This window comes from Lolium rigidum, chromosome 4 (genome assembly GCF_022539505.1).
Source record: "Lolium rigidum isolate FL_2022 chromosome 4, APGP_CSIRO_Lrig_0.1, whole genome shotgun sequence".
Classification (NCBI taxonomy): domain Eukaryota; kingdom Viridiplantae; phylum Streptophyta; class Magnoliopsida; order Poales; family Poaceae; genus Lolium; species Lolium rigidum.
Window position 1 is genome coordinate 168,296,870 of NC_061511.1, and position 72,089 is coordinate 168,368,958.

The following is a 72,089-nucleotide window of genomic DNA, read 5'->3' on the forward strand; positions in this document are numbered from 1 at the left end:
CACCACCTAGCGGTGGCGGCGGAGGTGGAGGCGGAGGCGGCGGCCGAAGATCTCGCTCTCGCTCAAAATCCCCCCGCCACGGCTCGCGCGACGCGCGGGAACGCCTCAACGAATACAGAACCGACTACATCGGACCGAAGTGCTTTGGCAGGATGATTCGAGAGGAACCAAAGCCAAGGATGAACCTCAAGTTACCCGGAAACTTGAAGCATTATGATGGCACCGAAAGGCCGGATACCTGGATTGAGGATTACTATAATGCAAGTAACCTTTGCCGGAGGAACCCCTAATATCGCTCGCCGCATGCTCCAGTTGTACCTTGTAGGTCCAGCCCGGATCTGGCTCAGCGACCTCGAGAAGAACTCCATCTTTTGCTGGTTCGACCTGAAGACCGCTTTCGAGAAACACTTCAGAGGCACCTACAAAAGACCTGCCACGGCAAGCGACCTACAATCTTGTATTCAGAAGAAGGGAGAATCCTCAAGAAACTTCCTCACACGATGGTTGGCATGCAGGAACGAGTGCGAAAACGTCGACCACACCACTGCCATGTACGCCTTCATTGGTGGACTGCAGAGAGGAGGATTGCTGAGGCATAAGCTCACTTGTCTGGCTAACGCAAATAAACTGACTTTGGATGAGATGATCTCCATTGACAGCGACCATACTGCCGCCGATGATGACGCAGGCGGTGATATCGCAGCTACAACAATCCCCCTACATCAACAAAAGAAGAACCGTGATAACGGCAACAACAACGGCCATAAACGCAAAAATCCTGATGACCAGAAGATTGGCGGATCCGACATGGTCGCCATGGCGTTCCAACGCGGAGGTTCAGGTGGCGGAAGAGGACGCGGCCGTGGAGGCGGAGCCGGCAGGGGTCAGCAGCATGGCACGGAAGTCACAGCTGGCGGATCCCGCGCCCCGCAAACCTACGAGGAGTATAGGGACATGCCCTGCCTGGCCCACTTGGATTCGGCTACAGGGAAGTCCACTCACACCAACCGCAACTGCAAGTGGGTCAACGACCTAAAGAACGACCCGGAGGCAGGATACAAGCGATCCCGGAAGCACCACCCTCGCGGCAAAGGAGGCAAGGGCAAGAACAAAGACAAGGAGGAGGACAGTTCCGAGGCGATGGACGAGGATGATACCTCGCCGGATCCCAAAGCCGGGTCCGCATGTAAATCCAACCCATTTGAGAAAAAGAGCGTGGGGGCTTACCACACTTTCCTCGGAACCCCAACAGTCCGCGCCACCAAGTCAGCTACCCGGATCCTGAACGCCACAGTTCCGGCTGTGCCGCAGTATGTCAGGTGGTCGGAAGTCCCGTGCACATTTGACAGGGAGGATCATCCTGTCATTGTGCCAAAAGAGTGCTACGCCTTGGTTGTAAGTCCCCGCATAGACGGGTATGACTTCTCCAAGTGCCTTATGGATGGTGGAGCCAGCTTGAACATCATGTACCTGGAGACTCTGGAGCGGATGAACCTCACCAAGGAACAGCTCAAACACAGCACAACTGAGTTTCATGGCGTGGTTCCGGGTAAGAAGGCGAATTCCCTTGGCAGCATCACACTTCCCGTGGCCTTTGGCGATGTTCACAACTTCCGCGAAGAGAGGATCACGTTTGAAGTTGTGCCCTTCAAGAGCTCCTATCACGTCATCTTCGGCAGGCCCACCTACCACAAGTTCCACGCAAGGGCGTGCTACATCTACAACAAGCTCAAGATTCCGGGTCCTAAAGGTATGATCACCATATCCGGAGACTACAAGAAGGCTCATGAGTGCGAGTTAGGCGAAGCCGCCTTCGCAGAGTCGGTAATATCCGGAGAAGAACTGAAAGGCTACAGAGCCGCGGTGGATCCGACTGAGATGCAGACCACCAAGAAGCAGATCTCCGAACAGAAAACGTCCTTCAAGGCCGCGATAGAGACCAAGAAAGTCAACTTCAAGGAAGGCGACGATTCCAAGCAAGTCTCAATCGGAGCCAACATGGACCCCAAATAGGAAGACGCGCTCGTCGAGTTCCTCCGCGCTAACATGGATATCTTCGCATGGCAACCTTCTGACATGTCCGGAGTACCTAGGGAACTCGCCGAGCACTACCTCAACATAAATCCGGGGGCTAAACCGGTGAAGCAAGCTATGCGACGCTTTGGAGATAAGAAGCGCCGCGCCATAGGGATGGAACTAGCTAAGCTACTAGAGGCAGGTTTTGTAGTAGAAGTTATCCACACTGATTGGGTCGCAAATCCTGTCCTTGTACCCAAAAAGAACACTGAAATACTAAGAATGTGCATCGATTACTCTGGCTTGAACAAACACTGCCCGAAAGATCCGTTTCCCTTGCCGCGCATTGACCAAGTCATTGATTCGACGGCAGGGGCGGAACTTCTGTGTTTTCTTGATGCGTATTCCGGGTATCACCAGATCCGAATGAAGGAGTCTGACCAAAAGGCGACCTCGTTCATCACCCCATTTGGCACTTACTGCTATGTTACTATGCCCTTTGGCTTGAAAAACGCAGGTGCCACCTACCAACGTACGATGCAGCGGTGCTTGAAGGACCAGATCGGCCGGAACGTACACGCCTACGTCGACGACATCGCGGTCATGACTCGGAAAGGATCCGACTTGATCAGCGACCTCACAGAAACCTTTGAGAATCTCCGTCAGTACAAGATGATGTTGAACCCGCTGAAGTGCGTCTTTGGCGTACCAGCCGGAAAACTCCTTGGCTTCATCGTCTCTAATAGGGGCATTGAAGTGAACCCGGAAAAGATCAAGGCAATTTTGTGCATAAAAAGGCTAACTTGTCTCAAAGATGTGCAACGACTTACTGGTTGTGTCGCAGCAATCAGCAGGTTTGTTAGCCGCCTTGGCGAGAAGACACTTCCCCTGTACAAGCTATTGAAGAAAACAGACAAGTTTGTCTGGGACGAGGCAGCGGATGCAGCACTACAAGGGTTGAAGGAGATACTTACCTCCCCACCTATCCTAGCAGCTCCAGGAGAGTCAGAGCCTATGCTCCTTTACCTGGCAGCCACCAACAGGGTCATTAGCCTCGTCATCGTAGTGGAACGACAGGAAGAAGGTCACGAATATGGAGTCCAGAGGCCAGTTTACTATATTAGCGAGGTCCTTACGGAATCCAAACAGCGCTACCCTCACTATCGGAAGTTAGCCTACGGAGTATTCCTCGGCAGCAGGAAGCTGAGACATTACTTCCAAGAACATCCAGTAACAGTCGTGAGCAAGGCTCCGCTGTTAACGATTCTCAACAACGCTGACGCAACAGGACGCACAGCAAAATGAGGCATTGAATTATCCGCCTTCGATATCAGCTACAAATCCAGGACTGCGGTCAAATCACAGGTCTTGGCGGATTTCGTTGCAGATTGGATAGAAGCTCCGGATGCTAGTCTTGAGCCGGAACCAGAGACATGGGTTATGCACTTCGATGGATCCAAGCAGCATCAAGGCTCAGGAGCCGGAGTCACCCTGAAGTCCCCTACCGGAGAAGAACTGCAGTACGTTTTGCAGATACACTTCGAAGCTACAAACAACATGGCGGAGTACGAGGCTCTACTACACGGACTGCGCATCGCTAAGGAGATAGGGATCAAGCACATCATCTGTTGCGGAGATTACGACCTGGTGGCACAGCAAGTAGCCGGAACCTGGAACGCCAGAAATTCCGTCATGGCGGCTTACAGAGACGAAGTTGACGAGATCGCCAAGTGCTTTCTAGGATACGAAGTCAAGTATGTCCGGAGAGACGACAACGCAGCGGCAGACATGCTATCCAAGCTCGGATCCGGCAGGAAGCCAATTCCGCCTGGAATTTTCCTGGAGCATCTCCGGATACCCTCGGTGAAGGGCGCTAACCCGGAAAACCCAGAGGTGGCAGTGTCTCCGGCCAAAGAGGTGATGGTTATCATTCCGGCTTGGACACAGCCTTTCCTGGACTACCTCATCGATCAGAAGTTGCCGGAGGACGAGGTCCTCGCGCGACAGATCATCAGACGAGCAAGATCCTACACAATTGTTGACGGACGGCTCTACAAACGAAGCGCAACAGGGGTATTTCTCAAATGCGTCTCCAATCAAGATGGCATTGAAATCCTCAGAGAGATCCACACAGGGGATTGCGGGCATCATGCCGCTCCCAGGTCACTCGTTGCAAAAGCTTTTCGGCTAGGCTTTTACTGGCTCACAGCTAAAGAAGATGCTGACAAGATAGTCAAGACCTTCCGAGGTTGTCAGTACTACGCTACTCAACCAAACGCTCCAGCTCAAGAGCTGAAGACCATACCTATCACCTGGCCATTCGCGGTCTGGGGCCTCGATATGGTTGGTAAGTTAAAAAGATCATCTCCTGGCGGTTTTGAATACCTCTTGGTCGCTGTTGACAAATTCAGCAAGTGGATCGAGGCAAAGCTAGTGAGAAAAGCCGACGGTGCTACGGCGCTAAAATTTGTCTGCAGCCTCGTGATGAGATTCGGCATCCCACACAGCATCATAACAGATAATGGCACAAACTTCGCTCAGGGAGAATTGAAGGATTATTGTGAGACAATGGGGATTCGATTGGACCTTGCATCTGTGGCTCACCCACAATCCAATGGTCAAGTTGAAAGGGCCAACGGTCTAATATTATCAGGAATCAAACCACGCCTTGAAGGACCGCTGCGACGAGCAGCTGGAGCTTGGGCTGATGAGTTGGAAGCTGTTCTGTGGAGTTTACGAACTACCCCTAACAGATCAACAGGGTTTACCCCTTTTTTCCTGGTATACGGATCCGAAGCCGTGCTTCCCTCCGACATCATCCACGATTCACCGCGAGTTTCCGCGTACAATGAAGAAACAGCTGACGAGGCCAGACAGCTATCTGTGGACCTGATCGAGGAAGCTCGGAACTTAGCTGACCAGCGCTCCGCCATCTACCAGCAGAAGCTCCGACGTTATCACAGTCGTCGAGTTCGGAATCGCTCCTTCATGGCAGGAGACCTGGTCCTCCGCCTTCGACAGGTGAAATACCATAAGCTGCAATCTCCATGGGAAGGACCCTTCGTCGTTAGCAAAGTGCTTCATAACGGGTCGTACTACCTTGTTGATTTCCGCGAGCTAAGGGATAGACCTGCTAGCTGGCATCGGAAACGCAAGCGCGAGGATCCGGATGACATCTACGACGAGACAGATCGCCCTTGGAACATCGCACAGCTACGTCCTTTCTATACTTAGCATATATTTTCCGAGTTACAAACTCTGTAATAATTATACATGATCAATGAAATAAAGCTTATGGTTCACTCTCTTGAGTCTTTTACCTCCTTTACTTGTTCATTTTTAGATCGTGTATGTTTTCCGACTAAAACCGCAGAGCTGGATTTTTCCGCCTAGGCGTGTATAAAAGTTATGATTTTCAAAAATCGTCCTTTAGGACGTCAGCTTAAGTTTTCTGATTAAGTTGTTGTCTGTTGCGAACTCGTGGATTCCTAGTAGCGATTTCCGGCACCTATGCTTGGGGGCTTGTTTCCGCGGTTATTGACGGATTGCCATTGGGCTTCGTCGCCGCTGGCGAGCGTTTCCGGCTAAGGTCTTCCGGCTCGCGGAAGGTCAAGCGGGCAAGCCGGAAAACAACGAAATCAGCACTTGCTTTCCGACACAAAACGAAACATGCACATAACATTAACGGATAGCAGGATAAGTGTTTCCGCCCCATGCATAATCGTTTCGTTCCTAGATACTTAAGAATTTAAGTCTTATTACAAACCCACTCCGGGGCCAAAATGATGCAATTTGTTTCATTGTCTAAAACAGGAACTCTACTCGGAGTCCTCTTCTTCAGATTGCTGGTAGGTGGAGCCGTCGTCGCTGTCACCAGATCCGGCTTCGGAGTCGTCACCGGAGTTTTCTCCGGAATGCTCGCCGCTTGACCCGGAGCCTTCCCCATAATACTCCGGCTCACCTGCCTCCTCCTCTGCATCGGAAAATCCCGAGGGCAGATCGTGTTTGTTATACCAGAACGAGTGATCCACTCGCCTGACAAACAACTGCTCATAGCCTTCGGTTTCCGCGAGGAGGGCACCCATGTCGGAATCCTTGGGGGCTCCGCGTGCAACATCCGCCAGGTTGAGCGAGGGGAAGTGAGCCTTGCAGGTGGCCAGGACTAGGGAGGCGGCTCCGCGTGCTGAAGATTTTTGCTAGTCCTTGATGAAATCCGGCACCTGTTGCATAAGTTTGGTCATCGTGTCGATGATCGTGGTTTTGGCCTTCTTCAGAGACAGAGTCTTGGCAATTCCGCGACAGGCTTCGAATAACGCGTCGATTGAAATCCGCGCTTCATCGTATGCCTCCGTCCTCTTCAGGTTTGACTCTTTTGACCACTCAAAGCCGAGGCTTGCTGTGGAAGAAGGAGGTTCAGTTCCGTTAGAGAGAAAGCTTACAAGATAGTCGGAGCAACGACACGGAAAAACGCTTACGGAAGATAAGTTTGTCAATGGCCTCCGCCTCCGCTTCCAGAACTCAGTTCTTGGATATCACGGAAATCACGCGGCCCTGGCTTTTCTCCAGTTTTTCGTTCAACTCCGCCAGGTCGCGGGCATGCTTCTCGGAGAGCTCTTTCCTTGCCTCAGTCTCCTTACTGGAGGATTCTTGGATGAAGGTTTTGAGGGACTCGTTCTCCGCCTCAAGCACCTTGACCTTGGCGGAAAGCTCATCGAACGAGGAGTGCTTGGCAGTTTCTTCTGAAGGCAGAAAGTTGAACATATTATGCATCTTGACAAACTATGTCAGCACAAAAAGTAAATACCCGGATCTCGTACCCTGAAGGCGGGTCTCAAGCAGCTGGATAGCTTTTTGGCTATTCTCCGCGTTCTGGCGCAGCCCCTGGATCTCCGTGATTTGTTCCAGCACGTGCACGCGCAGATCTTCGTGTAGTTTCCGCGTGGTCTGCGAAGCAGCAAGGAATTAGTCGGATATTTAAAATCTTGGGGGCTAGCGAGGAATTCAAAGTCTTGGTGCAAAATTTTAAATTTCCGCCTAAGGTACATTTTGAGAAAGCATCGGCTAATACATGTTACACGGAAATATATCACCCAATGCTTGGGGGCTAGTATTACCTGCAGCACTTCCTTGTGCTTGGCGAAAAACTCCTTCAGGCCTTCCTCCAGGTCGGCGAGTTCACGCACCTCCTCGTCCGGCTTTCCCCACACTTTGTTCAGCATGGCGGAAACTTCCGCGTGACGCTGTGCAAGGGTAAGCTTTTGAAGGGACGGAGTTGGTTGGAGGTTGACCCGAGTCGCGTTGGTAACTTGAAGGAGTTTTGCCTTTTGCTCCTGTTCTTCTCCTGTGGGCCCCGCGAAAGCGGAGCTTGGCTGATCTGGCGGAGGAACGAGTGAGGAGGTCCCCTTGGCGGAGTCGCCATGGTGGGCGGGATCCTCAGGAAGGTCATCAATGTCGATGACGTCTTTCGGATCCGGCTTGGTGGCGGATGAAGCCTTGGGCGGAACTTCAACCTCAGGAGTAATAGGAAAAGAAGCCGGAGATGGCCTGGCTCTCTTCTTTGGAACCCTTGGGGCCTTGGGGGGCTGGCTTCCGGAGCTTCAGAAAAAACATAAGTGTAAGAGTAAGCGTGAAACCAGAACTTGGATCTCGGAAGTAGCAGCTTACCCGGAAGGCTTGAAGAAATGCTGGATGGCAGGCTGCCCCTTGTTGCCGGTATTAATCAGCGAAAGGCGCTTCTTCTCCGCCTCCGCTTTCCGGGTGGCCGCAGTGCTGAGCACTTCGCGGGCGCGTTTCGCATGGGGGCTGGAAGGAGCCGATTTTTTCCTCTTAGCAGGGCGAGGGGCTTCGGGAGCTTCCGCCTCCGATGCAGCTTCCGGATCCGTGTTGCCGGTGGATGGGACTCGGACGAGAGTTCCGAGTTCATTTTCTTCAAGCGCCTCGAGCTAATGCAAAGTTAAACGCTTAGACAAAAAAGTTTGCAGAGAAGCAATAGACCAAAGTCAAAGCCAACGTACCGCGGTTCCGGATCCATTTGTGTGGATGTCTTTGTTGCACACGTGAACATGGAGTTCACGTGGGATTTTGATGAGGACCCGGATCCTCTTGTCGATGGCGTCGGCGGAGAGATTGTCTTTGGTGGCGCGCATCGGATCATCGCGCCCTGTGTATTCAAACATCAGGCGGTCCCTGTGTTGGAGCGGCTGGATCCGCTTGGTGAACCAGGAGAGGGTTAAATCCTTCCCCGTCAGCCCCTCCTCCGTGAGCTTGCAGATCCGCCTGACAGCGCGGGTCAGCTGAGGCGATTCGGAGAAGTGGGGGCACTGTGTCCATGCCGGAGTTTCACTGGCGGGGCTGTTCTTGAATGTTGGAAGTGTTCTGTCGCCCGCCGGGTCGGAGACGTCCTTCAGGTAGAAGAAGCCTCCGGACCAATACCGCGCGGATTCGTGGCGGTCGGTATGGGGGTAGACGCGGCCGGGGCGGAGCGTGAAAGTGATGGATCCGCAAGTCGCCAGCTCGGAGGTCTGGCGGATCTTCTCCTTCTTGACAGAGAAATAATATTGGAAGAGGGGAAGCTCGGTAGTTACCCGGAGGTGGCCCTCGCAGAGAGTGACGTGGTTGCTAATCGCGAGGATGCTGTTCGGCGATATGTTGTGGGGTTGAAGCCCGTACGCCTTCAGGATTTCCGAGAAGAAATCCGATGGCGGAAAAGAGAAGCCTCACTCCACCAGCGCCTTCGTTACCACCATCTCGCCATCCTGTGGGGCTGGAGCCAGGGAACCCGGAACTGTTCGCCAGCTTCCGGGGAGCAGAAAACCTTCTGTCTCCAGGTTCTTCAGCTCCATGTCAGTGGTGGTGCAGGGCCACCATTTCCCTTTGGCTTCCGCGTCTCGCTGACGAGCTTTGGATTTCCTGGCAGCGATTTCTTCCGCCTTTTGTTCCGCCTTTTCCTCCCCGAAGGCTTTCTCCGGGTTAGCGGAAGTTCCTTCGGTGTCCTTGCCGGAGTCCTTGAGGGGATCCAGGTGGACCGGAGCGAAGGGTGGAGGGGCGGAGGAGATGGGGGTTGCCATGATGGGCTCGGAGGCTGGAGGCGGAGTCACAGAAGACATCTGAAGAAAATAGTGGCGGAAAACATAACTTAGTCGGATCCTACATCGTCAACCTAGCGATCATCCCTACCAACTACGGCAAAGGTCGAAGCTCGGAGCTTACTGTAATGGACTTCGCGGTGGTCGGAGTCGCCGGCGACGAGGTTTTTCGTACGGTGGCTCGCCGGAGTTAAGAACACGAAGAACACTGCGGTGGTGAGATCGCTCCGGTGATGCTCCGGCGACTATTCCGGCGGGTTCCGGCACGGCGGAGGTAAAGCTCACGGGCGGCGCTGCGTGGAGAGGTGAGAATGGGGGGTGAATGAGAAGTTAGGGTCGACGGCGGATATTTATAGGCTGAGGGACGAGATTCGTGCTCCGCATCCTGTGGTCGGAACGCAAGCGTCGCGTCGTTGGATGCGTGACACGTGTCCCAAACCCTAACAGTAAAAATGGCTAGAGATAAGTTACCGCACAAATCGCGCAAAAATGGCGCCAGAATTGGCGGAACCGTTTGAGTCTGTTAAGATTCCGGGTAAAAGCGTGAAGATAAGCAATTCTCATTCGCAAGCGGGGGAGTAACCCGGAGACATGTTTGAAATTGTCGATGGATGAAGTCCCGCAGGATGGGGGATTTTCTGACTAAAGGTTAGGAAAGAAGAAAATGTGAAGTTGGAGTTCTTCAAATTTCTCCGCGTTACCAACGATGCCGGAAACCTAAGGTGCAAGCATGGCGGAAACTGCAGGCGAAACTCGGAGAACTCTGGGGGCTACTGTTGTGGGTATACTTCATGGGTGTACCATCGACAGTGCCTAGATCCGGCAAGCCCGGGTGGCCCACAGACGGTGATGAGGCATGTGGCCCATCGGGCGGCCCGATTGTCGTTGATCATGAAGGAAGAAGTCCGGCCCAGGATCAGTAAGCCGGATCCGTACCGACATTAGGAGTAACCCGGATCCACGAAGGCCCATGAGGAACCCGGATCCAGTACGACGTATATGGAAGGCGGATCCGTGACGTGCACGGCAAGATATTGTACCGTAGCTAGGCTGTCTGTAATCCGGCTAGGACTCTCCATGTAAACCCTAGATCCGTGCGCCTTTATAAGCCGGATCCCGGGAGCCCCAGAGGCACAACCACAACTCATTGTAACAACGTGAAAGCGCCCAGCTAATTCCAGACAAGCAGCAGTAGGCCCTGTCATCGTGCAGGTGTTCCGAAGCTGGGTAAATCGCGTACCACCGTCCCGTGTGCACTCCGCCCTATGGCCCCTACTTCTTCTCCCCCTCGTGAGGATCCCTCCTCCGGGGTATCGTCGATTAGGCAACGACACCCTCTTTTGCTTCAACTCTTATTTCTTGGGAGTGCATCATTGAAATTACTGAGCCCATCTTAATGGCTATAAAGAAAGCACTTCTTGGAAGATAACCCATGTGTTTATTTTACTACAGCAAATTTTGTTTTATATTTGAGTCTTGGAAGTTGTTACTACTGTAGCAACCGCTCCTTATCTTATTTTATTGCATTGTTGTGCCAAGTAAAGTCTTTGATAGCAAGGTTGGTACTAGATTTGGATTACTGCGCAGAAACAGATTTCTGTCTGTCACGAATTTAGGCAGGGTTCTCTGTAGGTAACTCAGAAAAATCTGCGAATTTACGTGTGTGATCCTCAGATATGTACGCAACTTTCATTCAATTTGAGCTTTTTCATCTGAGCAAGTTAAGTGCCGCTGTAAAATTCGTCTTTACGGACTGTTCTGTTTTGACAGATTCTGCCTTTTATTTCTTATTGCCTCTTTTGCTGTGTTGGATGGATTTCTTTGTTCTATTGACTTCCAGTAGCTTTGGGCAATGTACAGAAGTGTTAATAATGATTGTGTCACCTCTGAACATGTGAAATTTTGATTATGCACTAACCCTCTAATGAGTTTGTTTCGAGTTTGGTGTGGAGGAAGTTTTCAAGGGTCAAGAGAGGAGGATGATATACTATGATCAAGAAGAGTGAAGAGTCTAAGCTTGGGGATGCCCCCGTGGTTCATCCCTGCATATTTCAAGAAGACCCAAGCGTCTAAGCTTGGGGATGCCCAAGGCATCCCCTTCTTCATCGACAACTTATCAGGTTTCTTTTCTTGAAACTATATTTTTATTCGGTCACATCTTATGTACTTTACTTGGAGCGTCTGTTTGTTTTTGTTTTGTTTGAATAAGTTCATCCTTGTGTGGGAGAGAGACACGCTCCGCTGTTGCATATGAACACATGTGTTCTTAGCTTTACTTTTAATGTTCATGGCGAAGGTTGAAACTGCTTCGTTCACTGTTATATGGTTGGAAACAGAAAATGCTGCATGTGGTAGATGCTATAATGTCTTGAATAATTTGATACTTGGCAATTGTTGTGCTCATATAGATCATGTTTAAGCTCTTGCATCATGTACTTTGCACCTATTAATGAAGAACTACATAGAGCTTGTTAAAATTTGGTTTGCATGATTGTTCTCTCTAAGTCTAGATATTTTATGGTTGAGGTGTTTGAACAACAAGGAGACGATGTAAAGTCTTATAATGCTTACAATATGTTCATATGTGAGTCTTGCTGCACCGTTTTATACTTGAGTTTGCTTCAAATAACCCTTGCTAGCCAAAACCTTGTATTGAGAGGGATTCTTCTCGTGCATCCAAATCCTTGAGCCAAAAACTATGCCATTTGTGTCCACCATACCTACCTACACTACATGGTATTTCTCCGCCATTCCAAAGTAAATTGCTTGAGTGCTATCTTTAAACAATTCAAAAGTTATTACCTCTTATTTGTGTCAATGTTTTATAGCTCATGAGGAAGTATGTGGTGTTTATCTTTCAGTCTTGTTGGGCAACTTTCACCAATGGACTAGTGGCTTCATCCGCTTATCCAATAATTTTGCAAAAACAGCTGGCAATGGGGTTCCCAGCCTCGAATTAATTAACTTTCATAAAGTTACAAATAGACACTCCTCCATGGTATGTGATTGTTGGTCGGCACCCGAGGATTCGGTTAGCCATGGCTTGAGAAAGCAAAGGTGGGGAGGAGTGTCATCTAAATAAAACTAAAATAAAAAGGCACTCCTTCATGGTATGAGATTGTTGGCAGGCACCCGAGGATTCGGTTAGCCATGGTTTGTGAAAGCAAGGTTGGAAGGAGTGCCACCCAAAAATAAAATTTCATGGGAGCCGCTCTTTGAAAGTCTGTCTCGCAAGGGGGGTTAGAGTGCCCACTACCATTCGTTGACAACAACAAACACCTCTCAAAACTTTACTTTTTATGCTCTCTTTATGTTTTCAAAATAAAAGCTCTAGCACAAATATAGCAATCAATGCTTCTCTCTGCGAAGGGCCATTCTTTTACTTTATGTTGAGTCAGTTTACCTACTTCTTTCTATCTTAGAAGCAAACACTTGTGTCAACTGTGTGCATTGATTCTTACATATTTACCTATTGCACTTGTTATATTGCTTTATGTTGACAACTATCCATGATATATACATGTTACAAGTTGAAAGCAATTGCTGAAACTTATATCTTCCTTTGTGTTGCTTCAGTGCTTTCTACTAAGAATTTATTGCTTATGAGTTAACTGTTATGCAAGTCTTATTGATGCTTGTCTTGAAAGTACTATTCATGAAAAGTCTTTGCTATATGATTCAGTTGTTTACTCATTGTCTTCATCATTGCTTTGAATCGTTGCATTCATCTCATATGCTTTACAATAATGCTGATCAAGATTATGTTGGTAGCATGTCACTTAAGAAATTATCATTGTTATCGTTTACCTACTCGAGGGCGAGTAGGAACTAAGCTTAGGGATGCTTGATACGTCTCAAACGTATCTATAATTTCTTATGTTCCATGCTTGTTTTATGACAATACCTACATGTTTTGTTCACACTTTATATCGTTTTTATGCATTTTCCGGAACTAACCTATTAACGAGATGCCGAAGTGCCAGTTCTCGTTTTCTCGCTGTTTTTGGTTTCAGAAATCCTACAAAGGAAATATTCTCGGAATCGGACGAAATCAATGCCCAACATCTTATTTTCCCGGGACCTTCTAGAAAGTCAAAGGGGGACCAGAGGGGAGCCAGGGGGCCCCACCCCACAGGGCGGCGCGGCCAAAGGGGGGGGGGCGCGCCCCCCTATTGTGGGGAGGCCCCGTGGCCCCTCCGACTCCGCCTCTTCGCCTATAAGATGACTCATGACCTAAATCCTCGACACGGATTGACAAAACACCCGAAAACCTTCCAGAGCCGCCGACATCGCGAAACTCCCATTCGGGGGACAGAAGTCTCTGTTCCGGCACGCCGCCGGGACGGGGAATTGCCCCCGGAGTCATCTCCATCGACACCACCGCCATCTCCATCGCCATCGCTGTCTCCCATGATGAGGAGGGAGTAGTTCTCCCCCGAGGCTGAGGGCTCTACCGTAGCTATGTGGTTAATCTCTCTCTGTACCCCAATACAATGATCTCATGAATTGCTTTGCATGATTGAGATCCATATGATGAGCTTTGTATCACTATTAATCTATGTGCTACTCTAGTGATGTTATTAAAGAAGTCTATTCCTCCTTCATGATGTAATGTGGACAGTGTGTGCATCATGTAGTACTTGGCGTGGGTTATGATCGTGATCTCTTGTAGATTGTGAAGTTAACTATTATTAGGCTCTAAGGTTACTTAAATATGAATGCCGAATGTTGTGGCGCTTGTTAACTCCGGCATTGAGGTGCTCTTGTAGCCCTACACAACGAATGGTGTTTGTTATCAAACAAGAGTATATGTAGCACAAAGGAAGAGAACTTATTTATTATGTGATCAATGTTGAGAGTGTCCACTAGTGAAAGTATGATCCCTAGGCCTTGTTTCCAAACATCGAATCTACGTTTATTTACTGTTCTGTTGCATGTTTACTCGCTTCCATATTTTATTCAGATTGCTATTACCACTCATATACATCCATATTACTTGTATTTCACTATCTCTTCGCCGAACTAGTGCACCTATACATCTGACAAGTGTATTAGGTGTGTTGGGGACACAAGAGACTTCTTGTATCGTGATTGCAGGGTTGCTCGAGAGGGATATCTTTGACCTCTTCCTCCCTGAGTTCGATAAACCTTGGGTGATCCACTTAAGGGAAACTTGCTGCTGTTCTACAAACCTCTGCTCTTGGAGGCCCAACACTGTCTACAAGAATAGAAGCACACGTAGACATCACTTGTGGCGCTCACTCTCTTTTTGGTGGGTCGCTCCCTCTCCTCTCAAGTCACTATGGTGGATGTGTTGTTGTTGTGCCCTCGCTAAAACCTTCGCATTGTCCGCGATGATTTTACTAGAAGTCATTGGGCGAAGCTCGAACTTCTTGTCCTTGACCTTGAAGGTGTAGACATTTGTGTGTCCGTCATGAATCACTTTGTTGTCGAATTGCCAAGGGCGGCCAAGCAACATGTGGCACACCGTCATGGGTACCACATCACACTCAACGGTGTCTTCATAGGGGCCTATCTTGAAGTTGACGGTGACGGTGTGTTGTATCTTGACATTGCCCTTGTCACTTAACCATTGCACATGGTATGGGTGTGGGTGCTTGCGGAGTGTGAGGTTGAGCTTCTCACACAACCCGGTGCTTGCTAAGTTGTGGCAACTCCCTCCATCTATGATGACCTTGATTGACTTCCCTCCAATACCGGCACGCGTTTGGAAGATGTTGCACCGTTGGTCTTCAATAGCTTGAGGTTGAGGCGTGAGCACCCTTGTGACCACAAGTGAGGGACTTGTGTCATGCACGCATAAGAGAGGGTCTTCTCCACTTTCTTCATCGTAATCTTCTTCATTAGCAACGGCGGCTTGCACGAGGGCTTCATATTCGCCTTCACTTAGCGTCTCTATGTCGCCATTCTCCATAGTGATCATGACCTTGGTATTCTTGCACTCGAAGGACTTGTGGCCTTGGGTGCCACACTTGAAGCAAGTGACATTGGAGGGTCCCGTAGAGGCCTTTGAGGAGGCGGTGGATGACACCGTTTGCTTCATGCGACTTTGGCTAGTCGGTTGCTTGGATGGTGTAGATGACACGACGGGCTTGACACTTGTTGTAGGAGTTGTTGTAGCGAGTTTGGAGGTGAAGTATGACTTGGACTTGGAGTACTTGATGTCCTCATTTACTTGGCGTTCGGCCTTGGAAGCCTGATGAACCAACTCAACCATGTTGGAGTATTGTTGGAATTCAACGATTCTCTTGATTGGGTAGTTGAGGCCATTGAAGAACCTAGCAATAGTTTGTTCTTCAGATTCTTGGATGTTGGCTCGCATCATAGTCAACTCCATCTCCTTGTAGAACTCCTCAACGGTCTTGCTGCCTTGCTTCAATTTTTGGAGTTTGTTGAAGAGGTCGGTCTTGTAGTGTGTTGGTACAAAACGAGCTTGCATCTCCTCCTTCATCTCTTCCCAAGTGTCAATTGGGTCTTCACCGTTGTCTTCCCTTAGAGTGACTACTTGCTCCCACCATGTGTTCGCATAATCTTCAAACTCAAGGGACGCCATGGTCACTTTCTTGGCACCGGAGTAGTTGTGGATGCGGAAGATCTTTTCAACCTTGAGTCCCCATGAGAGATAAGCCTCGGCATCGTCTTCACCCTTGAACTTGGGCATGTTGAACTTGAGCTTGCCATACATGTTCTGTTCATCTTCCCAATTCCTTCGGCGAGGACGGAAGCCTTCATCTCTTGCGGCTTGAGGTTGTGGAGGAGGTCTTGCACGGCCAACCATAGCATTGGGTTGGTGTTGCATTTGAACACTAGCTTCACTTGGTTCACGATGATGGTGTTGTCGAAGATCTTGACGGGGTTGTTGACGACGTCCATTGTGTGCGGCGTCCTCTTGAGCCCTATCTGGGTCTCCTCTTCCATGTTGTTGTTGTCGTGGATGATTGCGGAGATCACGTCTTGGTTGAGCTTGATGGCCTTGGTCTTGAGCATCAACATGTGGCTCACGGTGAGGTGCCGGTTCCATGTTGTGGAGGACGTTGTCGTGGGGTTGGTCGTCACACCCATGGTGGGCATGGCGATCATGTTGATGGCAAGCTTGTTGTAGTATCTCTTCTTGCGGAGGACGTTCATGAGGACGAGCATGGCGATGAAACTCGCCTCGCCTCGAATTGGAACGCGAGTCTTCATGGCGATCATGTTGTCGGAGAGGGCGATGATGGTCTCCACGCCTTGAGGTGGAGCTTGACGAAGTATGACGATCATGAGAGGAATAATCGTGTGACAAGCTTGATGAGGATGAAGTAGAGCGGTGTCGGCGATGACGACCCAAGTTGTTGATGGCGCGCTCGAGGCTATCCATACGCCGCTCCATGTTCGCATCATTTGCCGCCACTTGATCATTCAAGTTGTCCGTAGCTTCACGAAGTAGGGACATGTCTTGGTTCACAATGGAGAAGTTGTGCGCCACTTCGTCATATTGTTCATCGATGCGTGTCTCAAACAAGTTGAGTTGCTCCTTGAACTCTTGGCGTTGAGTCCATAGGTTGTGTTGTGTAGCCAACCTCTCGGTGTTGCGTAGGACTTCATCCTCCTTTGCTTTGTCTCCGTGCCTATCCATAATAGAAAGACAAGAACTATGTTGTGTATGTTAGTGGAAGAAGACTACCTCGCACTTTTACCTTGGTGTGATGGTATGGAGGCGATCAACCGAACCGAGGACAAAACCAATTGTATCGGGTACACACACAAAGTCACACGCAAAAGCTAGCAAATATGGTGGTAGGCAAGTATGGTGGAAAGCCAAAAGATGAAATCCAAAATTAAGTATGTTGTTAAAAGTGGGTGAGGTCCAAAAATCAATTGTCAAAGTGGAGATCACTATAAACACGGAAAAGTTGTGGAACGCACACACGTGATAAGCGGGGTTAGTGCAACCAAGGAATGATCGGAAAAAGGGAAAATCAAATAGCGAAGTTGATGCTCGGTGTCACACTAACTCAAGGAGAGGCGAAGCTAGGTTGCATAGAGATGAAACACCAAGATTCGCACGAGGTCTCTCTTCTCTATCTCTCACGCTTGCTTAAAAGCTTTTCAACTCCTTTTGTATCGGTGGCACTTGCACGTTTCTTTTTTTTCTAGCACACTATGCTCTTACACTTTTGCTTTCTACCCCGAGCTTTACTTATGAGCTTTACTCAACACAACGCACACCCTCACGGTCGGGACCTCGTGCGATGTTTCGCAACACTCGAAAAGCTTCGCTCGGTGGGATAGATCGCAAAAAGAAGAAGGCTACAAGGGAAAAGTGCAAGTTATACCTGCGATGGTGGTGGTGGTGGTGGTGGTGTTAATCGAAAAAGAACTCGGGTGCCCGGTCAGTAGGCCGGTCGGGCCGGATGTGTGGCCGGATGGCCCGGTCAGGAGGCCGGTCGGACCGGTTTCTGGGCCGGTCGGTCCGGTCTGGGGGCCGGTCAACCGGTGCTCAACCGGCTGGTCATTTTCTCTCTCTTGTTCGTCCCCAAACCAAAACCGAAAGATCAAATCGAAGGGAAACGAAGGAATTGGGGGCTAAAAGGTGGGGGAAATAGTAGATCAACACTAGAAACACCAAATCCACGGATTAAAACCACTAAAAACTCAACAAAATCGTAGATCCATCCAAAGGCAATTTAGGGCTATTTTTGGGGAATTTTTGGGGAATTTTTTTTAGAAACGAAATTGGGTGGGTGGGGGGTCAAAATCGCGGTAACCAAGAGCTGCTGATACCATATGATGAGGTCTAAGACCTAGTTTGTGGCCCAATCTCGCGATTGACCCGAATCAAGAGGGGAAAAGAGGGAGGGGATGAAGAATACGAGGAACACGAAGAACACGAAGAACAAAACCACACACGCCAACCCGATACAATCGAATCTTACCCTCATGGCTCGATGGATCACGCCAATAGAATCAACCGGGAAGAGACACGAGGTAGAGTTTCGGGTTGAGAGATCGGTGTTGGAGACGGGGACCAATGAGGGAGAAAGAGTGGAGCACACTTGAATCTCTCTCACAAGTAGCCAAATTCTCAACAAGAGTAGCCTTGATACAAAGGGAGTTCTAACCCTAGGGAGACAAAGCTCAAAGGTAGTTTTAATCCAAGTTTATGTCTAAAGAGTAAAAGGGGGCGTCCAAGGTACTTATATAGGTCTACAGGGCGACACGGGTCGAAAGGGTACAAAAGTGGTCGACTTAAGTGGGTCGGGTCGAGTCAAGTTGGGCGGTCCGGTCAGGGAGCCGGTCCAACCGGACCTGGGACCGGGGCGTCCGGTCCAGACCGGGCCTGGGACCGGATGGCGACCGACGAGGGGTCCCGGAGCCCCGATATGGCGCCCGGTTGGCACCAGTCTGGAACCCGGTTCCGACCGGGTTGTCCGGTCTAGGGGCCGGTCAACCAGGTCCTGGACCGGCTGGCTTCCTTCTTCCCTTCGCGCGCTTCGGATGACGTCGGGTCTAGCTCCATGCCCATCTTCACGTCCAGCTGCTCCTCTCCTCCTCTTGACCACGGTGTGTCCTCCTCTCCGGGGTCTTGATGCATCACGTACCTAATAACACAAAGTGTGTCGGCATGAGGTAGCATTCCATCCAATGGGGTACCGAGATCGAGGGTAGTGAGGAGCGAGTTCACCTTATCATGTAGCGCTTTAGCTCGAGCCCGCGTCATTGGTCCACTTGGGGGACTTGTTGGTCTTGGTGTAGTGTCGTCGGTGAGCGGGGCTACATCAGGCAGGGTGCTAGGAAGAGCTTCAAAACCCTTCCGAGCTAGGGTCGGCGATGGTGGCCGCAACAAAAAATTTCGTGGATGGAGGCTCGGGTATTTTGGTTTTTCCCGAACAGGTGAATAAATAGACGGAAGGGTGAGGTCGGTGGGTGCCCGAGGGGCCCACACCACCCCTAGGCGTGGCCAGGGGTGGCCCGCACCTAGGGCAGGTGTGGCCGCCTCCTCGCACATCTTCGTCTCTCCTTTAGACTCCGTCTTCGTTACAGTGAAATACGAACTTGGGCTTTTGTTTCATCCAATTCCGAGAATATTTCTTGGACAACTTTTCTGAAATACAAAACAGCAGAAAATAGGGAATTGGTACTGTGACATCTTGTCAATAGGTTAGTTCCAGAAAATGCATAAAAGTGCAACGAAGTGTAAACAAAACATATACAAATTGGTGTAAAACAAGCATGGAGCATCAAAAATTATAGATACGTTTGCAACATATCACCTCACATTTCTCGGGCCCCCGACAAAGTTAAACGGGTTGTGCTACCGATTCGGGCTGTGTTCTACGACGCATTCAGCCCAAACCCGTAAATCCACCGGAAAAGTTCAGTTTAGGTGGCATTTACGGATTCTGTTAGAGTTTCTTTTACCCACTTGATGAAAGGGAACGAACTTCGTTTCCTTGGCGGCTTTATGGATGGATTCAGTCAGCCTCACTCCTTCCTTTTGAAAAGTGACGCTTTGCGTCTTCACTTTGCGTCAACCGAGATTGCGGCGTGGGTCTTGATGACAAGAAGGAGGACAAAGACGAAGGCTACACCGACGATCATGAGGATGACCTTTTTGACAACGGCGGGCGCCTATTCTGCCCGAGGCGCCAGTCGTTGACCTAGATATCCAATCGGCGGAGATGGCTGCGGTGACCCAGCATACCACTGGAGGTTGTAGTATACAAGTCGTTGATATGATCTTCATGAAGGGACTTCTTCACAAATATCACATCCCTCAGAGTGGTACAACAGAAACATTGCAGGTCATAACACTCCAGATAATATTACAAACATGGTCTTAACAAGTTGGTATTCTCACAGGTCCTATGAGAACACCCTAAGATATTACTTAAGTACTCTTACAACTCAAACTTAAAGATCATCGCGAGCTCAACAACTTATTTAAGTAAGCCACTATGCTGCTCGGCTCCGAGATGTATAGGGTAAGATTCTACTCTTCTGCCTCGATGTTTCTACTAGAAATCATTCGTCTTTTATGTGTCTGGTGGCGAGGTTGGTACGGGCGCGCGGTACGGCCACGCCTCGGCCACCGTACCGATGGTCGCTAAACTTACAACGACTTCTCTGGACAAGTTTCTGGTTTCTTCGTTGCTTCCTGGGAGTGGTACGGGCGGGTGGTACGGGTAGATGCGCCCGTACCGGTGCCCGTTAAACTCCTTGGAGCCTCAAAACCATTCATTCTTCTCCGAAAATTCACTAAGGACCATTAGTCCAGCATCTAAGAACACATGCATATATTCTGTAGAATTTTTTAAACCAGGATATGCAACACATGATTTCATCAATGATCAATTCTACCTTTTGAAATAGTCCCAAGCCAACTCTAATAGGAAATCATGCATATATGAAAGTGCCAATGCAACATGAATGCAACTATACTCAAGACAGAAAATTAAGAAAGGCATCTAATAACTTCCGGGTTGCCTCCCGGGAAGCGCTTTCTTTAAAGCCATATAGCTAGTCTTTGATGCTCCATTATTATTTTAAAGAATCAACTAGAATGTTTACCTTGATGAGGTTTGGAGCATATCATAGTGGAGTACGTTCGAAGTCGTACCCGCTTGCGGTGCATCGGCATCTTGTAGATGAATAGGTTCTCGCTTTTAAGCGAGTGTTGATGCACCAAGCGCGGTGAGCATGCCTTCTTATGTGGCTGCAACAAAAATGTTAGGGATTCATGAATAAATTTTAAAACTTTACCTTGGCTTTAATGGCAGGGGAGCAATTCATAGTATTCTTCTTTCGCATCAGAAATTGGTTCCTGCATATTAGCATCGAAAGATTCATAGCAAGGTCCTATCTCTAGTTCATCATTAGTAATGTTCTCCTCATGAGTATCTAGGCATAAAGCCTCCGCATATAAATTATGTTAAGTTTTAGCATTACAAGAATCATCACTAAAGAGAGATGCGTCATTAACAAAAATAGAATTTGTAGTGTGCAACTCGTTGTCAACCTCATCTTCTTGGCGTTCCTCCTCTTTATCTTGTGAATCCTGCAAATGGTTATTTTTGGGAACTACAAGTTTGCATTGTTCCTTACTCCTTATCACAAGTGTATTATCACTAACATGTTCCTGATAATACTCAACAAAATATTCTAAGGTTTCGTATGCCATTTGTAAAATTCATCATCACTACTCATCATAAGTATCATAATTTTTCGGAGTAGCTCATGGGCACCTTCATAAAGAACATGCTCTATCAATTCTCTAGAATATTTATTATGGAAAGATGCCACGGAATCATAATAAGCATTAGAACATTGAAAGCGAAAATGACAACCGCACATACATTGAGGACATATTATTTGATAAGAACATAATATGTGAGCACAACATATTACTTGATGATACATCTTGTATACCTGCGCCTCATTAGTGGTTATGTGTTCTTTTTTGTTGTACACGTCGTCCTCTCCTTGAGCAGCCATGTTTAGGAATTTCGTATCCCTTCTCCTCCATTGCAAGCTGCATCTATTCTCGAATAGACATCTTGGAAGACATGGTTAGTAGAAACAGTTTTTATAGTTTTTGGTTTTATAATTTTTTTGTTCTTTTAAAATAAGTAAAGCAATAAAATAGAAACAAACGGAAATAAACTATGTGCGATCGAGTGGGTAGGTAATAACCAAGTGCTATGCTCCCCGTAACTGAGCCAAGTTGATAGTTGGGTTCCTGTGCTTAACAACAAGGTTGTTGCAGTACTTGTAGCGGCAACTATTTATTAGAAAGTTCATCCCAAAGGAGCTTTGCAAATGGCAATAAACACAATCCCGCAACTGCGTTGTCAGGTGCAGCCACGTTCGCACCCAAATCGTGGTTTGGAAATAGCCTATACCATAAGGTGCTAAAATGGCAAATATTTGAGAGTTCTAAGTAACTAAGAGCAAAGTAAATAACGAATGTATACTAAAACAAGAGAGTAATGAGAATGTCTTGTGATGTGGTTGAGGGGTTCTCAAGGAGTGTAGGTTCCATCACTAGTATTAACTAAAGACACAAGCATATTTGTGTTCTCGTTGTATGTGGGAAAGGCTCGAAGTTGGAATATGTATCTCATAACATATCCTTGAATAACCACTGTGATGACCTTCGGCAAGCCACCTATTGATCCATCACAATTAAGAGGTTACCCCCATGGTTATTTGTTAAGCGTTGCGAGTCCCTTCTTATCCCCTTCTTCCATACAATAGTGCACCGCCACGAGATGTCACTTCCAGCCGTATGCACTATCGAACTTTCAAAGGTAGTTCCCTCATGTGACCCTTAGGTAAATATTACATGGTCGCCATCATGCAACATCACAATAGAAAACTAACATACAATTATAGTGCAAAGGTATAAATCATCTTAATTCATATAACAATATTACTAGGGTTTCTCCATATCTTCTCAAGAAAAAAGGAACTACTCATACATGAAGGGGATCAACATCATAGCAATATGAATGTGAAGGTACAATTGCATACAAGTATAAATCCTAATAGGGTTCGGATTACAACCAAATAGACAAAGGGGATCGAAGATGTAGACGTTGATGATGATCATGATTATGATGATGGAGATCGATGTGTTGCCCTTCAAGATCCTAGCCTCCTCCTCCTCTTCTATGTTGGTGTAGATGGTGATGGAGGTGGCGGCTTGTGGAGATGGCGGCGGCAGAGCAGCAGGGCTCCATCCCTAGGGCGTGCATGATGAAGTGGTCCTCTCCTTGCCTCCTCACCTCTTTATATAGGAGGTCGGTTTCGCGAACCGACGGAGCCTGCTGGGGCCGAATATGCCCATCGGGCCTTCACAAATGTTGTTCCGTTTGACGAAACGGACCCAACGGAGCGCGGTACGGGCAGACCCGCCCGTACCGATGCTCGTTAAACTTGCAGATGGTTTCGTATTCTGGACGCCATTTCGTCATACAAACTCCGATTTGGGTGTTCTTCGGCTCGTTGAACTTGTATGGACAAGGGCTGAAACACCATAGACTTAGATCTAAATATAAGATGTTGGAAAAATATCATTTTTCCCACACCTCATATGGCTAAGTCTGGTGCATGTAACTTTTCCACATTGTGCCCTCTTGGTTCCTTTTGCTCTCTTTTTCCATGATCTCCAATAACACCTAAACACATATCAAATACAAGGGAAACATAATAAAATCCTACTAATACTACTAAATATGCAAAGCTCATATGAAAATGAACAAGAAATCATAAGTATGCAAAATAGGCATAGGTGTATCTAGCTGGAGCATGAAATGAATAACAATATGAGTAATAGTAATATACTTAAAAACCTTAGTAAAATAGTGCTAAATTTTGAGCTATCACTCCACTTCCTCAGGTGGTTGTACACCTAAGTGGAGCTAACGTCTACACCACAATGTTCAAACAGGGTCTTCGCCACAACAGTCAGATGGACTTCCTTGAATCCTTTGTCAGTTCTCACTCCAGTCTTGACCAAGCTGCACATCTTCTCCAACACGAAGATGGACATGAATGGAAGCCATTTCATGGTCACGTTTCCCTTCTGTGAGGCCTTCAAGGCATTGGCCGCTTCACTACGGTTCTTGCTCTTCTTTGTGGAGGCCAACCTCGCCGCCACCTCTGCCGCTACCTGAGCCACCAGGTCAGCCACATGCCCATTGACGGCCGGCACAGAGGTGACAGCCACCTTAGACTCATAGAGGGGCTACGAATCGGCAACTTACGAAGGGATCTGGGAGTCCCCAACGTAGACAAGCGCCTGGCTAAAGTCATCACATAAGGAGTCCTACACACATCGTAGTACATAACGTGAATCTACTTGGGAGCAAAGACATGACTAAAGTGGACAACACAAACCATACCAACATCATCCTAAACCAGACAAGCAATACATTGCAACTGTGGACATCACAAACCCTAGCAACATCATGGTAGCTCAGCACATTTGGGACAAACAAAGAACCGGAAATGTGGCACCCTAGCAAGTTCATGATAGCTTAGCACAATCGGGACTAATCCCTGCTACAAAAACAAACCCTAGCCAAGATCTGACAACTCCTAACCTAGTTCTAAACATAACCGAGGTACCCGCAGTGTAAGGGAATCCTTAGAGTCATCGCCGGAGGTGAAGAAGTGTTGCACCATGAAGAAGATGAAGCCACACAGATGTAGTCGCGGCCACCGCCGCCGCTGCCACCATCGCCGACTGGAGATGTGTGCGCCTCTTACCTGCTTGCTGACGGGAGGAGGAGCTCGAAATTTGGGGGAAAGTAAAGGAGGGAGTATAAATAGGCGATGGGGCGCAGCGGGAGGTGACGGAATCCTTCCCGCCCCCCTTTTCGCTTCACGCCGATGCACGCCGCAGCTCCTGCCATCTCCCTCCTCGTCTCCGCGCGTGCGCCGAAAATTCGCTTTTACATCAGCTGCATACGAGATTTGCCGCTAGAAACGGCCGATCCGGGCGTTCCTCCAGGGCCTGGCCCGAGGATGCTTTAATATTCGGTTCGTGCAACAACGCGAGTGAGCCCATGCAACTAAACGGGCCGAAAATTGCTAGGATGATGCGAGCCAAGGGGCATCCAGCCTACCAAACTCGCCCTATGTGGTTGTCCTATTTTGCTCCAAGCTTTGTTTTTTGGTGTAGAAGATATGTTTGTTTTGGATGGTTGTAGCGTCGTTCCAACGAGGTTAAAACCGGAAGCTGCTGCAATGAAGGAGACAACGATTTAAGTGTCAATTCGTGAGATCAATATTCTGATTTGAACACAACATCATGTCTGAGTTTGGCTTCTCTTGTGGGTCATAAATCTTTGGCCGAAGAGGCGATAAAAGAGGAACAAGAGGAGATGGCTTGAGCGACTAGAAAGCACTTGTAGCTCCCTGGTAAGTGCTATACTCGGTTTTCTGATTTGTGTAGTGGCCTCATGTGAGTCATCATTTTGGTAGCTATATGAGATTCTCAACACATGGATGTCTCAATGGATTATTTCCCCACATGGCCTATGTTTTACTTTATATTCTAAAATTTTAGAATTATTTTACCTTCATTATATTTACGAAGGAAAAAATATGATGTATAGTATTTGTTGCTTGCTATCCAGGTTGACCAACTAACCTAAGGTGTAGTTAATGGAAAAGATCATCCCAATGAGGCCCATAACCCAATCATTGTTCTGTTTCCTCTCTTGCTTTTTTATATGTGAATTTTCTCTTTACTTTCCAGCAACCACTAATTGTCACTCACGCTTCTGTCCTTCGATGCTTTGGGTGAGTGTTTTCCGGTTCGAGAAAGGGGATACTATGGGTTGGACGATAGAAAAAACAATATTATGGTTTTTTGTGCCAATGTGTGTGTCACCTTGGATGGTCCATGCTTTAAAAGGTTATTTTAGGGTTTATTTCACTATTTTCTAAAAATGCATGGTGTTCTTCACTTAGCAGAAATCATGCCCCTTTCTATTGGTGTTTTCTTATCGTAAATGCACTTTCTATCTCACACTTGATATCTCATCGTGTTTCGATTATATTGGCCTAATATAAGGTACAATGATCAATATATTCTAATTAGTTAATCTGGACACAAATTCTACTGGTATCGTATACGGATATTTAATCCTTGTTTAGTTCATTGCATTTTCTGTTCCAAGTTTACTTTGGCGTTACTATTATTTGTTGTGGTTGTATCAACATATTTTTGCAACTAACCAATGCTTTTTCAGCTATATATTGTTATCAGATGTACTTGCTTACCATTGCAGGTGTTGTTGTGGCATTAGCCACAATCAACATCTTATATTTATGGGGATTTGGATTTAGATATGTGATTATCATTGGATTCTTCATTTCCGGGCATTAACCACTACCAACACCCTATATATTATATCTGGGTTTTTCATTTGCATCGATCTATGTTTGTGGAACAGAGAAAAAAGATCTTCAATCCTACAAAAATATGTCACCATCTCAAATATCAAATAAATACTATTAGATTCATCATGAAATATATTTTAATAAGGTATATGTTTGGTATTGTAGATATTGATAATTTTCTCAGGAAATTTGGTCATAGTTTGAATAGTTTGACTTTCGCAGAAACAAATGTGCACTATATATTATGGAAATAAGGGAGTATAACCTAGCCAAAGAACAACACTAAACTGCACCAGTCATTATAATTTTTCAAAAACTGCATCAGCCATTTGGTTTGCAAACAGCAACAATGTGAAACAGAATATTCAGGACATTTACGACCATAGTGATGGCATGCATCTTTTTTTTTCAGTTATTTCGGCTCAAAGCAAATCACACCAGGCGAAATCATCCACAGCTCCTTAGGGCTTGTTTGGTACTAGAGTTTTACTGGGAATTAGCGGGGATAATCCGCTTCAAACTTTAAATCCCCACTTATCTCCAATGCATGTTTGGTGCTAGAGTATGAGCGAGTTTAATCCCCACTTATCCCCACTTTTCCCCAAAATTTAGTGTAATTTTTTCAATCCCCAATACTCTACCCCTACCTAGTGGATTGGGGATGGGGTTTTGTGGGGATTGGGTGAATCTCTGCTGTCACCCAATACTCTAGAGTATTATCCCACTGATCCCCACTAAAACACTAGTACCAAACAAGGCCTTAGTGATCTCATGCATCATTTTTCTCAGTTATTACGGCTCAAAGCGAATCACACCAGGCGAAATCATCCGCAGCTCCTTAGTGATCTCATCCCTCAACGTATTCTTCTCCTCGCCAGTCTGCGGATATCTAGAAGGAGAAACCTTGATGTTGGGATCCAAGTGCCCGCAGCGCTCGCACGCTTCCCTGTCATGGAGAGATATCTCCTCCATGTTCACCGCAACTTCCAAGATGCGCCTAACGTACCGCAAGAAGTATTCGTCAGGTTGGAAGCCGCAGATAGTCAGCTTAACCAGATTCTTGTGCTTGAAATCAGTTGCCGAAGGTTGCCACTCCACGTTTGCTTTCTCACAGTAACCATTTCTATACCTAATAATAAAGTAGCTAATGTTTCCTTGGTTTGGTCCATCAGTTTACGCTTTGGTCCGCCGTGAAGTACACCATCGTCCGTACGTTTTGCATGGCATCCTAATCTGCTCACCGATTGGAAATCAAAAAAAGAATCAGTCAGCTACGTGATGAATCCGGATACTGTTCCCCTCACGCAGCCAAGAGTTTCCTTTGTACGTCATCGTCTGGCACGTAAGAAAACCGGATCAGAAGCCTGGTCACGTCACATCCCAGGTGTCCATTGCACGCACGGCTCCTTCAACTACAGAATACTGTATATAAACAGAAGCAGCTCTGAGGTCGAGAGCGAAGCCAACAAACGAAATCGAGGGCCTCAGCGTCGTCGACCTGGACCTGGGTGCCGGCGCGCGGTCTCAGAAATCGAGGGACGCCAAGCTGTCTTCGTCGTCGCAATTGATATAGCTAAATTACAACAGATCGGAGGTTCCTTAATTTGCAGATGGGAGCTTGGTCTGCGTGCTGGACTGCTGGCCACGGTTTGGTGTTCCTTTGGTTTTTGACGTAGATCGAGCTCGCTGTGGGGAGGGTTTGGTGCGTCTGGGGTCGAGATCGATCCCGTTGACCACAGTATTGTGGATGTTGGGCGCCCATTGTTACAGTTTTCTTGCTATATTTGCACGGACAAAGAGCCGGGGATCGTCTAGAATCTGACGACTCCTGCTCAGTGCGGCTCCTGCCTTGGCGTAATTTGTGTTTCTAGATAACTCCTCGGGAGAGTCTGGTGCCTGCATGTTGCCGATCGTCGGCGAGGTGGTGGTTTTGCTGAGATCCGTTTCTTTCATTTGGTGCCCGACAAAGAAAAGTGCAAATTGTGTCGGCGCGTTTCAGCGCCTACTCGCGCACGCATGCAAGAAGGTCACAGGGGCACACATGAAAGAAGGTCACAACGGCGTGCCCCTGAGAATTTCACACAGGGCGGGGCTGCTGTCAACTGCCATGGCCACACAAAGACTCCCGTGTTCATGGATTTCTTTGGAAACATGGTGTTTGGGGCTGTGCATGCATGAATGCATGATAGTACTCGCCTTTGCAGCTTGGTATAGCTCAGTTGATATACGCGGTAATTAACGCTTCGGCAAAGTTCATCGCCTGCTCGCGGCAGCTGCTTTTCTCCCATTGTAGCACGCTGACCCCGGTGAATATCCACAACAACCTCATCCGTCTGATCTCAACTAACACTGCCATGGTTGAACTATTGAAAGAAAAATACACAAAGTGGAAGAAAATATCTTTCTGACAACAACTACGAAACAGATCGACCAATTTTGATTATGTGCGTCTTGACTCGGCCGGCAAGCGTAACATGAGTTCTCACTAATTTTTGTCGATGTGTCGAGCTGAGCAAGGCTAACATAACCATGTTATCATTCCATCTCATGGCGTCAATCCGATTGCTTCAGTTACATCAATTGAATGAGAAGGTACAAGATAGGTCAGGAAAAGAGTATCTTCAGCAAGTGGTTTCTCTCTTCATAACGTACGTAGTGGTTTGTGCATCTTCGAAGGTGGTGGTGGGCGAAAGTTTGCTACACTTCAAGCAGATAGAGGAGGACTACAACCTGGCGTGGCCCGCCTAACATGAGAGGAACAACCTCCCGAGAAGAAGTCCAGTAAAAGGTTTACTTTGATTTTTTTTTCTTCTTTAGATGCTTGACGAATTTCTTATTAAAGAAATTTTGGTATTCTGTTTTCGAGAAATTGTAGGTGAATTTAGATGAGAAATTTGATTCCTGCTTGACGAATTTCTTATTAAAGAAATTTTGGTATTCTGTTTTCGAGAAATTGTAGGTGAATTTAGATGAGAAATTTGATTAGCAAAAATTGATTATTCTCGAGGTTCTAATTTTTTTTAATAAAAAATACTTTCTTTCTGTGATGCAGTTTTTTTCTCCTCCCGATGCAACGCATGGGCATTTTTCCTAGTTTCTCCCTAAATTCCTTGTCTGTCACCATTGTACACCAATGATCCCAAACCCTGATGCACATCTCCTTCAGGGCTGGTGCAGCTTCAACAATGAACATGGTCCAAGCGATATCACATCCTTCTGGAAGATTAACCAGATTCACAACCCGTAGTTTGCACAGCACAGGGGCGAGCAGTTTTGGGCATTCTGGTACAACCCAAATCTATCACAGAAACAACAAATTTTAAATACTACTATTATATAGAAAAAAAAGCATCAAAGAGTAGGAACAAGAGGACATGGATAAACAGGGTGAGCGAGTACCAACCTTTTCACTTTTAAAATCCAGATGTAGGTCGCTTATCCTCGAGGGGACATTAACAAGGAGATGACTTAAGTGGAGATTCTTGTTAAAACTAATACCCATTAGTATGAGACTTAGCCGTGAAAGCTGCGGGACATAACCAAAAGTCAGGTTGGGGTATGGGTAAGACCAACCAGTATAATTCACTCGTTGGAGTTTTGGTACACACTTGAGCTGGACTGCCTCAAATTCCCCATGCTCGATGCTGAGCTCAACGAGTTCATCATGCTCTACTTGCAGCACTGAACCAACCCCTGCGTCAGAATAGGCGAGACGCAGATTACGCAGTCGCTTGCAGGTGCTGAGCATGTTGGAGATGTCCTGTTCAGAAAACCTCATATTGCACAGCCACAGGCGCGTCAGGCCAGCAAACACAACTGGACAGTCACCCAACCAGGTATTGAACAGCTTCGCGTAGCAGAGTAGATCGTCGTGACTGCATCTACCAACGCTTTTCTCTGTGATAAGCGTAAACTCAACTTCGTCGACCTTCTGGGTTTCCATAGTGCAAGCAAAAGCTCTGCCAATGGAGAAACATTCCTCACGCCTGAAATAGAATCTGCCCGTCAGCTTTTGGATGGGGATCTCTAGATTCCTTGCACTCAGGACCTTCTCCGCGACCCCAGCAACAACATTGTTGTACCGAGCAACGTGAGCAGTGTTGAACCCATAGGACGCGGCGTCATGGTGACGTGTAAGGGAAGCAATACTTAAATCAAACAGCGAAAGCATGGTGGGGAGCTGCAGCATTGGCTTTGAGAGGATGCAAGTTCTTATGGCATCTAGAGTGTCCACCCTCTCGAGGATGTTGACTAGAATGTCTTCCGGCAGCTTGCTAAGCCTATCTCCTCCGGCTTCGCCAGAAACTTCATGGGGAGCTGTGGCTTTCTGCATCACGTTTAATTAATTAATTTAATTATTACAGAAGGAAAATTAGCGTCGCACCATGGACACAAGAGGAAGAGGCATAAAGAACACTTACATTGCGGCTGCGGCGAGACCCCTTATTGTTCTTCATGTCCAAGCCTCCAATTGACCAGATATCACTTTATTACCGCCTTTATTTATGGAGGGGTCCGGCCCAACAAAGCAGAAAAATTGCCGGATCTCCGATTTCGATCCCGATTACTCCGTACAACATATCGGGATGAGGGCTGAATAAAAATGTCTCCTTTTCGACCCCCGCCTGGGATATGAATCCAAACAGAAATCGATCTCCTTTGAACCATATAACTACACAAGGAAATCGACAGCTCCTGTGGCGGAGCTTATTATTCCATGCAAAGCGCAAAAACACATACCACGGGACGGAGGTGTCGCGCCGACCGCCGCCGCGTGTGTGTCGCCTGCCGCAAGAGAAGTTGCTGTCGCTGGCTGCAGGGGTGGATAGGGTGGGTGGCACCTGGGCAAAGGTTGCGAAGAGGGGTCGTTGCCGGCGGCGGCAGGGGTGGGGTGGTTGCAGGCGACGGCAGGGGTGGGGTGGTTGCCGCAAGGGCGCCGTGCCGGCGGCGGGATACGCGTTAGAGCATCTCCATCTCGAGTCGAGCATACTCCAAACCAAACCGTGGGTAACGTCTTTCGTGCCGCCTTTGGGGCTCCCTAGCCGCGTCCCTCAAAAGCCGTCCCCAAACATTAAAAATACTTTCTTTAGCATTTTTATTTCAATTTCCACAAACTAATACATAATTAGGAACATGGTTTACACGAAAACATAATTAGGAATATGGTTTTCCACAAACTAATACATAGTTTAAACCATGGTAGACACAAATATAAAATATTGCAAAAAAAACTAAACCTAACTAGGTCGTGCATCGAAGATTTCGTGTGTTCGCTGCCAAGAAAAAACACTCAAGGGCACACCCAGTCACCCAAACTGGAAAATTCAGCTGGTGACGGTGCCCATGTTGGTTCTTGCGAGGGAGAACAGACAGAAACCTCCGTGCACGTATTCTCTGCGAAGAAACAACACTCTTCATCAGTCGTTCTCCTCGTCGATGTTGTCGTCGTGGTAGTCCCGGCGGCAGCGCGTCTCGTCAAAGACCTTGACGCTCATGTCCCTGTCGCCGAAGTAGGAGAACAGGAGGATGAAGCCGGCTTCGAGGCTGTGGTGGCACGCGAACTTCTCTCAGCCGATGTTGAGGTACATCTTGCCGCGCGTGTCATAGATCACGTCGACGATCCACCGGTAGTAGCCGCACGAAACCTCCTGCAGATGCATCGTGCGCGGGCGGTCGTCGTCGGCGACGTACTCGGCGAAGGAGTCCGGCAGCCTCTGGATGCCGCGTGGGTCGCCCTTGAGGACGAGGACGAACTCGAACAGCACGCGCGGCTCCACGTCCGTCTCCGACGATGAAGACGACGGCGTGGCAGGCGACGGCGAGCGTGCAGCTCTGCCGCGGCCACGACCACGACCACGGCCTCGAGCTCGGCCTCCGCCTCTACCAGACATGGCGTCGACTCTTGTTGAGATGGTGGCGGCTAGGGTTGGGGAAAGAGGCGCTAGGGTTTGTGTGTGAGAAGGACGATGAGAGGCGGCCCTTTTTATAGGCCGGAGGGAGGCGGGGGGGCGGTGACGCTCATTAACACCGGCACGCAGAGCTAGGCGCGACGAGACGCGTCGCTGCGCCTCTGCGGGAACTGCACCGTCGCTTTGCGCCAATAACTTTCGTCGCGAGGTAGGCGACGGTTAGGTTAAAATTTATTGTGCCGCTGACGGGTCGGTCCGGCCACTCCCCGCCTCGCTTTTCGGTGTGTCCGGCGTCCCCAGTGCGTCCCCTGTGGGGCAGGGACGGGCTCGGGGCGCCGGACACCGTATCGGGGCGCGCCGGACACCGTATCGGGGCGCGCCGGACAATAATCGTCTTTGGGGGACGCGGCTGGAACCGTTTTTTTGTCCGACGCGCCCCAAATTGCTTTGGGGGACGCTTTGGGGGACGCGACTGGAGATGCTCTTAGGATCGGGTCAACGAGGGTTTCCTTATATTGATGGCAACATGGAAAAAATGAGCGTCGGCCCGAAATAAACTAGCCCGGCCCAGCGCAACACACACAGCGTGTTTGGCAATGCACGGATGCAGCAACTGGGGTCCTCCTCCCTCGCGCCCGCGTGCCCCCTATCCTTCGCTTCGCTGAAGCAATTCCTTAACTGGGCCTTGTTCGCGGCCCAAATATTTGCCAGTCGCTTGTTCCTTGCGGGATGTTTCTTTTGTTCCATTTAGTTCCAGGCCTAGTTCCTTCGTTCCCGGGCCGTGTTTCCGCGCGCTCGGGCTGCTGGTGCTAACAATGGTGGCGGCTTGGTATATAAACTGGTGGGAATTCCTCTAAACTTCCGAGGTGGTACTATTTTTCTTCACTCGTACCGGTTCGTTTGATTCTTTGCGGGATGTTTCGCTCTGACCATTGACCTGATCGGTGGGACCAGACCGTACGCGCGCTGGTTCGACTGATGGCTTCTGCGTTGATCGGACCGTACGCGTGTGGCGGGAAGGATAGAAGGATAGAACGAAAGAAATGGAACAAAACAAGAACTACCATCGTTCCAATGTCCAGGAACAAGTAAGCCGTAAGAACTAGAACTAGTAATTGTTCCCACATTGGAAAAAAGGGTGACATGGCCTTTTCAGATGAAGACCATCCCGCACAGATCACAGGAACAGAACTTTACATAGAAGATGTGCAGCAATAATTTCAGGAATAATTCCATGGATTACTGGAAAGTATAATTGCAGGAAAATGCGAAAAATAAATAAAAATATGGTAAATAAATGTCCAGGATCTTCCTGTTCTTCATCCTTACTGCTATGTCATAACTTTTGTAGAAAAGTTGATGTGAAGCTCTCAACATTTTGGCGAAACCTGTGAATTAAGAAAAATAATTTGAAGATAAATGGAGCGGTTAAAAAATGGGATAAGAAGAAAATTCACTGATTACTTGTACACCCTCAACTATATATAGTTTGAAAAAAAAGGAAAATAAATTGGAATCATGATAAATAAAAATGTCCATCACATAGTATAGTAGTATTTTAACACAATATACATAAGCATAGCGTTACGGGTATGAATAAAAAAGAAAGAGGGACATAAAGAAATCATACATTCATTGAGATGAAATCCTTGATCCTCTTGCTTTGTTTTGCTAAGTTGTACTGATTAGTAACAAGTTGGAATAGCAGTTTCCTTTTGATAGCAGGTAAGTCTTCATTTAGATCAGAGAGAAAAGGTATTATAAAAAGTGCAGTTTAAAATGTGTGAAATAGTACTAGAAAAGAATGCAGTTTAAAACTGTATTAATAGTATTCTGGAAAATCTTTACTAACACTTGAGAATGAAGGCACTTCGAAACCATTATATGTCAGCATGAAGATCAGGATGAAGAAACCCGAATCATATCTATGAATTAGAAAAAAAAAAATTAGCTTGAGAAACAACATAAAACTGTAATTAAAGAAGAAAAGATTAGAAAATTAAGAAAATTGGAATTCTTACTTGAAGTTTTGTTTCAGTACAGACACAAATCTCACTTTAAAGTGGGAAATGTTAAAATTGGGACAATGTGGGTAAGCAAACATGAACAGTTGTTTGAAGTTATGCACAACTGCATCCATTGCAGGTATTAAGTTATCTGCATTTTGAGCTGGAATGAGGACATCAAAGTACTTGTCCATAAAATTAGCAGTAACAAGGAACCACTGCTTGTTTATAGGACAAGGTATGTGTACCTAGAAAAACAAAAAGAAACATATAAAAACACCACTTCAGTGCAGGATTACAAGAAAAACCAAGCCTTTTAGTCCCAAAACAAGTTGGGGTAGGCTAAACATATAAGAACAAATGGAAACACATAAAAACATTTGAGAATGAAGGCACTTCAAAAAATTGTTTTTCTTATCTGTACTCACCAAAGCAGCATGCTCAAGTCTGAATCCGACCACTGCTTCTGTTAGTATTTTTTTATAAAGCTCGCAATCAAAGATCTGGATCCATTAGTAGTTCCTATGAGGACATCCAGAAAAGAATTAAATGAATTAAATGTGGAATGCTTGAAGTATTCTGCAATGAAAATGCTTGAATAGGATATGATTTGGGTGAAGCAAAAGATGAAACAAACTGCAAACTTACTGTAGTTTCAGTAGATGTGATATGCTTCAAGCAAGCAATTTTTTCACTGCATTTATCTTTCATCTTTTGATCATTGAGAATCATTTTGATAAATGCATTCATAACATAATTGTTTATGTATCCTCCATTTGACATACACAATGCTAAAGTTCTTTCATCAGCCCATCTTTCTCCAATTTGGAAAATTCTAGAGCTGAAAGATAGAAGAAAGAATGGTTGAGCAATGGGCACAATTAGGAAAAAATAAATGTAAGCCATGAATCATATATTAGTGTATTGGTACATGGAAGAAATACCTGAAAACAATGTTCTTGATGTTTGAAGTTAATAAGTTAAAAATTTCATCTTCAAGAGCCGTAGAGAAGACAATCTGTTTGTCTGAATTCAATGCTGTAGAAGCAAGCTGAAAAGAAACATTGTTCGACATATTCCAAAAATTTGAATGATGCCCAGAAGATGTTGCTTTCATATTATCTGATGACGGAGCCGCTAAATCCATTTTGGTCTCATCAAAATAAACATCTTGAGATGTGTATGTATTGTCACTTTCAACATGTTTCAAAGATTGAGGCCTGAATCCGCGTTCCTTAAACGATAAGCCATGAGTGTTCCTACTGAAGTTGACACTTGTGCTTCCAGCAAGCATATCATCAGTGTTTTCCCTCTGACAAGATAAAGGAGAAGCAGTTCTTACAGAACACATATTTCTTTGCCCCATGTTTTCATTTAACCATTGTATAGATTTGCTTGTATTTTGATAATTTGCATAAACATATTGGCGGCCTATTAAGTCAACTACATTGTTGAAACTATAAGTAAACAAACATAGTCTTTATCAATTTGGCAGAATGTACTGACCTTCCAGGTTCTTCAATGGAGGGAAAGCATTAACATGCGTGTTCTTCTGAACTATGGTTGCAGAAGGTTGAGGAAAATCAACTGATGGCTCGTATGTTGACTTGTTGAAACTGAGATATTGGTTTGGAGCTGTTGTTTTCCCTGTGTACATAGTAGAATCATCCCTGACCATCATTGAAGCAACTGGAGTGGCTGGTGACTGTTCAATCTCGAACTCTTCGCTGAAACTCCAACTTGGGAATTCACTGCCATTGTTTGCAGTGTGTTGTGGTAATGAGCATCCAGCATGCATCTCATTTAAAGAAACTGGATCAATACGAGCGTTGAATCTCTTCACAGTATTTCCTTCCAATCATTCATGCTCAAAATTATGAGAAACAACATCTGCAAAAGTCATTACAGATTCAAAAGTAATTATAGCAGGGTAAAAATGAAAATACATATGTTGAAAAAAAAATAACAGAATTCCCAACTCTTTGTAAATTAGAGAAGGGAAGGAAACTGGATGAACTAACCTGTACTGTTTTTATGTAGATGATGATCAAACCAACCAGAGAAATCAATTCTCTCCTCCTTTCTAGGGGCTTGTTTTTTGATTGATCCAGGCATGATAAAATTGCAAGCATCTGTGGAAAAAAAGTATATAACCTTTATAAACACCATCAGCAAGAAGTATTCAAAAAAAGAGCAGAAAAGTAAAAAATAGAAAATGAAGAAAAAATAGCACAGACCTAGAATAGACATTGGTTGGTATCCATCATCATAGTTTGAGATGTCGAGCTTTGTAACTAGTGACTTTGCAAGATAGTCATCAACATTTTCTAGGGTCAGAAAGCCACTTTCTTGATGTTCTCTTTGTTTCAAGTTCTGAAGTACTTCTTGGAAAATTTCTGTTGTGGATAATAGCTCTTGCTTTGACAACTCAGGAATTATAACTTCAGGAAGAGGAGGGAATGAAGTTTCCATGTAATGGTAAATCATTTCCTTAATCATTTCTTGGGTTGATGTTACTGGATCCTGAGCAACAACAATTTCTTTGCAGACACCTTGATCTTTCTTTTCTGCTGGACTAAGGAAAGAAGCATCTAGCAAATCCTTGAATTGAATGTTGCCTGGATTGAAATTCTCTGGAGCAACTACTATTACATCATTGCAGATAGCTCGCAATACTCCATCAACACAGTTTGAAATTGCTGTTGTAGTGTTGCTTAAGATGGTTGCATGCAAATTGCTTGAAAGCATGTTAAGTTTTTTCTTTACCTTCAATAGATAGAAACAAAGCAAAAAAGGAAGGTTGAATAATCGTTCAAACATTTTTCAAGTAAGCAAGAAAAAATGATATTTGAATTTAAGAACTTACTTTTCTTTGCTCATCCTCATTATATGTGTTCTCTATGAAGTTGACAACATCCTTAGGCATAACATATGATAGCTTGCATTTCTGGTAAATATTAGCAAAGGGTGTTGAACACTGATGTTTCATCTAGAAAAAATCACGAGATATTTGTCAGACATACATTATATTAAAGCAACATAAAATAATACAAAAACATACATTTCAGTAATGAGGGAACTTGTTTACCTTACTCGAAGTTTCCCAAAGATTGAATCATCCTTACAATCTAGAATAGAATATAGTTTGATGGCATTATCTGTCCACAAAGGAAGGCGGGGTATTGTATTTTCAAAATCAATTTCAAGAACCATGAGGAACTCGAAATAAGTGATCTACAAAAAAAGGAATTTGTTAGTTAGAAATTTTAATAATGGTTATGTAATAAATTCAAAAAAGGAATTTCTTGTTCCATTAAAATAGAAAAAAAGATTAAGAACCAAGATAAAATTCTGAAAAACAGAAAGAAGAAGAAAGCATTTACATACCACTGGAATTAACCCACAACCAACGCAACTTCCACTATAAGAGAGTTGAGCTGGAACTTGTTGACAGATAGCAGAATCCATTGCAAAATGTATGAGCACCAATCATATTCCCTCATCTTATCTTCATGCGCAATAGCAGTGTAATGAAGAGAACTAGGCAAAGTGTGATTTGTGGGCAGAGAAGAAGACAATTTGCAAGTAGTGCAAATGACTTTATGAAGGCAGATCCTGTAATTCCATTTCCTATTAATTCTGCCAACTCAAATATAGAAGGGCTGCACTCCTTCCCATGAATTTCCAAGTTAACTTGCCTCACAATTTCAGGTGACGAGGTGAAAGATATCGGTCTAGAACAAATTGGAAGACCGATAATTACTTGAACACTTTCTCTTGTTAATTTGAATGAGAACCCATTAGGTAACTCGATGCAGCCAGTGGTTGTGTTTATGTACATTGCTAACCAATTGTAAACATCACTTGGAAAAACAGAGCATGCTAATTGAAGTAATGTACCGAACCCAATATTTTGAATAATAGCTTTTTGCTCAGATGTCAACTTTTTGATAACATCAAAGAGCAACTTAAGATGGTTTGACACCTATACAGACATTAAAATACAAAAACATACCAATGTTAGACCAAAGTCGTCATACAAAACAATGGTTTATGAAGAACAAATACTGCACAACAATGGTTTACTGACATGCACATAAACAAATAAGCTCAGAGGTTTGAAGAAAATAAGAAGAATTTCTTGAATGAAAGAACAAGGACATTCTGTAGAATTCAGAAAATAACTTAAAAAGGACATGAATGATATAATCATTTATTTGTCAAGTGCAAACATAAAATCCTGTTCACTTACCTCATATTTCCCCTTTGTCTGCCGTTGTCTTTTTCTACCTACTGATTCATCCATCTAAAAAAATAAAATAATAGCACAGAGTAGAAATTTAATTACCTAGAACTGCAAATTGCAAAAATATAAAAAGATGGACAGTTTAGCATGTGAAGAAAACATGTGGTAAACACCTACACTTGCATAACCTACTGTTGCAATCGAAAAACTAACCTTGAAGTAGAGATTCTAGATGAATTATGCTGCAGAACAGAGTCGAAGAAAAACACTAGGTCGCAGATCTTGGTAAAAGAAAAAGTTGCAGTTCCTTAGTATGGAATGGATTAGAAATACGAGGGTCTGATCAAAAGCAAAGGGGGTGGGGGGAGGGGAACCTGGGACTAACGAAGAATGTTGTCGCCACGGATGAAACCATCGAATCCTTTGGAAAAACTTGAAGAAAAAGAGATTGAGAAAGGAGAGGGATTTGCGGGAAATGCGCGGCGGAGAAGAGCGGTGAGAAGAAGAGATAAGGGAAGATGAATAGTGCCACCTTTGGACATGGTCGAGTAGTTTCTTTATGTCTCTTGCATGTGTGCCCCACCATGGGCATATCTGGCATTAAATGAACATAAATGACTTGTCCGAACTAAAAGGAAAAAGAAATACGCACAGAAAAAAAAAGATAGAGGATATTGGGGGAGGGTTCGACAATGGATCCTGCGGCGGCGAAGTCGGCGGAAGCGCCGCCCGATCCTCCCCTCGGATCAAAACCTCCCCCAAAATTAAACAATATACCAGTAGGCGGAGGTGCAGCTCGTGATAAGAACATCCAACATGATAGTCAAATGTTGCAACAACCTCCGAAAATTGGATCTCGCTCAGCAAAGGTAAATTCCAAAAATCAAAGTACATCCCCTTGGAAGAGATAACCAGCGCCACTGATCCTCTTGGAAATTAACTTCTTGCTTGTTTGTCATTCTGTGAAATTCCCTGAAAATTTACTGGTTGCTTCTTTGTTATTATGTGAAGTTAGTACCCCTAATATGCAAAATGCAAAAATCTGGATCAGGTACCGAAGAAACCTCAAACTAAACCAAGAAAATCCTCTAGTGGCGCACAGGAGAAAAAAATCAATCTCTCGAACTTGAAGAAGGTAAAAGATGAAGAAACCATGCATGTACAAATCATTAAAAAAAGAGATACAGCTACTTATTTTCTTCATATCCAGGTTGTAAATCAGGGAATACAACTGAGAGATAACATACTTTCTTCCAAGGATAACAAGGTAATGAAGTGGAACAGAAAAAAGGTGACAAACAGATGAATTGGACTTCAGATTTGGTTTATCTGACAAATTTAACACAATATGCAGGATGTAGAGAAAGAAACGCAGGACAAAGTTCAATCCAAAAATGATGAGCTTCTAGATCAGTTTGATCAGTTTGTTGTCCATGCCGAGATGGCAAAAAGAAAGAAGGTACAATTAACGAAGTTGTATTTTTCTGGAATTGTAATTCCACAAGAAACATGTACAAAAAACTTATTAATAAATGTTTTACCTGCTATAGGTTGCCTTAGAATTGCAGTCTCCACATGTTCTTAAGGATACATGCAATCAGAGTGTGCCTTTCGAAGATGGTGGGGCCAAATATTGACCAGGTATGTTGCATGAATTAGTTAATTCATTGGTTACAAAAAACATAGATAAAATGCATTTTATGAAAAAAAATATTGAAACGGATGCTTATTTGTTGTACAGAGTATTGTTCTTGAAGGAGATAAATTTTTGCATGAATTTGTTCCTTTAGCGACAAAAGATCCAGAGAAGGAGCAAAATGCACAGGTATTAACTTGCTTACAAAAGTATTAGAATAAAATTATTACAAGGAAAAAATAAAAGAGTTACTAATTTGACTACTAAATGTCTCAGACTGGAAAATTTGCTATCAATGACACAACCATAATGAAAGCACCAGAAGCAGTACTGAAATTCCTATCTCGTGACGAAGAAGATAAAAGCATCGAAGAGGTAACTTGAAAAAAAATAGATAAGAAATCTTCTTGCAACATGAAAGTTCCCTCCCTCAAAAAAATTCCAGCATTAACTACTTGTTTTTTCCACAGGACGAAAGTGATGATGATGATGCTTCTAACCAATTGGCCAAAATACTCCCAGATGGTGAAAGCGACGAAGACATATCAGAATTTGAAGACTCTTCAAACACATTCATTCCCACTGGAGAAGAACTTAGTGAAGAGAGGCCACCAGAAATTGGAATGCTCTTTGATACATTGGAAGCGTCCCAGCGGTTTCTCAATATTTATGGCTACTTGCATGGATACGGTGTGGTCAAAGGTCGGAACTACAAGAACAAGAAGATCACTTTCCAGTGCTGCTTAGCAAGGAAAACTCATGCTCCCAATCTTACACAGCGGAAAAGGAAGAGGTCAGTAGTTCAAAGAACACAATGCCCAATGAATGTTACAGTACAATTGAAGAATGGACAGTGGAGATTCATATCAGTCAATCTGGAACACAACCATGACTGTCTGAACACACCATCTTTGACTAAGTTCTTTTCAAACCACTGAAACATGTCAGAGGAAGATAAGAACTTGTCCATGATACTTCAAGACTGCAGGGTTCCTCCGCGAAGGATTATGAGCATATTCCGTCGCTTGAAAGGAAGCAGGAAAGTTCTTTCCTTCAACAAGAAGAAAATACAGAACCTCAAACGGAAGGAGAAGAGAGATAAGAACACTGATATTGCAAATGCACTCAAGTTTGTCGAGAAGCTACAGGAAAAAAACCAAGGAATTGTGATGAAGATGGATACTGATGACGACAACACAGTCCAAAGCATTCTGTGGACTGATGCTCGCTCCAAAATGGATTATTCTCTGTATGGCAATTTCCTTTCATTTGATACCACCTTCTCCACAAACAAATATAACATGCCATTTGCCCCATTCATTGGCATCAACGGCCAAGGGCGAACAATTGTTTTCGCATGGGCTCTGCTAAAAGATCAAACAGCAGAAACCTTCAAATGGGCTCTGGAAACATTTTTGGACGTCATGGTCGGAAAGAAACCATCGATTATCATGACTGATCAGGACAAGGCAATTAAATCTGCGATAGATGATGTTCTGTTTTCAATATGGCACGGATTTTGTTTATGGCATATCATGAACAATTGTTCGGACAAAATGGGAGGTTTCATGGCTGCTAGGGAAGGGATGGAAATGCATTTGAAAGCAAGTGGAATGCCATGATTGATAAGTACGATGCAGCCAGTAGCAAACATTTGCCCTCAATGTGGAAATGCAGATCACAGTGGGTACCTGTGTACTTCCGAAAAGTTGTCTGCCCTTTCATCCAAACAAAGAATACATTCATAACATGTATATCATCTATATTCACCTGAGCTAGACTTTCTAGTCTTTTCTTTCTTTCTGCCAAAAATCTTTTGTAGTTTCTCTTTTAGCTTTCCTCATTCTCAGAAAACACTTCACCTTCAATAACTTCTAGGTCCATTAGTCAAATACCAATAACCTTGAGGTTCTTACTTTGAATTTGATCATCACATGACAAGTGTTCCAGATTTCACTATTAGTAATCTTTTAATGTGATGAACAATTTCACTCATAATTTTATCCATCAAATCATGACGACTTTCCGAGACCATGTCTATACATGCTAGGCTCGTAAAGTTTAACCTTAGTACTCGTATGTGCAAATCTAGCTTGCACCCATTGTATGCACACGTAGAATCTATAACACCCGATCATCACGTGATGCTTTGAAACGACGAGTCTTAGCAACGGTGCATACTAAGGACGATCACTTCATGGATGTGTGAATATCGTTAGTGCCCAACTCGTTGGAGGATTGGAATGCCTAGCGTCTTCAACCTTCGTACATTCCCATAAAACTTATGAGTTTATGTAGTCTCACTAAATTATATTATATTATCTTGCAATAAGGTCTTAGATATCACATATATCTTATACCTTGCATATTTCTGAAAACAAAATTTCCAGCTCCTTACTTTTCAAACGGATTTGAACTTCAAGTTTCACGGAGACAAGATGATTGTAGGTACTAATTGAAACCATTGCTCTTTGAATCATCAATGCGAGGTTTACTAAAAGTTTGCATTAGGACTTAATCATATCTTGATTCTTTAACAATACGGTACCAGTCCGTAAAGTTTCTTGTCAGACTTAACAGTATTTCTATCTCAATTACAAGACTAGCGCATGGTAGATAACGGATGCCAATTCTACAAACTTAATCTAAAATACTATTCAGACTATGTTCATGATAATTAGTTCATGTTTTAATCTAATTACTAATGAACTCCCACTTAATACAACATCCCTCATAGTTGTTTAGTGGCACACGATCCATATCCACTACACCAAAACCGATCATCACGTGAGATGATGTAGCTTCGACGGTGAACATCAACATGTTGATCATATCATCCATATGACTCGTGTTCAACCTTTCGGTTTCCTGTGTTCCGAGGCCATGTCTGTACATGCTAGGCTCGTCAATCAAACCCAAGTATTTCCGCGTGTGCAACATGGCTTACACCCGTTGTATGTGAACGTAGAATCTATCACATCCGATCATCACGAGATGCTTCAAAATGACGAACTGTAGCAACGGTGCATACAAGGGGAGAACACTTTATTATCTTGATATTAATGTGAGGGATCATCTTATAATGCTACCGTCGTGATCTAAGCAAGATAAGATGCATAAAGGATTAACATCACATGCAATTCATAATATGTGATATGATATGGCCTTTCTTCTTCTGCTTTTGATCTCCATCTCCAAAACACACGAGCATGATCTCCATCATCACCAGCATTGCACCAAGGTCCATGGCGCCGCTTCATGGTTGTCCATCACTTATAGCTACTACAACAACTACTTGAAATAAAGCTATTACATGATGAATAGACACGCAGGTCTTAACAAATTTAAAGACAACCATTAGGCTCCTGCCGGTTGCCATAATACAATAATGAACATATCATACATCAAATATAATCATCATCACATCATGGCCATATCACATCACCAAACCCTGCAAAAACAAGTTAGACGCCTCTAATTTGGTTTGCATATTTTACGTGGTTTAGGGTTTTCGAGTAAGATCCAATCTACCTACGAACATGAACCACAACGGTGATACTAGTATTGTCGATAGAAATAGTAAATTGAATCTTAACTATGGTGGGAGAGACAGACACCCGCAAAGCCACTTATGCAATACAAGTTGCATGTCAAGCGTGGAGCAAGTCTCATGAGACGCGGTCATGTAAAGTTAGCCCGGGCCGCTTCATCCCACCATCCCGCAAGATCAAAGTACACATAACTAAAGACAACAAAAACATCAACGCCCAGAAAACCATTGTGTTCTACTCGTGCAACAGATCTATGCATAGACACGGCTCTGATACCACTGATGGGTTCATTGCATAGAAAACAAAAAAATTCCTACCGCAAAGACGAATAAATCCAAGATCTAATCTATGGAAAAGCCAAGATCTAATCTACAAGATCGAAGCAACGAGATGGAGATGAGACTAACCCTCGAAGATTCCAAAGCCTACGAGATTAATCTCGTTGTTGGTGTAGACGATCATCCCCAGTGCTGCAATCCAGCAACACTTCCGTACTCGGTCGCGCGTGCGGTGTCGATGAAGCCCTTCCTCTCCCCGTTCCAGCGGGCAGCGGAGGTGTGGTATATCTCCTCCAAGTTCCAGCAGCACGACGGCGTGGTGGTGGTGGTGGAGGAAGAAAAGCTGCAGGGCTTCGCCTAAGCCGGAGCAGCGTATGGTGGAGGAGAGAGGCGGCCAGAGGAGGAGACAATGGGATTGGATGGCCGGCCACCCCTGATACGTCTCCAACGTATCTATAATTTCCGATGTTCCATGCTTGTTTTATGACAATACCAACATGTTTTGTTCACACTTTATATCATTTTTATGCGTTTTCCGGAACTAACCTATTGACGAGATGCCGAAAGGCCGGTTGCTGTTTTCTGCTGTTTTTGGTTTCAGAAATCCTAGTAAGGAAATATTTTCGGAATCGGACGAAATCAATTTCGGGGATCTTATAATTTCGCGAAGCTTCCAGAGCACCGGAGAAGGGCCAGAGAGGTGCCAGGGGGGGCCCACACCACACCCCGGCGCGGCCAGGGGGGGGGGCGCCCCCCTATGGTTTGGGCAGCCCGTGGCCCCTCCGACTCTGATTCTTCGCCTATATAAGCCGTCGTGACCTAAAAACATCGGCAGAAAAGACGATCCTCCAGAAAGACTCCAGGGGCGCCGCCACATCGCGAAACTCCAATTCGGGGGACAGAAGTCTCTGTTCCGGCACCCTGCCGAGACGGGGAATTGCCCCCGGAGCCGTCTCCACCGCCGTCTTCACCGCCATCTTCACCGCCATCGCTGCCTCCATGATGAGGAGGGAGTAATCCACCCCCGAGGCTGAGGGCTCCGCTGTAGCTATGTGGTTCATCTCTCTCCCATGTACCTCAATACAATAATCTCATGAGCTGCTTTACATGATTGAGATTCATATGAGTTTTGTATCACCACTATTCTATGTGCTACTCTAGCAATGTTATTAAAGTAGTTTTATTCCTCCCGCACGTGTGCAAAGGCGACAGTGTGTGCACCGTGTTAGTACTTGGTTTATGCTATGATCATGATCTCTTGTAGATTGCGAAGTTAACTATTGCTATGATAATATTGATGTGATCTATTCCTCCTACATATGCATGAAGGTAACGAGTGTGCATGCTATGTTAGTACTTGGTTTAGTCTTTTGATCTATCTTACACTAAAGGTTACTAAAATATGAGCATTATTGTGGAGCTTGTTAACTCCGGCATTGAGGGTTCGTGTAATCCTACGCAATGTGTTCATCATCCGACAAAAGTGTAGAGTATGCATTTATCTATTCTGTTATGTGATCAATGTTGAGAGTGTCCACTAGTGAAAGTGTAATCCCTAGGCCTTGTTCCTAAATATTGCTATCGCTGCTTGTTTACTGTCTTACTGCGTTACTACTGCTGCGTTACTACTGCTTGTTCACTGTCCTGGGCAAAGCACTTTTCTTGTGCCGTTGCTACTACTTATTCATACCACCTGTATTTCACTATCTCTTCGCCGAACTAGTGCACCTATTAGGTGTGTTGGGGACACAAGAGACTTCTTGCTTTGTGGTTGCAGGGGTTGCATGAGAGAGATATCTTTGACCTCTTCCTCCCCGAGTTCGATAAACCTTGGGTGATCCACTTAAGGGAAAACTTGCTCGCTGTTCTACAAACCTCTGCTCTTGGGGGCCCAACACTGTCTATAGGAAAGGAGGGGGAACGTAGACATCAAGCTATTTTCTGGCGCCGTTGCCGGGGAGGAAAGGTAAAAAGGCACTCATACTCCGGTTCCAGGTAACAGTACTTTTCTGGCGCCATTGTGTTTGTGCTCGAAGATATTTCCTTTAGATCCTGCAATTGCATCTTTTTGTTTCTTGTTTACACTAGTTTGGCATAATGGACAACAATGAGCTTTTTAATATTTTTCCTGATTTAGAATTGTTTGATGCGAAAATTAAAAAACCTATGGAACCTTATTTGCATGTTAGTAGCGATGTTATTAGTATGAATGCAATTACTGCTAATGCTATGGAGAAGTCTAAGCTTGGGGAAGCTAGTGGTCTTTTTAGCTTCCCATCTTTAGGTGAGAAAATTTGCTCTGATAACACTTTATCTCCCATATGTGATAACTCTAATGATGCTTGTGATATTTTAAATGCACCTACTGAAAGTACTCCATATAAAATACCTATGAAAATTATTGAACGTGTTATGGATAACCGCTATGAAGGGGATGGAACTGTGCATCCCGGAGATCATTTATTGTTTTTGCATGAATTATGCGGGTTATTCAAGTGTGCAGGTATCTCTATGGATGAAGTGAAGAAGAAATTATTCTCTATGTCGTTGTCTGGTAAAGTGGCGCATTGGCATAAACTGCTGAAGGATGAGCATTCTCTTGATTGGAAGGATATTGTGCATCTATTTTATTCTAAATTCTATCCTCCAAGTGAGATTCACAAAGACCGAAACCGAATATATAATTTCTGGCCTCATGATGGAGAGAGTATTGCCCAAGCATGGGAGAGATTGAAGTCTTTAATGCTCAAATGCCCCAATCATGAGCTTCCAGGTAATATCATTATTGATAATTTCTATCCGAGACTTTCTCTTCAAGATAAGACTTTGCTGGATGCTACTTGTTCTGGATCATTCACGCGCAACAAAGAAGAGTTTAAAAGGGACCTTCTTGATCGGATTAAGGAGAACGCTGAAGATTGGGAGAACGACAAAGGTAAAGAGTCGGGTATAAATTATGATTATGAATGCATTGAAACTTTTATGGATACCGATAAATTTCGAAATATGAGTGCTACTTATGGTCTTGACTCTCAAGTTGCTGCAAATCTTTATAAAGCCTTTGCTTCTCATTTTGAATTGCCTAAAAAGAATTTTGATAAGTATCATGAACCTTTTAAAGAGGCTTGTATGAAGAATGAAATTGTTGTTAATTATTGTAATGAGCATGCTCAAACTCCTAAGAATGTTATTTCCTATAAGCATGTTAATTTTTGTGGAATACATAGACCTTGTGGAGTTAATCAAATCAAAGATGAATATTGTATCCATCATGCTAATGAAAAAACTAGAAAGTGGTTTAGGGCTCTAGATGATCTTGGTAAAAAAGTTTGTGCCCTCTATCCTTTTATTTGTGAAGTTTGCCATGAAGTGGGTCATTTTAATTTTCAATGCTCCTCCAATGATAATTTGAACCCAATGAGTGCTGCAAATTTGTATTGTGATGATGAAATTACTCCTAATCAAGCATGATGAACTTACTTTATTTTTGGGGTGTGAAGAACTGTCGAGAAAAATCTCTTTGTTACATATGAGTGATCTTGATGTTGATGATGTCCTGCATGGGTGTTTTTCTTATTGCATTCATAATAGCCATACAAATACTTACATACAAAATATTTTAGAAGATGACACCTTGCCAAAATATGATAGGACCGCTGTGTGTTTTCAACTAATTAATGAAAAGGAGGGATCCTCCCAAGTTTCTTCTATTGTTTCTGAAAGTAAATCAGGTTATGCGGACAAGCCACCCAAGCCTCTTCCTCCTAAAGAAGGGAACGAGGAAAAGGAGGAGGAGAAGAAGAAGAAGGGAACGAAGAAGAAGAAGAAGAATAAGGGGAATAAAAAGAAAGAGGTAACAACATATCACCGCGTATATGAGATAACGATAGGTAACCGTAAGTATGTTGCTCCTGATGATTATTGTGATAATGAATCTGAGTACGATGATCTTCCTATACCCTTTACCCATATTAATGATCATGATTTGGAAGAGCACACTAACTTTGATGTTGGAAATCTCTTTGGTACTGATTATGAAAGTAATGATGATAGCATTATTCATGTCCCCTCAAACGATGATATTGGAAGCTCTAAGCTTGGGGATGTTGTGCTCAAAGATCCTATACTTGAGACCTCTACTTTTAGTGAAAATGATGATATCACATATTCTGGTCTAGATAATCGCTATAGAGATGGATATAACACATGTTACAATTATCCTTATGAAACTTGTCATAGTTATGATAGGCTTACTAAAAACAATTTCCTTAATATGCAACTTGTTTACCATGTTCAAATTCTTGATAATAATCCTGCTCCAATTACTATTAATGAGAATAATTCTTCTTATGCCAAATTTAATGATACTTCTATGCATATGAACCATGATAAGAATGTTTTAAGTGATGGGTATATTGTGGATTTCATCAATGATGCTACTGAAAGTTATTATGAGAGAGGGAAATATGGTTATATGCATCTTAATAATATTAAGTTTCCCCTCTTTATGTTGAGAATCTTGAAGTTACTCGTGTTTTATCCTCTTATGCTTGTCACTTTGTTCTTCATGAATTCATTTGCGTACAAGATTCCTCTTCATAGGAAGCATGTTAGACTTAAATGTGTTTTGAATTTGCCTCTTGAAGCTCTCTTTTGCTTCAAATACTATCTCTTGCAAATGCATCATCAAAACTGCTGAGCCCATCTTAATGGCTATAAAGAAAGAACTTCTTGGGAGATAACCCATGTGTTATTTTGCTATAGTACTTTGTTTTATATTTGTGTCTTGGAAGTTATTTACTACTGTAGCAACCTCTCCTTATCTTAGTTTTATGTTTCGTTGTGCCAAGTAAAGTCTCTATGGTAAAGTTGATGCTAGATTTGGATTGCTGCGCAGAAACAGCATTGCTGTCTGTCACGAATCTGGGTCTAATTCTCTGTAGGTAACTCAGAAAATTATGCCAATTTACGTGAGTGATCCTCAGATATGTACGCAACTTTCATTAGTTTTGAGTTTTTCCATTTGAGCAAGTCTGGTGCCATTTTAAAATTCGTCTTTACGGACTGTTCTGTTTTTGACAGATTCTGCCTTTTATTTCGCATTGCTTCTTTCGCTGTGTTGGGTGGATTTCTTTGTTCCATTACCTTCCAGTAGCTTTGAGCAATGTCCAGAAGTGTTAAGAACGATTGTGTCACCTCTGAACATGTGAGTTTTTGATTATGCACTAACCCTCTAATGAGTTTGCTTAAAGTTTGGTGTGGAGGAAGTTTTCAAGGGTCAAGAGAGGAGGATGATATACTATGATCAAGAAGAGTGAAAACTCTAAGCTTGGGGATGCCCCGGTGGTTCATCCCTGCATATTTCAAGAAGACTCAAGCGTCTAAGCTTGGGGATGCCCAAGGCATCCCCTTCTTCATCGACAAATTATCAGGTTCCTTCTCTTGAAACTATATTTTTATTCGGCCACATCTTATGTACTTTACTTGGAGCGTATGTGTGCTTTTGTTTTTGCTTTTGTTTTTTTTGAATAAATGCTTGTGTGGGAGAGAGACACGCTCCGCTGGTTCATATGAACACATGTGTTCTTAGCTTTATCTTTTAGTGTTCATGGCGAAGGTTAAAACTGCTTCGTTCATTTTTATATGGTTGGAATTGGAAAATGCTACGTGTAGTAATTGGTATGATGTCTTGAATAACTTGATACTTGGCAATTGTTGTGCTCTTATTTAAGCTCTTGCATCATATACCTTGCACCTATTAGTGAAGAAATACATAGAGCTTGTTAAAATTTGGTTTGCATGAGTGGTTTCTCTAGAGTCTAGATATTTTCTAGTAAGATGTTTGAACAACAAGGAAGACAATGTATAGTTTTATGATGCTTGTAATATGTCTTTTATGTGAGTTTTGCTGTACTAGTTCGTGCTTGTGTTTGCTTCAAACAACCTTGCTGGCCTAAACCTTGTATCGAGAGGGAATACTTCTCATGCATCCAAATCTTGAGCCAATCACTATGCCATTTGTGTCCACCATACCTACCTACTACATGGTATTTATCCGCCATTCCAAAGTAAATTGCTTGAGTGCTACCTTTAAAATTCCATCATTCACCTTTGCAATATATACCTCATGGGACAAATAGCTTAAAAACTATTGTGGTATTGAATATGTACTTATGCACTTTATCTCTTATTAAGTTGCTTGTTGTGCGATAACCATGTTTCTGGGGCGCCATCAACTATTCCTTGTTGAATATCATGTGAGTTGCTATGCATGTCCGTCTTGTCCGAAGTAAGAGAGATCTACCACCTTTATGGTTGGAGCATGCATATTGTTAGAGAAGAACTTTGGGCCGCTAACTAAAGCCATGATTCATGGTGGAAGTTTCAGTTTTGGACACATATCCTCAATCTCATATGAGAATAATAATTGTTGCCACATGCTTATGCATTAAAGAGGAGTCCATTATCTCGTTGTCCATGTTGTCCCGGTATGGATGTCTAAGTTGAGAATAATCAAAAGCGAGAAATCCAAAATGCGAGCTTTCTCCTTAGACCTTTGTACAGGCGGCATGGAGGTACCCCATTGTGACACTTGGTTAAAACATGTGCATTGCAAAGATCCGGTAGTCCAAGCTAATTAGGACAAGGTGCGGGCACTATTAGTATACTATGCATGAGGCTTGCAACTTGTAAGATATAATTTACATGATGCATATGCTTTATTACTACCGTTGACAAAATTGTTTCATGTTTTCAAAATAAAAGCTCTAGCACAAATATAGCAATCGATGCTTTCCTCTTTGAAGGACCATTCTTTTACTTTTATTGTTGAGTCAGTTCATCTATTTCTCTTTACCTCAAGAAGCAAACGCTTGTGTTAACTATGCATTGATTCTTACATACTTGCTTATTGCATTTGTTATATTGCTTTGCATTGACAACTATCCATGAGATATACATGTTACAAGTTGAAAGCAACCGCTGAAACTTAATCTTCCATAGTGTTGCTTCAATGTCTCTACTAAGAATTTATTGCTTTATGAGTAACTCTTATGCAAGACTTATCGATGCTTGTCTTGAAAGTACTATTCATGAAGAGTCTTTGCTATATGATTCAATTGTTTACTCATTGCATTTACATTGTTTCGAATCGCTGCATTCATCTCATAAGCTTTACAATGGTATGATTAAGATTATGTTGGTAGCATGTCACCTCGAAATTATCTTTTATCGTTTACCTACTCGAGGACGAGTAGGAACTAAGCTTGGGGATGCTGATACGTCTCCAACGTATCTATAATTTCCGATGTTCCATGCTTGTTTTATGACAATACCAACATGTTTTGTTCACACTTTATATCATTTTTATGCGTTTTCCGGAACTAACCTATTGACGAGATGCCGAAAGGCCAGTTGCTGTTTTCTACTGTTTTTGGTTTCAGAAATCCTAGTAAGGAAATATTTTCGGAATCGGACGAAATCAATTCCGGGGATCTTATGATTTCGCGAAGCTTCCAGAGCACCGGAGAAGGGCCAGAGAGGTGCCAGGGGGGGCCCACACCACACCCCGGCGCGGCTAGGGGGGGGGCGCCCCCCTATGGTTTGGGCAGCCCGTGGCCCCTCCGACTCCGATTCTTCGCCTATATAAGCCGTCGTGACCTAAAAACATCGGCAGAAAAGACGATCCTCCAGGAAGACTCCAGGGGCGCCGCCACATCGCGAAACTCCAATTCGGGGGACAGAAGTCTCTGTTCCGGCACCCTGCCGGGACGGGGAATTGCCCCCGGAGCCGTCTCCACCGCCGTCTTCACCGCCATCTTCACCGCCATCGCTGCCTCCATGATGAGGAGGGAGTAATCCACCCCCGAGGCTGAGGGCTCCGCTCGTAGCTATGTGGTTCATCTCTCTCCCATGTACCTCAATACAATAATCTCATGAGCTGCTTTACATGATTGAGATTCATATGAGTTTTGTATCACCACTATTCTATGTGCTACTCTAGCAATGTTATTAAAGTAGTTTTATTCCTCCTGCACGTGTGCAAAGGCGACAGATGTGTGCACCGTGTTAGTACTTGGTTTATGCTATGATCATGATCTCTTGTAGATTGCGAAGTTAACTATTGCTATGATAATATTGATGTGATCTATTCCTCCTACATATGCATGAAGGTAACAAGTGTGCATGCTATGTTAGTACTTGGTTTAGTCTTTTGATCTATCTTACACTAAAGGTTACTAAAATATGAGCATTATTGTGGAGCTTGTTAACTCCGGCATTGAGGGTTCGTGTAATCCTACGCAATGTGTTCATCATCCGACAAAAGTGTAGAGTATGCATTTATCTATTCTCGTTATGTGATCAATGTTGAGAGTGTCCACTAGTGAAAGTGTAATCCCTAGGCCTTGTTCCTAAATATTGCTATCACTCGCTTGTTTACTCGTCTTACTCGCGTTACTACCGCTCGCGTTACTACCGCTTGTTCACCGTCCCGGGCAAAGCACTTTTCCGGTGCCGTTGCTACTACTTATTCATACCACCCGTATTTCACTATCTCTTCGCCGAACTAGTGCACCTATTAGGTGTGTTGGGGACACAAGAGACTTCTTGCTTTGTGGTTGCAGGGTTGCATGAGAGGGATATCTTTGACCTCTTCCTCCCTGAGTTCGATAAACCTTGGGTGATCCACTTAAGGGAAAACTTGCTGCTGTTCTACAAACCTCTGCTCTTGGGGGCCCAACACTGTCTACAGGAAAGGAGGGGGAACGTAGACATCAACCCCCTCCCCTCTTTATATAGGGGGCCAGGTCGGCTAGGGTGGCCCCTTTCCCATCTAGGGTTAGGGGGGGCGGCGGTCAAGTGGGGGGAAGAGGGATTTCTTCCCCCCCAAGTTGATCCCCCCTAGGGTTTTGGGGAAACCCTATGGGTTTGGCCGGCTGGGCCTTGAGGGGCATGTGCCCCTGGCCCATTAGGCTAGGGAGCACCCCCTCGGCCCATGCTAGGCCTCCTAGGGTCGTGGGCCCACTGGTGGGACCCCCGGAACCTTCTAGAACCTTCCCAGTCATCCACCGGAAAAATCCCGAACTTTTTCGAAACCTAGAAATCAACTTCCCTTATATGAATCTTATTCTCCGGACTATTCCAGACCTCCTCGTGACGTCATGGATCCCATCCGAGACTCCGAACAAACTTCATCTCCATACCATATTCAAATCTACTTATGCGACATCGAACCTTAAGCGCGTCACCCTACGGTTCGCGAACTATGCAGACATGGTCGAGACTCCTCTCCGAGCAATAACCAATAGCGGGATCTGGAGATCCATAATGGCTCCCACATATTCAACGATGACTTAGTGATCGATTGAACCATTTACATACGATGCCAATTCCCTTTGTAACGCGATATTTTACTTGTCCGAGGTTCGATCATCGGTATCTCCATACCTTGTTCAACCTCGTTACCGACAAGTACTCTTTACTCGTACCGTGGTATGTCATCTCTTATGATCCAATCATATGCTTGCAAGCTAATCGGACGACATTCCACCGAGAGGGCCCAGAGTATATCTATCCGTCATCAGGATGGACAAATCCCACTATTGATCCATATGCCTCAACTCACACTTTCCGAATACTTAATCCCATCTTTATAACCACCCATTTACGCAATGGCGTTTGAGGAAATCAAAGTACCGTTCTGGTGTAAGTGATTTACATGATCTCATGGTCGAAGGACTTAGGCAACTATGTATAAAAAGCTTATAGCAAATTGAACTTAATGACTTGATCTTATGCTACGCTCATTTGGGTGTGTGTCCATTATATCATTCACCTAATGACATAACCTTATTATTAATAACATCCAATGTTCATGATCACGAAACCATGATCATCCATTAATCAACAAGCTAGTTATACAAGAGGCTTACTAGGGACTCCTTGTTGTTTACATAACACCCATGTATCAATGTTTCGGTTAATACAATTATAGCATGGGATGTAAACATTTATCATGAACACTAAGATATAACAATAACTAATTTATTATTGCCTCTTGGGCATATCTCCAACAGAACAAACATGATAATATGAATGGAACAAACAAAAGGGTTGTGAAGGAACAAACCTCATGACAAGGGATATGAAGGAACAAAACCACATGATAGGTAGTAATAAAAACAAAAACATGTTGGAACAAAAACCTAAGGAACAAAAACACATGATTAGGAGGAAAGAAAAACAGTACCATATTGAAACAACCTATGTGACTGCATGGAACAAAAGTAGTAACACATTGGAACAAAACTAGTGTTCTAAAAGGAACAAACCACATGGCTGAGAAGAACAAACGACAGCAACATGTTGGAACAAACTTTTGGGATTACTAGGAACAACATAAAAATTTGAATGGAACAATAGTAGGGTTGTGAAGGAACAAAATATCATGACTAGGAGGAACAGAAAAGTGGGATCACATGGAACAACATGATAACATGCAGGTGAAAAAAAAACACCAACATGTTGGAACAACTTTTGGGATGATTTGGAACAAACATAATAATATGAATGGAACAACAAAAGGGTTGTGAAGGAACAAACCTCATAACCAGGGATATGAAGGAACAAAAGCACATGATAGGTAGGAACAAAAACAAAAACATGTTGGAACAAACACCTAAGGAACAAAAACACATGATTGGGAGGAAACAAAGACAATACCATATTGGAACAACATATGTGACTGCATGGAACATAAATACTAACACATTTGAACACAACTAATGTTCTAAAAGGAACAAACCACATGGTTGAGAGGAACAAACGACAACAACATGTTGGAACAAACTTTTGGGATTAGTAGGAACAACATAAACAATTTGAAGGGAACAAATAGTAGGGTTGTGAAGGAACAAAATATCATGACTAGGAGGAACAGAAAAGTGGGATCACATGGAACAACATGATAAGATGCAGGTGAAAAAAACACCAACATGTTGGAACAACTTTGGGATGATTTGGAACAAACATAATAATATGAATGGAACAACAAAAGGGTTGTGAAGGAACAAACCTCATGACTAGGAATATGAAGGAACAAAACCACATGATAGGTAGGAACAAAAAAAATAATATGTTGGAACAAAACCTAAGGAACAAACCATATGATTGGGAGGAAACAAAAGATAGTACCATATTGGAACAACCTTTGTGATTGCATGGAAAAGAAACAAACCACATGACTGGTAAGAACAAATACAACAACATGCTGAACCAACCTTGTGGATTGAATGGAACAACATGATAGTACGAAAGGAACAAAAGTACCAGGGTTGTGAAGGAACAAGCCACATGACTGGAAGGAAAAAAACAACCTGTTGGAACAACTGTGGGATTACATGGAACAAGATGATAAGATGAAGGGAACAAAAATACTTGGGTTGTGAAGGAACAAATCGACATGACTGGGAGGAACAAAAAAGAAAACAACTTGTTGGAAAAAACTTAGGGAACTACATGGAACAATAAAAAAAATGAAGGGAACAAATATTAGGATTGCGAAGGAACAAACAACATGACTCAGAGGGATAAAAAATACAACAACATGTTGGAAGAACTATGGGAATACATGGAACAAATACTAAGGTTGTGAAGCAAACAAACATAGTGTTGAGAATAAATTTATGAAGAAAACTAAAAAATAACAATTATTACAAGTTGGAGAAATAAAAATACCAATCTTCTTGAAATACAACTCTAAAAAAAAGATAAAATTATTACAAAAAAAGTAGAGAAAAAACTACTATTATAAATAGAAGAAATCCTTGTCTTCCTAAATAATATGAATATCCAGTCCTATATAACTTCTATTTGCCACCACCCTGGCAATGAATAAGTCTCCTGGGAATATTCTATTGCCAACCTGTAAATCAGCCCAGTGTTCAAGTAAAATGATAGTGCCATCATCTCTTATTTTGTAAGTTCCTCGGATAGAATATTGATTGTATGCATAAATAGAATCGCCCTTCCTTGGTAGAACAACATTACTTTTGATAGCTTCGAATGGAACTACCTACAAAATAAAAACAAAAAATCTTTTCTCAAAACTAGTGATGATAAAAAACCTAGAAGAAAAATTAAAAAATAAGAATAATAACAACAATTGTAAAAAAGAAAAAAACTAACCCAACAGGCGTATTCACTACTCACAAGCCTGTGAATAATGAAATCAGGAGCATTGTTGTGATAATGCGGACTCATCATATACTCCCTATAGCGAGTGACAAGTTTGTTCATTTCTGCTTGGGAAACATCCGTTGCTTCCATGAAATAAGTGTTATAGAACGCTTCTTCACAATTAGCAGGTAGGTTATTGCACTCTATCAAAGAAAAAATATGTCCTATAATTAGTAGTGAAAAAAACAGAAAAAATTGAAAAATTAATAATATAAAGATTCAAATAAAATTACCAGGGAATCCAAACCAATATTTTGGTTGATCTATTCCAACAAGAACAGAGACATTAAAGATATCTTTATCTTCATCCCATGAAAATTTGATTGTATCTCCAGCAGTGATACGAAATGCTTCTAACAAGGACAAATAATATGGTCCTTCTACGGAAAAGTATGTATCGCAATGATCCAATAGTAGATGATGTGTTGTGAAGTCATCATCAGGTGCCTCCAAGTGGGGAGCTAGTCTACCTACAGCTTTCATGATTTTTGATGGGCATAAAAATTTAATCCTTGTATAGTAACAGCAAGGGAGAATATGCACAGATTTTTTTAAGAACAAATAAGATAATTACAAAAAAAACTTGTTATGAAATAAATTATGAAAACTTTTATAAAAAAATACATACATAATATTCTTCGAAATCTTCTGGCAACATCTTGACAGAAAACTCTGTACAATATCTAGATGGCCGGGTGCACAAGTTTCTGGGTTGGGAGCATTCCGAGCATGCAACCATACCTTCAGCAGTAAACAAGGCTACACAAATAAAAGAAACATATTAAAAATAGGAAAAAGATCATACAAATAGTTCTTATTACAAGTAGCATAAGGAGCAAACACTGAATTTGCGCAAATGAACGACAAAAAGATATGATGAAATGACAAAGATATGGTAACAAGAAGACATATTTTTTAAGTGGAAAAATAATCTAATATTAGAAGACATTATGCGATCAGAAAAAATAAATCCATGCAGTGATCTATTTTTAGAAGGTAGTATGTGGTGGGGAAAAATTATAAGGCACTATGCATGGTGTCTGCTTTTTAGAAAGCAATGAGTCGTCACAAAAAAGATGCCCCACAAAACTAGTTCAAAAAGGTACAATATACTTCACACATACAACTAATTAAGTGAAAAACTATTGCTTACAAAAACATCAGTACATATGATGCGGTGTATTCACATTGAAAAACCGAGTGCTTACAAAAAAACATCAGTAAAAAACTTACAAAGGAGCACAAGGAGCGCAAAGGAGCACCAGCAAAAGAGATATGATGAAGTGACGAGATACAGTGACGAGTAGACATATTTATAGTGGAAAAATGGTCTATTATTAGAAGACACTATGCGGTTAGAGAAAAATAGAAAGCATTGTGCGGTGAGAAATAATTAGAAGGATTTGTGCGGTCAACTAATAGATAATACTATGCGGTCAGGAAAAATTACAAGACATGTTCTCATCTATTTTAAGAATGTGTTGTGCGGTCAGAATAAAATACTTAGTGTGTGGTCATCTATTTTTGGAAAAGCTCCATGCGGTCAGAAAAAAGAAGACACTATTGCGGTGATGAGAATCCATGTGGTGATATATTTTTAGAAGGGACTATGGGGTTGGGGGAATTTAGAAGGCACTATGTGTGAGAAACCTATTTTTAGATGGCATTGTGCGGTCAGGCAAGATGGCACTGTGCGATGCATTCACATTTCATATATATTTGCATCATGTTAAATGAAAAATGCCTTTGCATTTGGAAAAGAAAAAAATAATATTCATCCTCAAAATGAACAGAGAGCCATGATCATGAACATAATACACAGATTACACAATCAATTCCGAAATCATCGCTCAAAAAACGGGAGCGGATTTATCCTAATCAGCCTCCGGACTCTGTCCTTCTCAAGAAGATTCACACTGCCAGTCCACAAAAAGCAGGGATTACTATTATTACTCCGACAACAGCCGGCACGCTAACAGTCTCCAAACTATTATCATGAGTACAAACTAAGTTAACTCGAAGCTTTACCATCCAAAACAATCTCATCTAGGCACAAAAACATCCTTGTCAAAAAAAGTATAGGCACTATGTAAGTGATTTCCCCACAGACATCATTCAATGCTGATGAAAATCACCTCACACACAGCAAAAAAGCAGCAGAAAGTGCAAAAAAGCATAAGGCGAACACGAGGTGAAATATAATAAAGGTTTAAAAGGGAGTTAACAGGAAAATATCAGGGGACACATGCTTACAAAAGCATATCCATATTAGGCTATAACAGGGGAATATACATATCCCAAAAGCTTGCGAAAAACTACTGGTATGCGATTACATGAATATGACATATTCATGTGCAAAAATATATACATATCCCAGCAAATCTTGCTACCACTACTGGTCTATCAACAAAAGAAACTATTCTACAAGCCAAGTCTCAGAAAGTTTCACGACAGTCTTTGCTTCTTGAATCTCTCCAACTCTGTAGTCATATCATTCATCTCCGATGAAACAAGTGCGTGTGCGACAACTTTCCGAACATTGCTGACCAAAGCCTACAAAAATAAACATGCATGAAAAAACTAGAAAAAGTAATAAACAAAGACATAATCTGTGAAAAGACAGTTCCTCTCAAACTAAGTAACTTACAGGCTCAAACATCTTGAATTCCTGTCCCTCCCAATGTTCCATGTAAAGGAATGAGAAAACACCGCAATCAAACCCGAAAAAATACATTAGTGATGAATCAGTACTGATAAACAAAGAAGTTGTGGACTTCTGGTAGTTTGCTGAGTTCAAAGATAAAGTAATCATACGTTGTAGTTTGCTGAGGCAAGTTATGCGGGATTTCTGGTACATAATTGTCCAGTGTGAAACTAAAGCACTTACTCTCAGTACATGCTTTATGAAAATTTGTATCCTGTAACAATGTACATGGTATATGAAAAACTTGAAATAGAAACAATATTAATCATAATTAGTGGAAAAGAGAAACATAGGATGAAAATTTTTACCATATTGCTAGCCATTATAGCTTTCTTCTCCTTGTCAGTATCTTGAAGTGAGTCAAGGAAGTTAGTTTTCTTGAACAGCAAATTGATGGAAGTTATTGTCCAGTGATTATCAGTCACTACCGGGAAATGCAACTGAAAAAAGAAAAAAATCAAAATAATTATAATCATAATAAAAAGTCAGATAAAAATTGCTAAGAAAAGAAAAGGCTATCCCAAAGTAATACAAGATCACACTTAGCAAGGTTGAACTTCTTGTTCATCTTTCCAAGTTCTCTAGTGACAGATTTGGCATTGAATTTCTCAGGTGGCACATTGAGCTTCGACTGCAAAAAGAAAGATGTATTCATCAAATCGGGAAAATAAAAATTAAAAGAAACAACTATGTTAGGAAAAAAGTACATAAACTTGGATTAAATTGAGATAGAAAGGATAATAAATCAGACCGCAAAAAATGGACTGAAAGAAATCTTCCTTAGAGAACTCTTGTCATCTTTGACTTTAACGTTCCGATTATTGAATAATTGCACAAATGCATCCATGACTTCATTAGCTATTTCTCCTCTTGGTTTCAGAGATTGGTAGAACCTTTCATGGGTTACTGTGTGGCCATCTAAATCCACAACAATGCTAAGAAAACAAAAATTTCTTAGCAATACTTATCTATCTTAAAAAGTAAAGGGTTTGGGTAATCTATGCTCACCTTGTCTCTCTAAATTTCTTAGAATTTTTAACCAACATTTTACCAACATTCTTATCGTAAAAAGTTTCAGCAGAGTGATCAACAATCAGATTTAGCCTCTCTTCAGAATTACAAGGTTTCTTTGCATATCTTTTCTTTCGCTTTCTCTTGTCAATAGTACTAGGGCCAATTTTCAAAACATCATCTAACTGCACTTCATCACTACTAGCTAAATACAAGAAATTTAGATATCAACATAAAAAGCACAAAAGGATAAGGTCAACCAAAAAAGATAAGGTGGGAAAAATACATACTGCATAATGGTGTATGATCATTAGACAATGGAGATTGAGGATCTTCAGATGCATACGACATAGTGATATCAATTCCTAAATTTACATCTGCCACAATCTGACAGAAACAGGAAAAAAAGAAGAGGAAAAGGTAAATCACCTTTCTTGCAGAACACAAAAAGTAAATCAATGAAACATAAAAAAAGGAAATAGATAAATTCAAAGAAAGGACAAAAACCTTTAGCTGCTGATTTAATAGTATCTGAATGAGATTCAGCATTGAGTGATGAGGAGAGAGGTGCTGAGGCAACATCGCCAATGAGAACATTTTCCACAAAATGGTCTACTTCCATTTCTTGGCTTGATATATAAACTACGCTCGCACCAGAATCTTCAAAATGAAGATTTTTAGGACTAGCAGTAGCATCATCAAGAATAGTTTTTGCCTTCATGAGTGAATCTCCTTCAAGAACAAGAAATAAAAACATTTGAAAATCTAATCATACAGAAGAGTTTATGAACTGGAAGTATATTTAGAAAGCAACAACATGCAAAAACATACTAGAAGTTGCCGACTCATCATACTGAGGGTGAGAAAAGTTAGCTGCACTGGATACTATAACAACTGGATCTTGATTTGGCATGACAAGATTAACAGCCGGAGACTGTTCTAGGACCACACTATGAACATGAATAGCACCCTTAAACTCAACTACAAGAAAAATGAGAAAGAAAAAATATAAGAGTGGGAGCTTCTTACAAAAGAGAGACGAACTAGGAAAAATTAAAATTAAAAAGAAAAACACTTACTAGTTGCAGATGTGTCGTATTTTGACTTATCTTTATCCAAAATAGGTTCATGATGAATATTAGTAACAATATCAGATTGGAAATCTTCTTGAAGTATACTAGCAGTACCAGCATCTAGCAAAGTATCAGCTACACTAGGAATATTAGGACATGGAGACTGCTTTGGGTCAAGACTATGAACAGTTTCTGCATCCCTGATGTCAACTACAAAATTGAAGAAAACATATAAAGAGTGTCATCTTGTTAAAACAGAAAAAAGAACAACTCAGAAACAAAAATGCAATTAAAAACACACTTACTACTTGCTGATACGTCATAATTTGACTTATCTTTATCCAATACAGGTTCATTATGGGTCTTCATAACAAGAACATAAGGGTGATCTGCTTGAGCATCAGCAACAGCATCAGAAGGTTTATTATAAGAGCTAGCATCAGCATCCTTATCTTTATCCAACACAGATTCATTATCATTCATAACAATATCACATTGGGGGTCTGCTTGCGGTGAGCTAGTACCAGCATCACAGTTCCTTTTATCACCTTCATAGATTTATTAAGGAAACAAATAGAAAAAGTAAAATTAAAACAAAATCATAATACCAATTATGTATTATAAGTCACAAAAAAAGAAAACATACCAGTAACATTTGAGTCAGCAGGAGCCTTCTCTTGTTCAGAAACAATGTCATTGCAATGTGAACTCTTGGCAACAGCTACTTCATACTCGTCCATAAAATGAACATGATCACTTGCAGCATATTCTTGTCGAGGGCTTGAAACAATATTGCTTGCACTACCTAAAAGAAAATTATAAAATATATGAAAACCAAATACTTGCTTGTAGTACTTAAAGAAATATAGAGAACAATAATAAAAAGGAGTGTGCTCTAGCCAGGATTGGAACTTAATTATCTACATCACTACCAAACACATGCAAAAAAAACTATGGAACCTCCAACAAATGTATGCTCTACAAGATCAGTGAATATCCGACAAAAATGTATACTCTACAAGTCTCCATGTGCTAATGTTCAAAGATTGTTTAAGTATAACCTGTAGGTGACTGAAAGTGTGTCTCAGAAGTAGGAGGCTGCGAGTGCGTGTCAGTTGAATTAATGAGGCTTGAAGTGGGTCTCATCTGCAGGTGACTTCAAAGGCGTCTCAACTGGAGGTGGCTGACAGTACTCAGAAATAGCAGAGAAGATTTCTGTGGACATTAAATGAAAACTTGTCTCGAGCAATTTTGTAACATCAGTAGCAATCTTCTCTTTGTTTGATTTAATTATAGAACCAACAATTTTCTGTAACTAAATGGAAAATTGAAGAAAGTTACGACAAAATAAACTAGACAATAAAGGAGAAATCAGGAAATGAACTACAAAAACATATGCATGTAAAAAAAACTTTAACTTATATAAAAAATACATGAGATATAGAAATATGCAGAGGAACTAACATGCAGAGGTATATCCCCAAGATTATTTGAGTACACATTAAATGGATCTGAATTCATATTATCCTGGATTGAACTTGGCACATTTGAACTTGGCACATCTGAATTCATATATTCTGTTTGAGTATAACCAAGAGAAGGCAATACTAACTGCTGCCGCTTGGACTGACTATCCAAGAATTCTTTAAATTGAAGATTACCGTAAGGAGTACACGACTTCTCCCTAAACTGCACATTGTAAAACCAAAAAAGGAAAAGAATGAATTTCATAAACAGCATCAACAAAAATAGATGAAAACATGATGTAATACATTGGATAACAGAAAGCTTACATCGATTGCTCCGAAACAAACCCTTCCTGAAGATTGAATTCTATCAAACCGAGTAAGAAGCTTGAAGTCAGCATTGTCAACATGGAATAACCTTGGAACACCATAGTCAATATTGTGCTGAATAGAGCGTGCATTTAGTTCCAAGAAATCCATGTAAACAACCTACAAAAAGGGAAAAACGAAATAATTAATGTCAGCCTACACAAAAAAAGATACAAAAACAGCTTGAACAGAAAATGAGAATGGAGTTTTGCTTTCTACTTACCGCTAGAAAGGGAAGGCATCCACCAACATAAATTGCTGTACTTGGGATGCCATTAGGAAATTTCAACAAAAAAATTTAAAAAATTTGCAACTTCATTGAGCAACACTTGAAGCGAAAGAGCAGCCCAGTCAACACTAGTCATCGTAGCTAGATCAGTCAGCGAAAAAAGAAACCTCCAATCAACGGTATCAAATGTGGAAGGGCAAAGAATAGTTCCCAGAAGAACCATCATGAAAGTCCTCATAAATGATTCCTCATCCTCATCACCTTTGAGTTGATCAATAAGCGTTCTCATGTAAATTTTGTTACCAGTACCCATGTACTTCGCCTTCAGCAAATTTACCTTATCTACTATAACAGAGTTCTTGCTAGATAATTTTGCTATGGTACCACCTAAAATTAAAATAGGACATTTATACATAAGACAATAGACATCAACCAGCAAAAAAACTACGCAGGCACCATCTTGTCGAACAAAAACAAATAAAATACCAGCAGGGATTCCAACAAACTGCTGAATCATATTCTTGTCGAATTTTATGCATTTATGTTCATGACAAAACATAGCAAGCTCAGGCACCATCTTATCCATTACCCAATCAATAATGACCATAGGAAAAACAACCTTGTGCTTGAGTTCGAGAATAAGTTCATATCCATATTTCACCACGAATCCAACCTGTTTTGGTGTAAGAATTTTCATTGCAACCTCGAAGCGCCGAACAGAAAACCTCATCTTGAAACGGACAGCAGGATCATCACCTAGATCATCTTCTACAGAAGGCATATCTGGAGAATATGAATTATTTTAGCACATATAGGAACCATAAAAAATTAATCCTAATTTGGTAGCAGATCATTAAGTGCCTATTTGAGCCTAACTACAGTAGAAAAGCAAGCAGAAACAACCTTAAAATAAAACAATGGCTAGAACCCTAATTGACAGTAACAAAATGACTAGAACCCTTATTAACAATAGAAAATAATCTGCAACAAAAATGATAGAAAATCTAACTTCCCATAGGTACCGCGCGAAGAATAAGGAGAAACGACTTCTTCGGGTATCGACGAGAGATCCGGCGAGACGGGAAGCGGCGCGGCGGAGGTGCTCGACGGGGATGGGGACCTTCCGTGCGATGCAGGACGAGTGGCCGCACCAGAAACACTAGAAACGAGCGGCAGCGACGACATGTTCGGCGAGACGGGGACGGGGACGCTCGACGGGGACGGGGACCATCCGTGCGATTCGGGACGAATTGCCGAAGCAGAAACAGTAGAAACGAGCGAGCGGATCAGAAACGCTGGGAGCGGCCACGTGGAGGAGATTCGACGGAAATGCGAGCGCGCAGCGGCGAAGACACGCCGGAAACCGGAGGGGCGGAATAGGTGGCGGCGGCGAGAAGAACCACCTCGCGGAGCAACTACCAGCGAGAAAAAGGGAAGAAAGAACAATGTAGGAACAAGCTCTGTCTGAAGGAAACAAACATATCGAAAACATCCCACGAAAGAGAAATTGGGCCGAGCCCACTAAAAAATCCCTATAGCGAATCGGTACTCCGAAGCGCGCGCTAGCGAGCAGTTTCCGCACCTCCCGGAGTAAACGGCCTAGCTGCAGAGTCTCGTTTAGCTTAAGAGGCCAAAGCGGCATTTGGTGGGCCGCCACGGACGTGTCCATTTACAGGTATACTCAGTTAGCCCACCCAGCCTTCCACGAGGAGGCCCAACTCGTCGACGGCCAGCCACCGGTGCTCTGCCTCACTCCTGCGTTTCTTCATCGCGGCGATTTACACAAAAATGACCCAAAAGTGGAAGAAAAGCACAGACTGACCCTCCGGCGAAACTATTTCACCAATCTAACCCTTTTGTGTGGCGTCCCTCCCACGGGCGCCACACATGCCTATGTGGCTCCCCTCCTGCCGGCGCCACACACCCAGCCGACGTGGCACCATCGACGCTGAGCTGGTGCGCCCATCCGACGTGGCAGCATGTGTGGCGCCGCTCCCAACGGCGCCACACATGCACTTGTAATCCCCCAAACATACTGTGAGACAATTCCTCTGGGACTTAGCCGTTTTGCGAGGCTCGATGTGTGGCGCCGATGCCACGGGCGCCACACTAGCATGTGTGGCGCCGATGCCACGGGCGCCACACATCCACTTAAGTGTGGCGCCCGCGCCCGCGCCCAGCCCGACCCTCTCTTTCTCTTCTTTCTCTTCTCTCTGCTTCTCCCCCAACCACCGCCGCCGCCCGCTTCCCTTCGGCCCCCCCCACCAAATCGACCAAGGAATCATCAGATCCGGCCGGCCAAGTCCTTCCTCCTCCATTCCTCAAGGTATTCCCCTTCGATTCCCTCTGATTCGTCCACTATTGTTGGTGGATTTGGTAGATTTGGGTATGAACCCTAGACATGGAAATTGATGCTGGATTTAGATATGAACCATTGATATGTTAGTGCAAGATTTGGATATGTTGGTGGATTTGGATATGAACCCTAGATTTGGTGGAACCCTAGATATGAAATTTTACATGTATGTGTTGAAATGGCTATGAACCCTAGATTTGGCTATGTAGATATAAAATGGCTATGTAAGTGTTGAATGTGTATGTGTAGGAACCCTAGATATGTTAGTGGATTTGGATATGAACCCTAGATTTGGATATGTTGGTGGATTTGGATATGAACCCTATATTTGGCTATGTAGATATAAAATGGCTATGTATGTGTTCAAATTCTATGTATGTATGTCTTGAAATGTCTACTATTTGTGATGGAATAACTCATATTTGAACCAAATATTTGTTGGAACCCTAGATATGAATGTATGTGTGTATGTATGGAACTCTCATGTATTTGGATATGAACTCTCATGTATGTGTTGCTCATTTTTGTTAGTGGAATGACTCATAATATGGTTGTGTAAACATGTAGGATGGTGTGGCTTCTGGATGAAGAGTACGACAGGGAGCACCGGGCTGTTCATATGACGGAGAGGGGAACGGATCTTCGCCCTTTGAAGATTTGTTACCATGGCACACTGGATATACCTTATGACGAGAGGTACACGGAGTTCATCCGGCCTACCGGTCTTATGCCGTTCATATCCCTTGTAAGCCGTGGGGGGCCACACATGAACCCCTCGGCACTCACCGCCCTTGTCGACCGGTGGAGGCCGGAGACTCACACCTTCCACTTGAGGGCCGGCGAGATGGCCCCTACTCTCCAGGATGTTTCCATGATCCTTGCACTACCTATTCAGGGCGAGCCACTGTGTATGAACACAGCTTCTGATGGGTGGCGCCAGCAGATGGAGGCGCTTATTGGCAGGGCTCCTCCGGCGCCAGCAAATCCAAAGGAGAGAGTTCCCGCCGGCGCGTCTTTCACTTGGATCAGAACTAACTTTGCAGAATGCCCCATAGAGGCCGACGAGGACACTCGGAAGACGTACGCCCGCGTGTACTTATGGTACATGATTTCCAGGACTCTCTTTCCTGACAGTGGGGGTAAGTTGGCCCATTGGTGTTGGCTGAAGGCGCTTACGGTGTTGGACGACCGGTGGAGTTGGGGAACAGCGGCACTTGCCTACCTCTACCGGCAGGTGATGATTTGTTCTATGTACTATTTTCCTATAGTAGTGCGCTACACAAAGTAGTAACCAAATATCTTATGTACGCAGTTGGACGAAGCTTGTCGCAGGACCGGGAGCAAGACCGGGAGCGGCGGTATTGGTGGATGCATGCTCCTACTTTCCGTATGGAGCCGGGACCGCCTATCGCTTGGGCGTCCCGGGGTACTCAACGAGACGCCATGGCCTCATTTCCCTCACTTTCTCGATCGGGAGCCCACTTGGGCATACCTTTGGGACAATGTCTCGGAGATGACGAGCGATCCAATGGTCATGTACAGTGCAGTACACTCGCGGAGTTGGACACTCTTACCGCCGAGCAGGTAACCGATCACCGCGGAGTTGCAATCCTAGTTTTGATTGATTCTACTGGCATCTACTAAATAATTGTATGCTGCAGGTGGAATGGCAGCCATATGGTAGCTACTACCGTATTGGCGCGGCGATGGCTGACCTAAACCCCAAGTGCACGGAGGAGGCGCGGTTCTGGCGTATGCGCTGCCCACTCATATGCATGTGGCTTGTTGAACACCACCAGCCGCAAAGAGTGATGAGACAGTTTGGGCCGTATCGGAGTGCCCACCAATGTGGCAAGACACGGACAAGGCGCTTCACGGGTAAACTTCGGAATCATGCGATGGAAGATTCTTGATAGAAGAGGTACAAACTAACTTGTTGATTCTTGCAGGCTTGATAGGCAGCGGCAGAGGAAGATCACAAATTGGCCGATCCATCATAGCGGCCACATCACGGCGTTCCAACACCGCTTGGAAGCGGCACGGAATGCCGGCCCCGAGCGGATTGTGCCTCACGACTTCACCGCTTTCAACAACTACCTCGAGTGGTTTCATCGAACACGCGTATCGAGTTAGTGAAGCGCGCGTATCGTGAAGAGATCTTGGACGACCCCATCCGAGTTCGATGAGGTTGGGCAAAGCCGAGCACGACACTTTTGCTCGCAGAGGGAGATCGACTTCTATTGCTTCCGAGCTGAACTTCGTGGTAATGGATTCTCTCACTAACTAGTACATCATCTAGATTGCCATGTGCTCGCTTAAATTGTGTATGCTATGTTTGTCACAGCGGGAGGAGATCCGAAAACAGTCGAGGAGTGCGAGGTTGTGTGGGAGCAGAGCCACGGAGATGAAAAGCTCTGTCGGACCGTTGCGGAATTTCATTAAGGTATGATCACCAACTTTGAATGTACGCAATTATGTTCTGGTGGCTTTGTAACCGTGAGTTCCATGACGCGTAACACCGCACGAAAGATGCGGCGGTTAGCGAACTTGCTAGGTTGCCGCGAAGGCGAAATCCCTACATCCTCCTCTTCCGAAGAACATGTATGGACTATTTTGTTTCGTGAAACATGTTCTTACTAATTTCAACTTTTGTAATCTCATGTGTTCATGTTTGTGAAGATTCCTCCCGAGGACGACCTAATTCGAGTCAAGGCATACTTCCGAAGCGTACCTCCAAGCAACGGTCAGCTTACCGCTTGAAGCCAAGGGGCAAGGCTCCAAACCGGTACACTCCGGAAGATTATGTCAACCGAGGAAAGAAGGTTGTCACTGAGGAGGATGACGGGCGGCCGCGGAGATCAGCTATGTCGAGGATGAGGAACGACGAGCCGTTCTCTTCAGATGAGGAGGAGGAGGAGGAGGAGGAGGAGGAGGAGGAGGAGGAGGAGCAGGAGCAGGAGCAGCAGGAGCAGCAGCAGGAGCAGCAGCAGGAGCAGCCAAGGCAGCGGACGAAGAGGATGGCCGTCCGGAAGCAGCCCACGAGGACGGCACGTCGAGGACGCTACTAGGATGTGCTACGTGTTGTTCTGAACTCTATATTCATAAGTATCGATTTGTGAACCCTATGTCATTTCGAACCATGGTCTGTAATGCTACTTGTTTGAATCTACGTGCTACAATATGACCTATGAAGTGTTATATGTGTATGTCATGAAATTGCTATTTTTTGTGTCCAATGTTGTACTCGTAACTGTTGGAGTTTGGTAGGATTTTTCATGTTTTGAACACAAGTCCATGTGTGGCGCCCTTCCCACTGGCGCCACAAGTGCTAGTGTGGCGCCCGTGGCATCGGCACCACACATGCCAACTTATATGAACTATTAGGACCAAAACATCCAGGGGCTCCGGATGATAAGTCCTTAGCCGTTTTCGCGAGCCTCGATGTGTGGCGCCCGTGGCATCGGCGCCACACATGCTAGTGTGGCGCCCGTGGCATCGGCGCCACACATCGAGCCTCGCAAAACGGCTAAGTCCCAGAGGAATTGTCTCACGAGTATGTTTGGGGGGATTACAAGTGCATGTGTGGCGCCGTTGGGAGGGGCGCCACACATGCTGCCACGTCGGATGGGCGCACCATCTCAGCGTCGATGGCGCCACGTCGGCTGGGTGTGTGGCGCCGGCAGGAGGGGAGCCACATAGGCATGTGTGGCGCCCGTGGGAGGGACGCCACACAAAAGGGTTAGATTGGTGAAATAGTTTCGCCGGAGGGTTCAGTCTGTGCTTTTCTTCCACTTTTGGGTTATTTTTGTGTAAATCGCCCTTCATCGCATTAGCTGACGCCTGACGCCTGACGGCGACGACACAGCTTCAAGTTAGTTGTCCGCGACCAGCCCGCTCCCCATCCCGCTGCCGGAGGCCGACGCCGATGGCGAGCCCGCGGGAACGGCGGCTTCCGCCCGCGCCCGCGTTCCGGATGGAGAACCCCTTCAGCGTGAAGGTTCTCCAGGTCTTCACCGGCGCCGGCGTCGGCTGCGGCGTCGGGGTCGGCGTCGGCCGCCCCATCTACCTAGGTAATTACAAGGGAACCTGTCCACTAGCTTCTGCCCCTTCCTTACTTAGGACAATCCGGGATAGACACCCATCGACTCTGTCACGAGTCTGCGGTGGCTGCGGCATTTCGTCGAACGGCTGAGGTGGGGGACAGGGTGAGGAACTGGGGCATCTGGTCGAACAGTTCGTGCACTATGTAGATGGATCCACACAATTTCTAAAGAAAAGATCTATCCACACAGGGTTGTACTATGTCAATTGAAACACGGATAGGCGTATACTTGTCAAGATTGAAATTTGGTCACCGGGAAGTGCAGTAAAGTATTTGTAGCTACTTAATTCACGCCTGCTGATAGCGGTACTGTCCACATCCATGATGTACTGCCTGTGCTACACAGTAGGAGCAACCGACTAAATTTCATGGGCTGGTTGTTGTTGAAGCAAATGGCTGTTGTTCTGGTGGTCAGGTATGATACCGGGCCTTCAGCAAGTCATGAGTGCGACGAGAGGTGCAACCGATTCTTTTTCTGGCGTCACGAGACATGTTAATGCTGCTGTAAGTCACCCTTCTATGAATGTGCACATGATTGAACTGCTTATGTGTTTAGTGATTTTTTAGATCTGATTTATTGTTTTTCGTCCTTTGTTCGTGTGCTCTAGATAAGGAAGGCAGGGTTAAAGAATGTTGAAGCGGGCATTGGTTGCGGAGTTGGTATTGGACATGGTTTTGGAATAGGTACACATTGCAGCTATTCCATTAATTTAGCCCTGTCAAGTTTCCAGTGATGTTCTTTATATATATTAGTCTTAGTTGTGCTCAGTTATGGTGGTTTATCTCCACACATGCCCCAATTTTCCTTTTGGCTTATCTGTTCTTTTCTTGGTGGCCACATTATAGTGTTTCTATAGTTGCTTGCATAGCAATTAGACTAAGATTAGGTTCATGGGTGGAGCCACGGCAGGACATGGTTGTACAGATGTAGACACATTAATTCTGGCAAGGAAACATAAGTAAAGTAGGTAAATGCTTGTATACTGGAAAATATCTAAGAAATTTGTAGAACAGGCTGAGTACACGTTCTAGCCTGTTACTAGCCTGACACAAGCCCACCAACCCACAGTCCCAGGTAGCGCAACGAAGCAACAATATGTTAACCCATCGCTTCATGCCAAGGGCATATCATGTTTCCCTGCAAGCAAACTCTATTCTCTCAGCCTCTCGTCCTCTCATTTCTTTGCACAGTGCAACTCGTCAAGCAGCGAGGCCACAGAGGCAGTTTTAAAAGTACAATTTGTTCTCTGGCTTCACATTTTCTAAAGTACATTTGTTATGTGGCTGCAATTTTTTGCTTTCACTACGAGAATGTGTCCTGCAAACTTAACAAGACCGGCATCTATTAGTTAAACCTAATTAATTAGTAGAAAACTAATTTTAAGTTATGTACACCCATTCCAGTAAACCTGGCTCTGCCACTGATTAGGATGTCACTGTGATGCACCTGCTTCTATTTATTCTGTAGTATCTTCTCATTTTTGTTCACTGTTATATGGAGTTATCAGCACCTCTGTGCTTCGCACCAAAGATCTCACTTCAATGCAAAATATGAAGCGATAATGGAGGAGATTCTTTTTTTCCCATTTTCCTTCTTTTGCAGGAAAGGTCAGATTAATTGTTAGAATCACTATTCATGTCTAGAAGACTAGCACTCTCCCTAAGTACTAGCATGCATGAGCAATTTCTTAAACTCTTGCAACGCTTCCTGCTCGATGTTCTTTTACCACACCCTATCAGTCTTGTTTCTCTTTATACATCATATCTGGCACAAGCCCACAAATATATAGTTGGAACTATTAATGTTACATCTGTGCACTACCTTTCTTGCGCAAGCCTGTGAACTTGTTTTCTGTGGTCTGAAGCTAAATCAGCTCTTTAATTTTCAGGAATCGCCTTGAAACCACGCGTACTTCATGGGATTCAATCATCGATTGCTGTACAAAACTTAACTCTAGTTCGCTCTATTTTTCTCTCTGTCTTCTTTCATGTAGTGTGAACATTAACAAAACAATGTTTTTCCTAGGAATTTATGTCCAAGTTAACTTCAAAGCTGAAGGATCCCTCTGGGGAGTCAGCTACGTCAAATCCTACTGCTGGCCCGTTCCCTACCAATGAACGAACGCTCAATGGTATGTCCATGGATCTAGAGGCTAAGGCAGTGAAAAGTAATTTGCTCGATACTTCAAGCAGTCAAATACCAGAAGTACAACCAACTCATGGACTGTATGGCCAGCATGGGATGCAATCAGAGTTAATAACAGGAAGTCGAACTGAAAAGGTCATTGCCAACTTTCTGCAGAGTCCATTGTTCCAGAACGATACAAACACCGGTATCAGGGATGCAGTATGTGCTTGAACCTCACCTCTATGTTCTCTCTAACATATATCATACATTGTGAATTAGTGATATACTATATGCTGCAGCTATGTCTTCTGCTACTCGCTTGTACATACATTGTTATGTGATGGGCATTATGAACACTGTTTTTTTTCTGCAGGCTGTAAATTTGCATGGGATGGATAACGTACTTCAGTTGGTGAGTTCAGTCACACTTTTAATGCTCCTGGTGCATAGTTCGTAACTCTAGTCTAAGGCATAGTTCTATCCTTGTTCTTCTGTCAGATATGTTTTACTCATTCACACTTTTAATGATGTTTATAGCCTATTTAACAAGTAAATTATTACTTACATCTCAACGAACAATAGAGGTTTACTAGGATGGTTATTATTGTAGGAATAGGGTGGTTATTGTTTGCAAATCGTATTATTATACAATTGTTTGTCTTTCATTAGCTGACTACTAATTACTTCTGCATTTCTTGCTTACCCAGGTACTGAAGCACCAAAGAGTCATCGAAGAATTGCAAGAAGAGAATGAAAAGCTGCGTCAGGTGCTC

General features: G+C 43.7%; 2 protein-coding genes across 2 annotated transcripts in view; one reads left to right on the forward strand and one right to left on the reverse strand.

Moving 5' to 3' along the window:
* Positions 1–26,807: 26,807 nt before the first annotated feature.
* LOC124647769 lies at positions 26,808–30,472 on the reverse strand. Its single transcript, XM_047187649.1, has 4 exons — positions 30,437–30,472; positions 29,419–30,342; positions 29,109–29,313; positions 26,808–27,136 (listed from the first exon to the last, which is right to left on the reverse strand). Exons 1-4 carry the CDS (start codon positions 30,470–30,472, stop codon positions 26,808–26,810), a joined length of 1,494 nt encoding a protein of 497 aa, XP_047043605.1.
* Positions 30,473–69,011: 38,539 nt separating this feature from the next.
* LOC124708893 overlaps positions 69,012–72,089 on the forward strand; it is a 3,520-nt gene continuing 442 nt past the window's right edge. Inside the window, exons 1-7 of the mRNA XM_047240532.1 lie at positions 69,012–69,156; positions 69,604–69,692; positions 69,797–69,872; positions 71,078–71,127; positions 71,215–71,535; positions 71,690–71,728; positions 72,024–72,089. The exon at positions 72,024–72,089 is cut by the window's right edge and continues 442 nt beyond it. Coding sequence (XP_047096488.1) covers positions 69,012–69,156; positions 69,604–69,692; positions 69,797–69,872; positions 71,078–71,127; positions 71,215–71,535; positions 71,690–71,728; positions 72,024–72,089 — 786 coding nt within the window. The remainder of the gene's footprint in view (positions 69,157–69,603; positions 69,693–69,796; positions 69,873–71,077; positions 71,128–71,214; positions 71,536–71,689; positions 71,729–72,023) is intronic.

Coding starts and splice junctions, on each gene's coding strand:
- LOC124647769 (XM_047187649.1), bottom strand. CDS start 30,472: ATGAAGAACAATAAGGGGTCTCGCCGCAGCCGCAAT. Junction 29,314..29,418: donor TGGATTTTAAAAGTGAAAAG/GTTGGTACTCGC, acceptor TTTCTGTGATAG/ATTTGGGTTGTACCAGAATG. Junction 27,137..29,108: donor CAAGGAATTTAGGGAGAAAC/TAGGAAAAATGC, acceptor TTAGGTATAGAA/ATGGTTACTGTGAGAAAGCA.